The 61072-nt window shown below is 46.2% G+C and overlaps 2 protein-coding genes across 2 annotated transcripts; both read right to left on the bottom strand.

The window, feature by feature from the left end:
• Positions 1-8261: 8261 nt before the first annotated feature.
• Positions 8262-27973, bottom strand: LOC130133302 (DLA class I histocompatibility antigen, A9/A9 alpha chain-like). The gene is made up of 8 exons (XM_056301972.1): positions 27718-27973; positions 21345-21611; positions 18174-18452; positions 12066-12386; positions 11001-11093; positions 10564-10581; positions 10260-10329; positions 8262-9263 (listed from the first exon to the last, which is right to left on the bottom strand). Exons 1-7 carry the CDS (start codon positions 27971-27973, stop codon positions 10265-10267), a joined length of 1299 nt encoding a protein of 432 aa, XP_056157947.1. The 3' UTR covers positions 8262-9263; positions 10260-10264.
• Positions 27974-33253: 5280 nt separating this feature from the next.
• On the bottom strand, positions 33254-49265 carry LOC130133301 (H-2 class I histocompatibility antigen, Q9 alpha chain-like). Its single transcript, XM_056301970.1, has 8 exons — positions 49130-49265; positions 47351-47617; positions 43837-44115; positions 37788-38108; positions 36723-36815; positions 35679-35696; positions 35376-35445; positions 33254-34378 (listed from the first exon to the last, which is right to left on the bottom strand). Exons 1-7 carry the CDS (start codon positions 49176-49178, stop codon positions 35381-35383), a joined length of 1092 nt encoding a protein of 363 aa, XP_056157945.1. The 5' UTR covers positions 49179-49265; the 3' UTR covers positions 33254-34378; positions 35376-35380.
• Between the last annotated feature and the right edge of the window lie 11807 nt (positions 49266-61072).

Raw genomic sequence — 61072 nt, 5'->3', positions numbered from 1 at the left:
GTTTTGTACCTTGTTATAACTCATTTATAATATTGCTTCCCTTCTTTGTAGAAAGTGAAACGCTAGGCGTCCTCGACAGTGTGTGTGTGTGTGTTGTATTTGCTGCTGTACGTGTTATATTGCTGTAAGTGGACATTGTTTTGTCCATAAAGGACTTTACAACTTGAGCCTGCTGGACTCATTTCCATTCGTCTGACTTGTCCTGACGCGACCTCTGTTGTGGGTCAGCAGGTTTGACTCCACTACAGATCGTGTCCCCTTCACGTATCCTCTTCCTTGTTCCCTCCCCTCTCTGGATGAGGAGAATCAACTGCACAGACACGTTTCTACACAACACAGCTGTGATTCACATCTGATCATGGGTGTTCTGCTGGTTGTTTAGGAGAAGCTACACCGCCGCTCACACACTAAGACGTAAAGGGAGGAGACGCATTAGTCATGGAACGCGTCCAGGACTGAACCGGCGTCGTCTTCTTGTAGTAGTCTGACACCTAGTGGTGGCAGGGAAGAAGTGCAGTGTGTGACGTCTGGAAGCGCAAGTGAAAACGATTCAGATACTGAAGGGAAACTCCAAACGATCGTTTTACCACGTTTCTCTTTCACATTTTAAAACCCACCGAGTTTGGTGATGTTTGGACAAACTGTGATTGACAGTATTCAACTCAACTCTACTCAACACTTTATTGCAGACTCAGGGTCCATAACCAACAAAACAAGGTAAAAAACAAGAGAAGAAAGAATAAAGCCATAAAAGATAAGAACCACTGGTAAAAGAGAAACCTGGACAACACACAAAGTAAACACAATAAAACACCATGAAAGGAACAAGCCATGGTGTTGTAAGAAGGCAGCTATACCAATGGTCCCTCTGCCGGGACTGGTAGCGTGTGGCCCTGAGTCTCATATTAGTTAAAGTCTTGATGATTACATTATCAGAGTCACTGAGCCGGCAAATACATTTATACATGAGCTTTCTTACAACAGCCTGGAAGGTGCTGACTCCTGCAGCCACAGACAGTTCACTGGCACTACACCAGCTAGGTCTCTTTAGTAGTAGTTCTCACTGCACCATTATACGCTACTCCAAGCCTCTGTAAGCTTGCTTTTTGTAGTGTGGCCACAGGGGCAGTATAAAGTGGTGTACAATATGTAGTGTGGCCACAGGGATGCAGTATAAAGTGGGTACAATATGTAGTGTGACCACAGGGATGCAGTATAAAGTGGTGTACAATATGTAGTGTGACCACAGCTGTGCAGTATAAAGTGGTGTACAATATGTAGTGTGACCACAGGGGGCAGTATAAAGTGGTGTACAATATGTAGTGTGACCACAGGGGGCAGTATAAAGTGGTGTACAATATGTAGTGTGACCACAGCTGTGCAGTATAAAGTGGTGTACAATATGTAGTGTGACCACAGGTGTGCAGTATAAAGTGGTGTACAATATGTAGTGTGACCACAGGTGTGCAGTATAAAGTGATGTAGAATATGTAGTGTGACCACAGGTGTGCAGTATAAAGTGATGTACAATATGTAGTGTGACCACAGGTGTGCAATATAAAGTGATGTACAATATGTAGTGTGACCACAGGTGTGCAGTATAAAGTGGTGTACAATATGTAGTATGACCACAGGTGTGCAGTACAAAGTGGTGTACAATATGTAGTATGACCACAGGTGTGCAGTACAAAGTGGTATACAATATGTAGTGTGACAAGAGGTGTGCAATATAAAGTGGTGTACAATATGTAGTATGACCACAGGTGTGCAGTACAAAGTGGTGTACAATATGTAGTATGACCACAGGTGTGCAGTACAAAGTGGTATACAATATGTAGTGTGACAAGAGGTGTGCAATATAAAGTGGTGTACAATATGTAGTGTGACCACAGGTGTGCAGTATAAAGTGGTGTACAATATGTAGTGTGACCACAGGTGTGCAGTATAAAGTGGCGTACAATATGTAGTATGACCACAGGGATGCAGTATATAGTGGTGTACAATATATAGTGTGACCACAGGTGTGTAGTATATAGTGGTGTACAATATGTAGTGTGACCACATGTATGCAGTATAAAGTGGTGTACAATATGTAGTGTGACCACATGTATGCAGTATAAAGTGGTGTACAATATGTAGTGTGACCACATGTATGCAGTATATAGTGGTGTACAATATGTAGTGTGACCACATGTATGCAGTATAAAGTGGTGTACAATATGTAGTGTGACCACAGGTGTGCAGTATAAAGTGGTGTACAATATGTAGTGTGACCACAGGTGTGTAGTATATAGTGGTGTACAATATGTAGTATGACCACAGGGATGCAGTATAAAGTGGTGTACAATATGTAGTATGACCACAGGGATGCAGTATAAAGTGGTGTACAATATGTAGTGTGACCACATGTATGCAGTATAAAGTGGTGTACAATATGTAGTGTGACCACAGGTGTGCAGTATAAAGTGGTGTACAATATGTAGTGTGACCACAGGGATGCAGTATAAAGTGGTGTACAATATGTAGTATGACCACAAGTGTGCAGTATAAAGTGGTGTACAATATGTAGTATGACCACAGGGATGCAGTATAAAGTGGTGTACAATATGTAGTGTGACCACAGGTGTGCAGTATAAAGTGGTGTACAATATGTAGTGTGACCACATGTGTGCAGTATAAAGTGGTGTACAATATGTAGTGTGACCACAGGGGGGCAGTATAAAGTGGTGTACAATATGTAGTGTGACCACAGGGGGCAGTATAAAGTGGTGTACAACATGTAGTGTGACCACAGGTGTGCAGTATAAAGTGGTGTACAATATGTAGTGTGACCACAGGGGGGCAGTATAAAGTGGTGTACAATATGTAGTGTGACCACAGGGGGGCAGTATAAAGTGGTGTACCATATGTAGTGTGACCACAGGGGGCAGTATAAAGTGGTGTACCATATGCTCTGAACCAACACATCTCCACACTAACTGAACACATACCAAACTTGCGTGACCACAGGTGTGTGCTTGTGCGTACATCATACATCATGCAGCATTGCCTATAAACATCATCATCGTCTGTCATGTGTTCAGGAATATAACGTCCAAGATATTTCAGCTTATTACACACCACAAGATTATTATCAGACCATTTAAAATCAGGGAGTTTTAGGTAATTGACCTCTTTGGTTGTGTAGATCATGACAACAGTCTTACTAGCATTGTATTTGATGTCATGCTAGCTAGAGCTGTAGGCCTGTAGGTATCTAGGCTGCATGCTTTACCAGCTTGTCCTTCATTACCCCATGCTGCACACCAGACACACAACATATATCATGGAGCTGCTGGAGACCAGCGCTACAGGGACTGAGGATGACAAGGTCATCTGCATACATAATATGGTTCACCGAGGTTTTCCCATCATGCACCAGTGTTACAGGCTTTCAGCTGCTTGGACAAATCCTCAGTATATAGACTGTAGAGAACTGGAGACAGAATTCCCCCTCGTCTGACACCACTGCTGACCCCAAATGGGGCTGAAACACTACTACCCCATTTCCCTTGCATAGTGTGGTGGGCAGACCAATAAGCCAGGACTCTCACGGTGTATTTAGACACCCCTCCTTGACTCAGTTTAACAAACAACTTTCTGTGATTAACACGATCAGAAGCTTTAGAAGCATCAATAAGAACTGATGAGTTTTGGCCTCTGTATTTGTTCATAATTTACTTTAAGACCTATATACACAAGTCAGTGCCATGTTTAGCTTGAAAACCACACTGGTTATCTGTGGAGGTGATAAACTCATGCCCTCTATCCAGCAGCATTCTTTCTTTCTAGGACTTTTGGCAGTATGCTGGCTAGAGCTCTCGGCCTGTAGGCATCTAGGCTGCATCCTTTACCAGCTTGTCCTTCATGACTGACACTAACAGTACAGACAACATGAGTCTGGCAACAAGCCATGGACCATAAAGCCAGTAAAACAGATAGCAAGGAGAGGATCTATCCTCTACTGGCATGTTTAAGGTGTCCAGCAGTAACGTGATCTACACCACTTGCCTTGTTAACAGACAGCTTGTGTATAGCTCGGTACACCTCGTGTGACGTCATCACCATTGAACCGTCACTCTCAGTACTGCCCCCTTACACAGATCAGTGTGGACACGGGTGAACAAGGTGCTATCATGCTGTCGCCACAGCTCAGCAGCATCGTGTGTACTGCAGACCCCATCAACAGTGCACGGTGGAGATGTTTTACAGTTGTTGAGAGCTCTCACTTCTCCCCAACAGTTAGCAGCGTTATTTCCTAGCAGCCTCTGAGCCGTGGCGTCCTCCCTCATGGCTGCCCAGTTTACAAGGGAAGTGAATGGCGTACTTGTATCTTGCGTTAGTGAGCTTCTGGTGTTCAAGCTCAGGACCTGGTCTGGGTCTGCTGCCATAGCCCGTGATTTAAAGGCTTCACGGGCTCCTTCCTGATACCCAGCAGCTACATGCTGGTCCCCACCAGGCCTGATGTCACGTGTCTTGTGTTTGTACTTGCAGTAGGGCTTCCTGCCTTCACACAGAGCCCCAACAGTACCATCATACATGCAGCAGAGCTCTGTCCTACGCCTCACATCCTCACCATTCATGTCTCTGACATAGCCGCATCTCGAAGCAGATGTATATGAGCCAAGGTTTCATTTGTACGGCCATGAGAGGCCAAGATGTCCTCCTCTGTAGGAGTTGACCAGTCCAGCCTTCCTGCGTTGTCGCTGTGTGTGAGATTGAACTACCGGTGTGAGATTTAAGAGCGGTTCCCCGAGAGGCGTGTTGAAGGAAGTGAGGAGAGTAAAAGGGCCGAGAGACGTGTGGAGAGAGAGGAACCCAGAGGGGAGGGCTTTTTCCAGGACACGGCCCCCAGAACCAGAATCAGAACACCTTATTCATCTCCGGGGGGAAACTGGGTTCTACTACAGACACTCAGGCTGCAGTAAGAAACAAGTCAAGACTAACAAGATGCAAGATAACGAGAACACAGGAACAAGTAGAAACAAGAACAACAGAAACAAGTAGAAAAGAAAGACACGACAAGAAAGAGAAATCAGAACCAACTGCATCAACAGGCACGGGGCACATAACAGCCGGTGCACACTGCACTACGGCAGCACAACACAACGCAGTGGTGAGGGGTGTTGACACACCACAACACACATGTAGTGCTGAGCATGGAGGGTGTAGCAGGTAAGACAGGGCAAACACACAACTAAGACACCACACTTAGTGACGCCTTGGTGCTGGGTTTTAGCTGAGGCCAGAGTGTAGAGAGGAGTGGGGGGGGGGAGGGGGTCTGATGGGGAGGTGCTGAGAGGTGAGAAATATGAGGAGGTGGTGAGGGAGGGGATGATGAGAAGACAGAATGAGAGTGTGTGTGAGGAGAACCCTGGGAGGTGGTGGGGGAGTGTGAGAGAACAGGTAAAGATGCTGAGTACAGATTATAGCAGAGGCAGAAATAAGGTGGAGAGGAAACGAGAGAGGAGGGTAAAGGGGGAGTCGGCCAGAGAGGCAGAGAGGGCAGATAGGGGGGGGGGGTTATGATTCAGGGGACATATTAGAATAAAAGATGAGCTGAAGGAGGTAGAACAAAAGAGGAGCATGGGGGCAATAGCTAGGAGCAGGGTAGATATGGAGCTGAGGGCGAGACATGTACGGGGGGTTTTTAGGGTCAGAAAAGACGAAACAGAAGAGGAGTCATTTAGAAGAGGAGGAAGGAAAGGCTGGTGGGGAGGTTCCAGACTTTGTCGGGATAGCTGTAGGAGAAGAAGATCTTTACAGGGATTTATTGAGGGAGGCACAGCACAGGACACGTGCTGGATAAGGGGAAGGCCGGGGTGAGGGTGGTGATGGTGGAGAGATGTGTGGGGGGCACGTGGGGGCAGGAGGAAGAGAGGCAGCCATAGCAGGGTGAGGCAGGAGCAAGAGGGCAGGGATGGATGTTTAGCTGGAGGGTTTTACAGAGTTGACAGAGGAGGACTCGGTGCCGGCGGGACACAGATTCTGTAGGTGGGCAGAAGAAAAGGAGCGGGTGGCAGCAGGTAGCATGTCAACAGGGTTGGTCAGCATCGCTTACGAGAAAGGGGGCAGCAGAGACTAGAAGACTACAGGCCGCTTAGCCTGCTAGACGGTGGCTATAAAGAGTTAGCGAGGGCGTTAGCCGCCAGGGTAAAGAGTGAGAGGAGGTGGTGGGAGGCACACAGGCCTACAGCACCGCAGGTGGGGCCACGGCAGACACAACGAGGAGCAGCATCACAGACACTACTGACCTTATGGAGGCACACAAAGGAGGGCTGGCCAGGAGTTAGAAGTGAACAAGGCATCTGGTAGGGTAGGTCGTGGTAGTTATACAGGGTGGAGAGAGCTGGTTCGGGGCATCGGCTGGTAGGGTGGAGCAGAAGGATGCACGACGGCATTAAAAGAGAAGAAGGAGGATTTCAGGGTGTGAGTTTAGGGGCTGAGGACGAGGAAGGGAGAGACGTACAGTATGAAGAGATAATGAATAAGACGAGGAAGACGTCGGGGTTTGGGGAACGTGGAGGGGTGAAGCTGAAAGGGAAGGTGGTGGTTGTGAATGGATTGGTTGTGAGTCCGCTTGTGTGCGTGATGAATGTGTTGGATGTGGCTGAGAGAGCGTCGAAGGAGGTGGAAAGAATGGTGAGGGAGTTTCTGTGGGAGGGGAAGGGAGTCAGGACAGCAAGGGGGGTGATGGAAAACCAGTATGAAGGTGGTGGGTTGAAGCTGATCAGTTTCGGGGTGAAACAGAAAGACCTGGGCTGAAAACGATGGTTAGATATCTAAGAAACAAGAGGCCTCACATATGGAGGGTGTTTGGAAGGGAGGCCATTTATAAGGGGTGATGAAATGAGGCTGGGAACAGCAGAGAGGATGATGGGAAAGATCAAGGGGGGTGCTGCTGAGAGAATGGGTCAGTGTGATGGAGAGAGAGGCTGTGCTGGGTGAGGAAGGGGAGATAGAAATGTATGTGGGAGAGGAGAGAGGAGGGTGGGTGTGGAGAACGTGTGGGAGGGGGTGATGGATGAGGTGGGTGTAGGAGGATGTGGAGGAGCCTGACAGTGAAGGGGAACAGTGTTGAATGTGAGAGTTTAGACTTGTTATTAAGACACAACAGCTGTTCAGCAATGTAATAATTAGTCATTAATAATGGAGTGTGAGAATAATGAGTGTGATGATGATGATGATGATGTTAATGTGTTGTGTACTTGTGTCAGGGAGGAAGAGTTTACTGGGCGGTGTGGAGGGGAGCACTGTTGTTGTGATGGGGCAGAAGGGAGGGTGGTGCTGGAGTGTGGTTAGATGGAGCAGTGTGTGGGGTGAGAGGTACTGGGGATGGGGTGTGTGTGTTTTTGATATGTGGTGTCTGTGGTATGGAGGAGGAGGGGGAGGTGGTGCAGGCTGGAAGCCATGCCAGAGCCTACAGGTTCCCTCACCATGTTCTGTCTTGTGTGTCTGTGTTCTACTCTTTAGCTGAGTGTCTCGTGTCCTTTCTTCTTCTTCTACTGATTTATCTGCTGGTGTGAGGTGAACTAATGAGAGTAGCCACCAGAGGGCGTTCTCAGATTGTTTCGCTGTTTTTGCTGTCTGTGAATGTTCTCCTTCATCCATGGTTCTCCAGCCTGCTGGAGTAACCAAACAGCCATGCACTTCATGTGTACACAACCTCCTCCTGGACTCACAACACCGCTCTGTGGGTTATAACACTGCCGTGACGTCATTATGAAGGTTGTTTAACCTTTTCAGTAAAGACATGACTAAGCCCCTGGAGTTTAACGGATTAAGGCAGAACAACCACTTCTAACAGACAAGTTGCCTTTTAAATGTAATTTGTCCTGTCAGATTCATTTCAGTATGTCGTCCCGTTGCTCTGGAAGCTCATCTGGACAGCAGTCTCAAAGCTGTGTCACGGGGGGGGGGGGGGGGTTCCCATTATTCTCCCCAATTGTACTTGGTAATTGGCTGGAAACAACTGAGGGGGAAAAGGGGGGAAATTCCTGATGTGTGCAGGTGTTTGTCAGCTCAAAGGGGGGTGTAAGTAAAGCGTCATCATTAAACTTGCCCACATTGAATATGAATTCTGGTTCACGGGCCTTACAGTCCAGGTCCAGAGACCGGTTCTGTGTGTCAGCAGTTGGAAGTCAGGCGGTGTTACTTTAAACTGTGAGCTCAGACACGCTGATGAACACGTGTGTGGACTTGCTGAACAGAAAGACACTCTGACATGTTGAGGACTTTATTTCACAGAAACCAGCAGTTTAAGGCAGTTTACCCCCCATTAAAAGCATTTCTCAGCAAAGCAAACAGCAAACATTTCTGTAGCATATATTCTGTAAATATGGTCACACATAGCAACAAAGAACCAAACCCCTTCAACCAAGTTATGATAAATCAAGATAACATCTTACAGGACATGAAAAATATCCAGCAAATCAAACCTAATTCTCTACCAGCTCAGCTACAGCCCAGAAACACACATCCTGCACACTACCCGTCACTTAGCAGAAGCAGTATGAGGGTAACAACAACCTACAACTTTTAACCACACAATCTGCTGCAGAGAGAAAACACAACACGCGTACAACAGGTCAACCTGCTGATGCTCCAAAGACGGATGCTGCATCAGGAGGACGTGTCCATTCTGCAAGCAGAGCTTTGAGAAGAACATGTGGAGGAAAAGACGGGACGTCATGATGCTGCACAACAACCCATCACAGAGGTGGTGCCCTGAAGGGTGGAGTGAAGGGGGAGGATGTCACGGGGGAGGCTAAAGGTGTGTGTGTGTGCTAGTTGTGTTTTGGGAGGGGTTTCATTGTGTTGACAAACGGGGAAGCTTTTATGAATTCATCTGGAGACAAATAGTGCGCCCCTCCTCCTCTAAGTAGAGAGTATTGATATTCCATCACTTCTTTCTTCATGCTGCTGTTCTAACCTGTCGTCTGCAGGGGAGTCATGTGATGTGTGGGAGGGGGATTAGGAAAAGGATCTGTACACACAATTTACTGCAGCTCACTGGTTTAAACTACCACTGGAGTTTCACTCCAACACCATGTTAATGAGTCCACATTCACTGCCTTCTTCAGTCAGCGATCTTACACAAAGCATTATTAATCTGCAGTTTTACTTTCTCAACCATTTTTTTAACTGCAGAATTGGCCCTAGTTTTTGGATTGCAAGTTTTGAGAGGGCTCCTTCCTGCTTGATTCCCCAACATGTCCTCAGACCTACAAAGAGACACAACCACAGTTAAGACAGGAAATATGTGCACGTGTCAGTCTGCGTTACGGTCCTGATGCTGGTCTTCTCTAAGTGAGGAAGAGGCGTGGTGGTGAGTGACCACACCAAATGTCAGAGCTCCATTCACACTGAAGGAGAGTCAGCAGAACCAAAGCAGACCAGCTGCTGAGCCTGAGTTCTCCTCATCCATGTTGTTCTGTCTGCTGGTAAAGCTCCTCTACCAGCTTGTCCTGTCACAGCTGCTGGTGACACACAACCACTTCCCCTCCTCCTCACACCAACACCAGCTGCCCTCTTCTTCCTCACTTGGCTGCTGTGATGAAGATGGAAACCCCCATGCACCCTAAGACATTCCTACGTGAAGGGCAGCATTAAAGTGAGCGACCACAAACAGGTTCATGGTCTGGATGTTTGTGAACTAGCTGTTGTCTTCAATACACCACCACAGCACATGTCAAAAAAGAGCTTTTGCATTTAAAGCTTCAGGACTGAAACGTTAAGAGGCTCCGTCCCAACACACTACATGTTCATTCTTTGAAGACCAGCAAACAAAATGTATAAATCATTATTATAAATTCATCATTTAAACATTCAAACATATCGACGACCTTTCCAGTAAACACGGGACAATTCTGTCAACCAAGGACATAATTATCATAAAATACCATCACCTGTTTTAATTGTCTCATCATTCATTTGATGAGGGCAGATGTTAGTTTATAATACACATGTTCATATTTCCTGGGTAGCGACACTTTAACCTTCCATGTTGTGGGAAAACCAGCTCGGGTCAAAGGTCGGCTCTGCAGCTCCAAAGAGAGTCAGGACATTCAAAGTGCATTGAGGACGTGGTGGTCAAACACCTGTTAACTTTGAGGACCACCCTCACCAACCAACCATTTCACACACCGCCATGTGGTGGCGCTATAACACAACACAGCACAGCAGGTAACATGTGGTAGATCCATGGACACCAGACTTACTTAGTTCAGTGTGAAGCACCGGGGTTCAATTTCTCAAAGGAGCTCAGCAGCTCAGAGCTGCTGTCAGGAGCTGTGGGGTCAGAAACAGTCCGTTAACAACCTTCTCCTGAAAGCAAGCTGCTGGACTACAACATGTGAAGCAAAGCCACGGTTGGACCACAAGGCCAGAACTGGCCCTAGTTTTTGGAGTGCCTATTTTCTCCTCAGCTGTAAAATGGTGGAACAGTAATAATGGCACTTCTGCATCAGTAAGGTGGTGTGAAAGTTTCACCACCTGATCATGAAGTAAAAAACCTCTACTTACAAGGTGGAGGGCGCTTGGCTGCAATAAAGACATAAAACAAATGATTAAGGGTGTCACAGAGGAAAACACCATATATGATATATGATCCCTGTTCACCCTCCCCCCACTGAACCACATCTCCACATGACCCTTGACCCAAGTGTCGGGTTGGTCAGGATGTTGGTGATGTATTTTCAGTTACTCTGACGCTGATTGGAGTAGATCAGACAATACCTTCAGAACAATCTCTCTCTCTCTAGCTCTCTCTCTCTCTAGCCCCCTCTCTCTCTCTCTCTCTCTCTAGCTCTCTCTCTCTCTCTCTCTCTCCAGCTGTCCCAGTATTACTGTACATGTAAGACTCAGTGAGAGGCTAGATAAGACAGCCATCTAAACTTCTAGAATATCAACTTGATGAACAACAAATCAAACATTTGAACCATTTCATGTGATTCCCTCACCTTTCTTCTTCTGGTACAGTATGGCACCAATGACTGCGATGATGATGACGATGACAGCAGCAAGTACTCCAATGATGATGGGGATGGTATTGACTGTTGATTAAAAAACACATATGTGTGTATGTATACACAAACACATAAATATATATCCTTGTGAGCCTTCGGCTGCGGTCACACCAGCACTGCTGAATGTGAAATTTCGTGGTGAATTTGATTCATATCAATGAATTCGTCACAATAAGTGAACTTGGATCTGGGTGCAAGGTGAGTCGGCCTCGATCACTTCACGTCGAGTTCAAACTTGGTGAACGGTGACACCTGAATTTGCTCCGTCGACAATAACAGAGCTGCTCTGACTGTTGTGACGTCTGACGGAGCAGCCACTAGAGGCAGTAAATACAGGAAGCTGTCGTTTCGTTAACCATCTAATTTTATACTACCGTGCTCTGCCAAAAAATAAACTGCTCCAGGAGAAAATAGGCCTCATGGCTTCCAGTCAGTCATGGAGCAGGAGTAGACAGCATCCTAGCTTTCATTCATTTATTTGAGTTGGGAGTTTTCTGTAACTATTCCACAAGGGACATGGAGGAATTTCACCGTGCCAGTTTCTGGTGTGACCGCAGCCCGAGGCTCAAATGGATGAAGTGGCTCTAAGTTGTTAGTCATGCTCCATTTGTCTTTACCATTTTGTTAATGAAGGTTTTGAATCACTTAAAGCAATAAAAAACTTCCAGCTTTTCCCCCCTATGAGCAATGCATCAATTCATCATTTCCTTCATTAAGACAAAGGTGAATTTGCTCTTACACCAGAAATAGTCCACACCACAGTTTGATTGTAGGAGAACCAGGAGGCCTGAACTTTGGTGAACTTGTTTTTTATTAATTTGGTGCAAACCAGAGTCGACATGGAGGGTTCACACCTGTCGAAAACATCCAACCTTACCAAGAACATCAAGAAGTCCAAACTGACTGATGACTGACAGGCACAGAAGTCAGTCTTTGGCTAGTACCTACTTAGGCCATTGTGTCCCTGTTCAAGGCTTCAACAGAAACAACAGAACTAACCAGGATCTTTCCTGTTGGTCTTGATCTTTGATGGATGCAGTTTGGTGATGATGTCATCCTTCATCCCAGAAAGCTGAACCACACAGTGGTACTTCTGCCAGTCCTCAGCCTTCATTGATGAAAGGTCAACGAGAAGGTGAACGCTCCTCTGGAAGGTTCCATCGTGGTTGGGGAGGAGCTCACCATGGTCCACCTCCTCCTCCTGGAGCTCCTCCTCCTCTCTCTTCCAGAACATCACGATTCTGTCAGGGTAGAAACCTGTAGCATGGCAGGTGACTGGAGAGGAGGGAGACCTCTGGAGCAGAGACACTGAGGGGGGGACTGGGGGAGAGAGAGAGAGAGAGAGAGAGAGAGAGAGAGAGAGAGAGAGAGAGAGAGGTTGACAAAGCCCTTTATTAAGCACTACAATAGGTATACAGACAAAAGGACAGCAGCTACGTAAGTGAAAGTGAAAACACAAGTCAACAACACAGCCATGACTTCCCCATTTTACACCGATTAGAAAGAGAAGACCAGGTCTTCCTCATCTCCCACTGAGCACAATACTCCCTGGCTGCCAGTTTGAAGCTGAAAGCCACCAGATTGTCTACCATTTTGTAGTAGGCATGTTGCACCGAGCCTTCAGCAGTCCTGTAAGAACCTGCAGAGGGTCCATACAGTCCACCAACAACAACAAAAAACCCAACAAACATGATACAGAGACCACTCACACAGACACACAGACACCCCTCACACAAAACACACAACCCCTGCCACCCAACCAATCTCCTCCCACCAAGACAAACAAACAGCGCCCACACATAGCCCTCCTTATGGACTCAAACCAGAAGTTCATGGACCCTCAGAAACTATTCCCCGGATATCACGTGACAGCAAAACGATGCAGCACTACTGGCCATGCACTACAGCTCCTGAACAAGGAATCTCTTGGGAGCCCGCAATGCATCATCATCCACACCGGGACCAATGACCTGCACTATCTGCGCAGTGACACGGCTGTGGCGGTGCGTAGAGTGGCAGAGAGAGCAAGTGGAGAATTCCCAGAGGCTCGGATTGTGGTGTCAACACTCCTGCCACGGCGTGACACCCCACCCCATATAATCCATGGAATCAACACAGACATCAGCAGAGGCTGCGCTGCTCTTCCCAATGTCCACCTGGCTCACCATCCAGCCATCAGCCTCCACCACTTCTACGACGGACTGCACCTTCACAAGGAGAGGGTGCGGATTTTTGCGAGGACCCTAAAAGATGTTGCTTTGGGCCGCAACCCAACCACACCCACTTATCCTCCACCAGTAGGAGACTACAGACCAGAACCCTCCCACATCCCCAGATACCCCCCTTTCCCCCCCCCAGAGCACACAATACCTGGACCCCCCCCCCCCCCAGCCCCATACTCCATACTCACCTTTGGGCCGAAAGCCCTACACACACCCACACCTACGTGCTGCTTCCCCCAGGTCCAAGAAACCTGTGCACCCAACCCCTCCAAAAAACAAAAAGGCAACAACACTTGACAGAGCCTGTCCCCCACAGCACAGGCCACAAAGCTATGCTGCTGCAGTAGCCCAGCCCCCTCCCACACCCACCGCCCCAGCCAAGACTGAGATTGGAGAGATAAAGGAGATGCTCCACACCTTGTGCTCCAGACTCCTGCATGGCAGCATCTAAGACAACCTCTACGTGCCATCAGATCTTAATGGGGTAACCACTTACACGGGGAAATCCTGAGTGTTGATTTGGCTCTGGTTGTGTATAATAATGCCCACAATATCGATAGTGAGGTATTTGGTAAGTGTTATCATGATATTTCATATTTATCTTCTTCCACTGTAACTTAATAATTCTCTGTCTCACAAAAGAGACTCATTGTATATTTTCTTTTCATGCATTCTTTTTCTGTCTCTTGTTGGAACATCCAGGGTCTCTTCTCATCTTCCTTTGGGATGAAGAGTAGAGACCCTGACTTCTTAAAAAACATCGAAAATGTCGACATAGTCATATTAACTGAAACCTGGTGTCGTGAAGACATAACCACCCACTGTCCCTCAGGTTACAAAGAAATAATTATTCCATCAAATAAACTTAACTCAGTACATCGTGGACGAGACTCTGGAGGTATTTTGATTTGGTACAGGGGATGTTTAACCAACCACATTTCAAAAATTAAAATTGGAACATCCCACTGCTGGCTAAAACTCAGCAATAAAATTGGCATATCAAACAAAGATATCTATCTCTGTGCTCTATATTCTCCCCCAATTGAATCCCCATATTATGATGAGGATTTCCTGAGTAATCTCCATGAAGAGGTAAGCCTTTTCCAGGCCCAGGGAAATGTGCTGCTGTGCGGAGATTTTAAGGCAAGAACAGGTTCAATGAGTGATACCATTGACCCTCAGGGTAACAGACATGTGTTTGGTCAACATTCCCTGTACCTCTCACCAAGCCTCATTAAAAGGAGCTCCCTCGACCGTACTGTGAACAAGGCTGGTAAGGAGCTAGTGCACCTCTGTCGCGCCTCTGGCCTGTACACACTTAATGGTAGGATCAGAGGAGACTCTTTGGGAAGGTTCACATGTTGTTCAGGTCTTGGAGCTAGTGTAGTTGACTATGCAATAACTGACATGGACCCCACCTCCTTCAACGCATTCACTGTCAGACAACAAACTCCTCTTTCTGACCATAACCAAATTATGATTTTCTTCAAAACTATTAACCTGACTCAAATGCCTATAGAGGAGCCCAGCAAGCTGTTCAAAATTAATAAGACCTACAGATGGGCTCCAGACAGTGCAGAAAAATTTATCAATATCCTGAATTCATCCAAATTACTTAATATGATTACTAACTTCATTAACAAACCGTTTGAAACTAATAAGGACAATACCAACCAAGTTGTCAATGAAATCAATTGTATCTTTCAGACGGCAGCAAACATGGTCCTACCAAGGACCCACAACAGAAAAAGAAACAATCTCAAAATGAAAAATGGTTTGACAACGATTGTAAAAATATAAGAAAAGAACTGCGTAAATTGTCAAACCTGAAACACTACCAACCTCAAGATATGGATATAAGAAAGAAATATAGCGAAACATTAAAACGATATAAACACACATTAAGAATGAAAAAACAAAGCCATGTAGATAGAACCCTACAGGAAATAGAAAAGTCCCTGAATCAAAACCAATTCTGGGAAATGTGGAATAATTTGAGCTCTACAAAACCACAAGACCTGCCTATCCAAAATGGAGAAATTTGGAAAAGTCATTTTGAACATATCTATTCGGAAATCCAACAAGAACACTCAAATTCCAATTACAATCTGATCAAACAAAAATTACGGTTGCTCGAATGCACTATAAAAGACAACCAAAACCCACTGGATTTTCCAATAACACAAGAAGAATTAGCACAGAAGCTCAAATCCTTAAAACCCAATAAAGCTTGTGGCCTTGACAGCATCAGAAGCGAGATGCTTAAAAACAGCACACCTGAGCTGCAAAGGGCAGTACTCAAATTGTTCAACATCGTTCTAAGTTCGGGATTTTTTCCTGACATCTGGAGCAAAGGGCTTATAACTCCTATTCATAAAAATGGAGACAAATTGGATCCTAATAATTTCAGAGGCATTTGTGTGAGCAGTAGTCTGGGGAAGGTGTTTAATAGCATTTTGAACAATCGAATTCTAACCCTCCTTAACGAACACAATGTCCTGAGCAAAGGTCAAATTGGCTTCCTCCCAAATCACCGGACTACGGACCATATTTACACCCTACACACCCTCTTAAATGAAAATGTGAATCAAACCAAAAATGGAAAAATATTTGCTTGTTTTATTGACTTCAAAAAAGCTTTTGACTATTTGGCATGAAGGACTATACTATAAACTTTTACAAAGTGGTGTAGGAGGTAAAGTGTATGACATAATAAAGTCAATGTATTCGGACAACAAATGTGCAGTTAAGATTGGAGACAAACACACTGAGTTCTTCACTCAGAATAGAGGGGTGAGACAGGGCTGTGGACTTAGCCCGACACTGTTTAATATATATATTAATGAACTGGCGGTGCAGCTGGAACAGTCTGCAGCCCCAGGTCTCCCCCTGTATGACATGGAAGTGAAATTTTTGCTTTATGCAGATGATCTAGTTTTGTTGTCACCAACCGCAGATGGGCTGCAACAACTACTAGACCTGCTTGAGGACTATTGCCAGCACTGGGCCCTGGCAATAAATCCAAAAAAGACAAAAGTAATGATCTTCCAGAAGAAGCCCAGATGTCAGGAAAATAGATACCAGTTGACTCTAGGTAGCATCACCTTAGAGCATACGATGCAGTATACTTACCTGGGTCTAATTATTACAGCATCAGGGAGTGTCAGTAGGGCAGTGAATAACCTAAAACAAAAAGCTGGCAGAGCTCTATATGCAATTAAAAATAAATTCTTTAACATTGATATACCAATCTCCATCTGGTGCAAACTGTTTGATAGTGTAATTCTGCCCATTGCACTATATGGAAGTGAGGTATGGGGTCCACTCAGTCTTTCCAGCTACACTAGATGGGACAAGCATCCAGCAGAAACCCTACATGCTGAATTCTGTAGAATGATTCTGAAAATACAAAGGAAAACACCAAACAACGCATGTAGGGCAGAATTAGGCCGGTTTCCATTATTAATAAATGTACAAAAAAGATCTCTAAATTTCTGGATGCACTTAAATACAAGCCCAACAAATACACTGCACTTTAAAGCTCTGAAAACCCAAGAACTGAACCCCGAAAAGAGTCCCCTGAAGCAGCTGGCTCTGAGACTCACTAACCCTGTAACAAATACTAAGACCAACCAACCTCAGGCCAGCAATGCATCCCAAACAAAGTTTACAATAAATCAGGCTATAAAACAAAGCAAGAACAATTATCTGAAACATTGGAACGCTGAAATCAAAACTCAAAACAAACTAGAAGTCTATCGGGCCCTAAAAACAAACTATGATTTGGAAGAACACCTCTTAACTGTCAGAGACAGGAAGCAGCGACAGATCCTCACCAAATACAGGCTCAGTGACCACAGTCTCGCCATTGAAAAGGGGAGACACAAAAAGACGTGGTTGCCAAAAGAGCAACGATCATGTGGTCAGTGCGTGACAGATGAGGTGGAGACAGAGGTGCACTTCCTCCTTAAATGTGACAGATTTGAAAAACAGCGCTGGGCTTTTGTCAAGGAACTGGAACACGTGATTCCAGAGTACCAGGAAATGGACGACGCAGGTAAGCTGCGGGTGGTCCTGGGAGGGGGGCCAGCGGCGAGCATTGCAGCAAGATTTATATTATCTTGCCACAACCTGAGAGATAGTGGGGGATGGCACCTATTGCTACTGTTGTTATTTAATATCATAATCATTGTTGTTGTTGCTGTTATTATTATAATCATTGTTGTATTGTGTTGTTGTTGTTTTACATGCTTTGGCAATATGTACACAAATGTATGTCATGCCAATAAAGCACATATTGAATTGAATTGAATTGAGAGAGAGACAGATGAGTTGAAGAAAATGAGACAAGAGAGGGAGACACAGTAGGAGAAAGGGATAAAGAGAGGAGAGTGGGCATTGGAAGAGAAAAAAGAGTAAGACAGACAGAAGTGAGACAGCAGCAGAAAGAGAGAAAGGAGGATGATGACAAAGACTGAAGTGAAGACGGTGAAAGAAAGAAAGAGACAGAGAGAGAGAGAGAGAGAGAGAGACAGAGAGAGAGAGAGAGAGAGAGAGAGAGAGAGAGAGAGAGAGAGAGAGAGAGAGAGAGAGAGAGAGAGAGAGAGATCCAGGAATAGGGGGAGAAAAAGAAAGGGGGGTAGGGAGGTGCAGAGAGCCAGAGAGAGATAAAGAATAAAAAACAGAGGCAGGTAAAAAGAAAGATGGAATGAAGTAAAAATAAAACCTGGTCAGTGTAAACAAAGTCAAACCACGATGCTGTTGTGTGTACCGTGTGTGTGTACACACGAGTCCAAGACCCCTGTAATGTTACTGTACATTAGAAACAGTAGAGACATATGAACACTGCTGTGTCCATGACACACATCAGGTCATGTGACTCTACCTGTCCTCAGTAGACGGTTGCTCCCATACTGCAGATACTTCTTCAGCCAGTCAACACACACATGGGTGAAGTAGTTCTTCTTCTGAGCTATCAGAGCTCCGTCTCGATCCCATCTCAGCTTGGTGATGACAGCCTGTGGTCTCGGAGCGATCCATGTCTTTGTCTTCAGGTCCAGAGCGATGAAGTCTTCTCCATCATAACCATACTGAGCATCTCCATTAACTTCTCCAGTCTTATCGTCCCACTCACAGCCATACATGACCTGAAAGATGTGGACGCCTGAGAGAAGAGAGACAGAGAGAAAAGAGACAGAGAGAAGAGAGACAGAGAGAAGAGAGACAGAGAGACAGAGAGAAGAGAGACAGAGACAGAGAGACAGAGAGACAGAGAGAAGAGAGAAGAGAGACAGAGAGAGAGAGACAGAGAGAAGAGAGACAGAGAGAAGAGAGACAGAGAGAAGGGAGACAGAGAGAAGAGAGACAGAGAGAAGAGAGACAGAGAGAAGAGAGACAGAGAGACAGAGAGAAGAGAGACAGAGAGAAGAGAGACAGAGAGACAGAGAGAGTGTTAAAGCAGAGACACGTCCTGACACAGTCAACCTTTAAGAGTCCAGACCCTGTTCACCACAGAGACTCAGAGACCCAGAGGGACCACAACACAGTCTCTACACCTGTCCTCCCTACACCACCTGGTACACTCTCATCTCAGCAAAGAGGAAGGAAAGGTTTTCACACACACACTCACACACACACACACACACACACACACACACACACACACACACACACACACACACACACGCACACACACACACATACACACACACACTCACACAAACATAAACACACACACAAACACACACACACACACCAGTAACGTGATGACGTAGGTGGTTCTGTTTTCTATGCTAGTGCGAGCGCGAGTGCGGGTATTGCATTGAAATACTGTTAACTTGTGCTATTAGCTGGAGCTGCGTGGCGACGCACGGAGAGGCTGGACCCGGAGGAAGACGCTGGATGAGCATCCAAGTCTTGGTCCAGTGCACACATGTGGTCTAGGTCGCTACAAGTGATGCGATCACTTTCTGGGAGGTGTGTTTTGGAAGAGCAAGCCTGCACGTCGTCAATATCGGAGGGTGTAAGGGGCTGGTGGTTAAACACGTGACGGACACCCCTCCCCCCACTCCCCCCACCCCTCCCCCCACTCCGGGTGTGACTCGTGAGGGAGGACGCTGTCCCGCCTTGCTACGGTAGGAGGCCAGAAAGCAGAAGACAAGCCTGCGTGTTCTCTGCGCTGTACAAGAAGGTTGGTGAGGAGTTTGTCCTGCCAGCCATCACACATCTCTGCTGTTGTCTGGGTAACCTCTGTACCACACGTTACCACTGATATCCACACACACACCCACACACACACACACGCACACACACATTGGAAGGGACATTGCACCGCTGTGCATCCCGTGCATACACCAGCACACATCAGCGCCCAGTGAACTGAACTGAACGGGACTGTACAGCAACGGCGCTGGTACACACACACGCCAAACACACACACACGCACACACACCCAGACACTATTAAGGGAGCAACGCGGTCATCCAGACTGGTGCAGCAGACGTGTTCAGCCATTGCTGAATGATGGTTTAATGTTCTCCTTACCTGTTACTGCTGAAGCCCAATGCTTTTAGCATGACGTCATCCTTTATGGACACCGTGGGGGTTTGAGTGACGTGTCATGTGAATGTTAAATGCCTGTCTACAGGTCCTCTGTATTCTAAAGGAGGTGTCCTCTGGCCTGTTTAACAGGAGCCAGTTCAGTGGTCATGACAGGGCCACATTATGGGATGTTTGTCTCTCACGTTTAAATGTGATGGTAAAGGGAAAGGGTATGGCTCATTAATGGCCGGTGGTGAGGGTACTGTAGGGATTTCATTCATGGGGCTTCGTGTTAGAGGCCAAGTGTTTAAATGAACTCCTACTGTGACCAAGTTTTATTTTAGTAATGCTCCTGAACGCCCTGTGTTTATTATAAAGTAAAGATCAGAGAGAAAAGGCTGCCATCTTTCTATGTAATGTACCAGTGTATTGGGATACTTACCTGGGGGTAGGGCGCTTCACCTGTCTAGCTAGGTCTTTGTAAAGTAGGGGGGTGGTATCAGGTCAGTTCGCTACTTACCTTGCACACACTGCACACACTTCAGTCGGCCCCTTAGGACCCTCCAAGTACCCTGCAGCCTACTTTACACAGTCTAAGAAGCTACCGTTGGTCCAGGCTGCTACACAGCGCACCACTTGTTCACTCACCTGAATACTGAAGCCATAAGCATTGGGAGTGGAGGACCTACACCCTGTCCCACTCAGTCCTCCCCACATTAAGCTCTGGGTTACCCCTACAAGGCGGCGGCCATACTTCCCACCGTCCCATATACAACCTACACAATCTATATAACCTATACAATCCATGCAATCTACACACACCTGTGTGTGTGTGTGTGTGTGTGTGTGTGTGCCTGTGTGTGTGTATATGTGTGTGTGCGTGCGTGCGTGCGTGTGTGTGCGCGCGTGCGTGTCTGTGCGTGCGTGTATGTGTGCCTGTGTGTGTGTGTGTATGTGTGTGTCTGTGTGCACGCGTGTGTGTGTATGTGTGTGTGTGTGCGCGTGTGTGTGTGCGTGTGTATGTGTATATGTGTGTGTGCGAGCGTGTGTGTGTGCGCGTGTGTCTGTGTGTGCGCGTGTGTGTGTGTGCCTGTGTGTGTGTGTGTGTGTGTGCCTGTGTGTGCGTGCGCGTGTGTGTGCATGTGTGTGTGTGTCTGTGTGTGTGTATGTGTGTGCGTGTGTATGTGTGTGCCCGTGCGTGTGTGTGTGTGTGTGTGTGAGAGTGTGCGTGTGTGTGTGTGTATGTGTGTGTGCGTGTGTATGTGCGTGTGTGTGCCTGTGCGTGTGTGTATGTGTATGTGCGAGAGAGAGTGTGTGTGTGTGTGTGTTTGTGTGTGCCTGTGTATGTGTGTATGTGTGTCTGTGCGTGTGTGTATGTGTGCGTATGTGTGTGTGTGCGTGCGTGCGTGCGTGCGTGTGTGTGTGTGTGTGTGTGTGTGTGTTGGGGAGTAAGATGGAAGTTTTGTCTCTCTGAATAAAAAACATGTTATTGGTGAGAAGTGAAACATAAACATACCTCCAGTTTGGTTGAAGCGCTGCTTCGCAGTCTCAATGTTGGTTTTGAAGAGCTGCTGGGTATTCATCAAACCTCTAGTCTGCCTCTCCCAGTACTGTGGGTCACCTGCTGTGACCTGGTCCATCCAGTCTTGTTTGGGTACTGCTCTCTGAGTGTTGCTGTCATAATGAACCATCTGAAGACCATCAACCATCCCAACACCCACAAACTCTGGGAAGTTGGGCACGTGGGAGGAGGCAGTGTAGAAGTACTTCAGGGAGTGGGGCACTGTCAGGAAAACACATCATGTGAGGGTTTCAGCTTTGGGAATCACATCTTTTGTTTCATCGTCAGTGATTTTTGTGATGGATTGTAGTTGTTTGTGTGTGTGTCTGTACTTTAGGGTGAAAGTCAGGAGGAAGTATTTATCAGTGTGACTCATGTCACACTGATAAATAGAAATGAAATGAAGGCTATTCCATGCGAGAAATTGCTAAGAAATTGAAGATTTCCTACACCGGTGTGTACTACTCCCTTCAGAGGACAGCACAAACAGGCTCTAACCAGAGTAGAAAAAGAAGTGGGAGGCCGCGTTGCACAACTGAGCAAGAAGATAAGTACATTAGAGTCTCTAGTTTGAGAAACAGACGCCTCACAGGTCCCCAACTGGCATCTTCATTAAATAGTACCTGTTAGAGCCTGTTTGTGCTGTCCTCTGAAGGGAGTAGTACACACCGGTGTAGGAAATCTTCAATTTCTTAGCAATTTCTCGCATGGAATAGCCTTCATTTCTAAGAACAAGAATAGACTGTCGAGTTTCAGATGAAAGTTCTCTTTTTCTGGCCATTTTGAGCGTTTAATTGACCCCACAAATGTGATGCTCCAGAAACTCAATCTGCTCAAAGAAGTGCCCATCCAACCAATCCAACTTGTGGGAGCTGCTTCTGGAAGCGTGGGGTGCAATTTCTCCAGATTACCTCAACAAATTAACAGCTAGAATGCCAAAGGTCTGCAATGCTGTAATTGCTGCAAATGGAGGATTCTTTGACGAAAGCAAAGTTTGATGTAAAAAAAATCTTATTTCAAATACAAATCATTATTTCTAACCTTGTCAATGTCTTGACTCTATTTTCTATTCATTTCACAACATATGGTGGTGAATAAGTGTGACTTTTCATGGAAAACACGAAATTGTTTGGGTGATCCCAAACTTTTGAACGGTAGTGTATACAAATGTATTATGAGTAATAATTATTAGAATGAATGAAAGTGATAAGCCTCAATGGCTAAGAAGCATCTGCATTCAGATATACACAAATTAATCCGACTAACACATTAGCATACAGCTCAACAACCCTATAACTAAGCCGGCAATAAAATAAAAGAAAGTCAACCCCCAGTTGCAGGCCTGTTTCTTTATCGGGTACGTTGGGACCCTAAACAGCCCTCTTTGCTCCCCTTGGAAGCCCGCACATCCGGCTTGTACTCACAAAGAATGAATGCTCCTCTTCGTCTCGCGCTTCTCACCGCAGCACAGCAGCGAACGTCAGGCCGGCAGCCATCCTAGCTAACTGGCTAGTTAGCCGTTAGCACCATCTCACGGTCGAACCGTGCGCTCGCCTCGGCAGCACAACACGGCAACAGACGACTCCTTCTGCGTTCCTCGATGGTCGCATGAACCCACCACTACACTGTAACTGATAACGTTACTTCGCTAAACTAGAAGACGGCCCGACTCACTGTGGGGAGAGCCCCTTACCGCATCCCGTCCATTCGCCCGCCTTGCTGTGCTAACAACGGACACCGACTGGCTAGCTCGCTCCGTAACGTCGCTGGGTCCACATATGGGACTGACGAGTAGTCAGTTTGTCTCCCCAGTCCACACAAACAGTTCCCGGGATGGGTCTCGGTCAGACACCCGCACACATCACTGTTCACTAAACTTCAATAACATTTCTCTCACCGCAAACTAGCAAATAACAACTCGACATCAAACTGCTCCGTTATTTTTTACACAAGGGACGAGAGACCTCCTTCCCTCCGTCCAGTCTGCTCGCGCTGACGTTTCCCGCTGCCCTCTCAACCAATCACATTCAAGGTAAGGTATTCTCTCCACAGCCAACCAATCACAACAATGGTAAGTTTCAACACGAAAGTAAATGCATTTCACATTGGTAAACAACTGTTTTGCAGAACAATATCAACAATATAATATATTCATATTCAACAGGTTAACAAAATAACAAACATAGGCCAAACTCTTATCTAATAGTGCAATGTAATATATCTAAGGCCTATAATTTAACCACAGGGTTACATGTACAATATGTAGTATGACTACAGGGGGGCAGTATAAAGTGGTGTACAATATGTAGTACGACCACAGGGATGCAGTATAAAGTGGTGTACAATATGTAGTATGACCACAGATGTGTAGTATAAAGTGGTGTACAATATGTAGTATGACCACAGGTGTGCAGTATAAAGTGGTGTACAATATATAGTATGACCACAGGTGTGCAGTATAAAGTGGTGTACAATATGTAGTGTGACCACAGGTGTGCAGTATAAAGTGGTGTACAATATGTAGTGTGACCACAGGTGTGCAGTATAAAGTGGTGTACAATATGTAGTGTGACCACAGGTGTGCAGTATAAAGTGGTGTACAATATGTAGTGTGACCACAGGTGTGCAGTATAAAGTGGTGTACAATATGTAGTATGACCACAGAGATGCAGTATAAAGTGGTGTACAATAGGTAGTGTGACCATAGGTGTGCAGTATAAAGTGGTGTATGTAGCGCTATCTATCCTTTTTAACTGTCAAGGACAACGCTCCTGAGTTCTCTATACAACTCGGTATCCAATAAACTATTGAAGTATGTTAACTTCGCTTTTTATGTGTTTAAAGTATGTTCTAAAGGCTCCAAATGTCTTACAGTGTCATCTGGTAACTCCAACTAAAAAGGTTGACTACCCCTTTAAGGCGCTCAAGTATGGCATATGACCCCTTTAAGGCAATCTAACATGGTCTAGACACCTCAATGTGTCACCGAGTAACTTATATTAAAATGTGGTGTATTAGCCCTTTAAGGTTATATATATATATATATATATATATATATATATATATATATATATATATATAGACCATATATATACTATGGTCTACACGTCTCTGGGTGTCACTAGGTTACTTCCAGTAAAAAGGTGGACTAGCCCTTTAAGGTTGTCTCAACATGTCACTTACCATAGCCTAGACACCACAGGAATAAACACACATGAATAATCCACACTCACACGGGTACATAGAATTATATATACAAATGTATTATGAGTAATAATTATTAGAATGAATGAAAGTGATAAGCCTCAATGGCTAAGAAGCATCTGCATTCAGATATACACAAATTAATCCGACTAACACATTAGCATACAGCTCAACAACCCTATAACTAAGCCGGCAATAAAATAAAAGAAAGTCAACCCCCAGTTGCAGGCCTGTTTCTTTATCGGGTACGTTGGGACCCTAAACAGCCCTCTTTGCTCCCCTTGGAAGCCCGCACATCCGGCTTGTACTCACAAAGAATGAATGCTCCTCTTCGTCTCGCGCTTCTCACCGCAGCACAGCAGCGAACGTCAGGCCGGCAGCCATCCTAGCTAACTGGCTAGTTAGCCGTTAGCACCATCTCACGGTCGAACCGTGCGCTCGCCTCGGCAGCACAACACGGCAACAGACGACTCCTTCTGCGTTCCTCGGTGGTCGCATGAACCCACCACTACACTGTAACTGATAACGTTACTTCGCTAAACTAGAAGACGGCCCGACTCACTGTGGGGAGAGCCCCTTACCGCATCCCGTCCATTCGCCCGCCTTGCTGTGCTAACAACGGACACCGACTGGCTAGCTCGCTCCGTAACGTCGCTGGGTCCACATATGGGACTGACGAGTAGTCCGTTTGTCTCCCCAGTCCACACAAACAGTTCCCGGGATGGGTCTCGGTCAGACACCCGCACACATCACTGTTCACTAAACTTCAATAACATTTCTCTCACCGCAAACTAGCAAATAACAACTCGACATCAAACTGCTCCGTTATTTTTTACACAAGGGACGAGAGACCTCCTTCCCTCCGTCCAGTCTGCTCGCGCTGACGTTTCCCGCTGCCCTCTCAACCAATCACATTCAAGGTAAGGTATTCTCTCCACAGCCAACCAATCACAACAATGGTAAGTTTCAACACGAAAGTAAATGCATTTCACATTGGTAAACAACTGTTTTGCAGAACAATATCAACAATATAATATATTCATATTCAAAAGGTATACAAAATAACAAACATAGGCCAAACTCTTATCTAATAGTGCAATGTAATATATCTAAGGCCTATAATTTAACCACAGGGTTACATGTACAATATGTAGTATGACTACAGGGGGGCAGTATAAAGTGGTGTACAATATGTAGTACGACCACAGGGATGCAGTATAAAGTGGTGTACAATATGTAGTATGACCACAGATGTGTAGTATAAAGTGGTGTACAATATGTAGTATGACCACAGGTGTGCAGTATAAAGTGGTGTACAATATATAGTATGACCACAGGTGTGCAGTATAAAGTGGTGTACAATATGTAGTATGACCACAGGTGTGCAGTATAAAGTGGTGTACAATATGTAGTATGACCACAGGTGTGCAGTATAAAGTGGTGTACAATATGTAGTGTGACCACAGGGATGCAGTATAAAGTGGTGTACAATATGTAGTGTGACCACAGGTGTGCAGTATAAAGTGGTGTACAATATGTAGTGTGACCACAGGGATGCAGTATAAAGTGGTGTACAATATGTAGTGTGACCACAGGTGTGCAGTATAAAGTGGTGTACAATAGGTAGTGTGACCACAGGGGGCAGTATAAAGTGGTGTACAATATGTAGTGTGACCACAGGGGGCAGTATAAAGTGGTGTACCATATAATCTGAACCAACACATCTCCACACTAACTGAACACATACCAAACTTGCGTGACCACAGGTGTGTGCTTGTGCATACATCGTACATCATGCAGCATTGCCTATAAACATCATCATCGTCTGTCATGTGTTCAGGAATATAACGTCCAAGATATTTCAGCTTATTACACACCACAAGATTATTATCAGACCATTTAAAATCAGGGAGTTTTAGGTAATTGACCTCTTTGGTTGTGTAGATCATGACAACAGTCTTACTAGCATTGTATTTGATGTCATGCTAGCTAGAGCTGTAGGCCTGTAGCTATCTAGGCTGCATGCTTTACCAGCTTGTCCTTCATAACCCCATGCTGCACACCAGACACACAACACATATCAAGGAGCTGCTGGAGACCAGCGCTACAGGGACTGAGGATGACAAGGTCATCTGCAAACATAATATGGTTCACCGAGGTTTTACCCATCATGCACCAGTGTTACAGGCTTTCAGCTGCTTGGACAAATCCTCAGTATATAGACTGTAGAGAACTGGAGACAGAATTCCCCCTCGTCTGACACCACTGCTGACCCCAAATGGGGCTGAAACACTACTACCCCATTTCCCTTGCATAGTGTGGTGGGCAGACCAATAAGCCAGGACCCTCACGGTGTATTTAGACACCCCTCCTTGACTCAGTTTAACAAACAACTTTCTGTGGTTAACACGATCAGAAGCTTTAGAAGCATCAATAAGAACTGATGAGTTTTGGCCTCTGTATTTGTTCATAATTTACTTTAAGACCTATATACACAAGTCAGTGCCATGTTTAGCTTGAAAACCACACTGGTTATCTGTGGAGGTGATAGACTCATGCCCTCTATCCAGCAGCATTCTTTCTTTCTAGGACTTTTGGCAGCATGCTGGCTAGAGCTCTAGGCCTGTAGGCATCTAGGCTGCATCCTTTACCAGCTTGTCCTTCATGACTGACACTAACAGTACAGACAACATGAGTCTGGCAACAAGCCATGGACCATAAAGCCAGTAAAACAGATAGCAAGGAGAGGAGCTATCCTCTACTGGCATGTTTAAGGTGTCCAGCAGTAACGTGAGCTACACCACTTGCCTTGTTAACAGACAGCTTGTGTATAGCTCGGTACACCTCGTGTGACGTCATCACCATTGAACCGTCACTCTCAGTACTGCCCCCTTACACAGATCAGTGTGGACACGGGTGAACAAGGTGCTATCATGCTGTCGCCACAGCTCAGCAGCATCGTGTGTACTGCAGACCCCATCAACAGTGCACGGTGGAGGTGTTTTACAGTTGTTGAGAGCTCTCACTTCTCCCCAACAGTTAGCAGCGTTATTTCCTAGCAGCCTCTGAGCCGTGGCGTCCTCCCTCATGGCTGCCCAGTTTACAAGGGAAGTGAATGGCGTACTTGTATCTTGCGTTAGTGAGCTTCTGGTGTTCAAGCTCAGGACCTGGTCTGGGTCTGCTGCCATAGCCCGTGATTTAAAGGCTTCACGGGCTCCTTCATGATACCCAGCAGCTACATGCTGGTCCCCACCAGGCCTGATGTCACGTGTCTTGTGTTTGTACTTGCAGTAGGGCTTCCTGCCTTCACACAGAGCCCCAACAGTACCATCATACATGCAGCAGAGCTCTGTCCTACGCCTCACATCCTCACCATTCATGTCTCTGACATAGCCGCATCTCGAAGCAGATGTATATGAGCCAAGGTTTCATCTGTACGGCCATGAGAGGCCAAGATGTCCTCCTCTGTAGGAGTTGACCAGTCCAGCCTTCCTGCGTTGTCGCTGTGTGTGAGATTGAACTACCGGTGTGAGATTTAAGAGCGGTTCCCCGAGAGGCGTGTTGAAGGAAGTGAGGAGAGTAAAAGGGCCGAGAGACGTGTGGAGAGAGAGGAACCCAGAGGGGAGGGCTTTTTCCAGGACACGGCCCCCAGAACCAGAATCAGAACACCTTATTCATCTCCGGGGGGAAACTGGGTTCTACTACAGACACTCAGGCTGCAGTAAGAAACAAGTCAAGAGTAACAAGATGCAAGATAACGAGAACACAGGAACAAGTAGAAACAAGAACAACAGAAACAAGTAGAAAAGAAAGACACGACAAGAAAGAGAAATCAGAACCAACTGCATCAACAGGCACGGGGCACATAACAGCCGGTGCACACTGCACTACGGCAGCACAACACAACGCAGTGGTGAGGGGTGTTGACACACCACAACACACATGTAGTGCTGAGCATGGAGGGCGTAGCAGGTAAGACAGGGCAAACACACAACTAAGACACCACACTTAGTGACGCCTTGGTGCTGGGTGTTAGCTGAGGCCAGAGTGTAGAGAGGAGTGGGGGGGGGGGGGGTCTGATGGGGAGGTGCTGAGAGGTGAGAAATATGAGGAGGTGGTGAGGGAGGGGATGATGAGAAGACAGAATGAGAGTGTGTGTGAGGAGAACCCTGGGAGGTGGTGGGGGAGTGTGAGAGAACAGGTAAAGATGCTGAGTACAGATTATAGCAGAGGCAGAAATAAGGTGGAGAGGAAACGAGAGAGGAGGGTAAAGGGGGAGTCGGCCAGAGAGGCAGAGAGGGCAGATAGGGGGAGGGGGGGCGGGTTATGATTCAGGGGACATATTAGAATAAAACATGAGATGAAGGAGGTAGAACAAAAGAGGAGCATGGGGGCAATAGCTAGGAGCAGGGTAGATATGGAGCTGAGGGCGAGACATGTACGGGGGGTTTTTAGGGTCAGAAAAGACGAAACAGAAGAGGAGTCATTTAGAAGAGGAGGAAGGAAAGGCTGGTGGGGAGGTTCCAGACTTTGTCGGGATAGCTGGAGGAGAAGAAGATCTTTACAGGGATTTATTGAGGGAGGCACAGCACAGGACACGTGCTGGATAAGGGGAAGGCCGGGGTGAGGGTGGTGATGATGGAGAGATGTGTGGGGGGCACGTGGGGGCAGGAGGAAGAGAGGCAGCCATAGCAGGGTGAGGCAGGAGCAAGAGGGCAGGGATGGATGTTTAGCTGGAGGGTTTTACAGAGTTGACAGAGGAGGACTCGGTGCCGGCGGGACACAGATTCTGTAGGTGGGCAGAAGAAAAGGAGCGGGTGGCAGCAGGTAGCATGTCAACAGGGTTGGTCAGCATCGCTTACGAGAAAGGGGGCAGCAGAGACTAGAAGACTACAGGCCGCTTAGCCTGCTAGACGGTGGCTATAAAGAGTTAGCGAGGGCGTTAGCCGCCAGGGTAAAGAGTGAGAGGAGGTGGTGGGAAGCACACAGGCCTACAGCACCGCAGGTGGGGCCACGGCAGACACAACGAGGAGCAGCACCACAGACACTACTGACCTTATGGAGGCACACAAAGGAGGGCTGGCCAGGAGTTAGAAGTGAACAAGGCATCTGGTAGGGTAGGTCATGGTAGTTATACAGGGTGGAGAGAGCTGGTTCGGGGCATCGGCTGGTAGGGTGGAGCAGAAGGATGCACGACGGCATTAAAGGAGAAGAAGGAGGATTTCAGGGTGTGAGTTTAGGGGCTGAGGACGAGGAAGGGAGAGACGTACAGTATGAAGAGATAATGAATAAGACGAGGAAGACGTCGGGGTTTGGGGAACGTGGAGGGGTGAAGCTGAAAGGGAAGGTGGTGGTTGTGAATGGATTGGTTGTGAGTCCGCTTGTGTGTGTGATGAATGTGTTGGATGTGGCTGAGAGAGCGTCGAAGGAGGTGGAAAGAATGGTGAGGGAGTTTCTGTGGGAGGGGAAGGGAGTCAGGACAGCAAGGGGGGTGATGGAAAACCAGTATGAAGGTGGTGGGTTGAAGCTGATCAGTTTCGGGGTGAAACAGAAAGACCTGGGCTGAAAACGATGGTTAGATATCTAAGAAACAAGAGGCCTCACATATGGAGGGTGTTTGGAAGGGAGGCCATTTATAAAGGTGGAGGTGTGGGGAGGGTGGAGTGTGTGTGCAGCTGAAGAAAGGCATGTTGAGTGGAGGGTCTGAGTGGTACAAGGGAGGTGCTGGGAGCGTGGGGGGAGTGTGAGGGATGTGTGCAGCATGGATGTGAGGAGGTGAAGCAGGCGTGGCAACAACCAGTGTTTTAAATCCACACATCACGTGTGGGGGGAGACGGGCTACAACAGGGGGACGCGGGGAGCGGGTGTAGGAAGATAAGGGGTGTGGTGTGTGAGTGTGTACCAGGGTTTATGAGGGCACAGGTGGTGGTAGAAGAAGTGAGGGGAAGGGGTGAGGAAATGAGGCTGGGAACAGCAGAGAGGATGATGGGAAAGATCAAGGGGGGGGTGCTGAGAGAATGGGTCAGTGTGATGGAGAGAGAGGCTGTGCTGGGTGAGGAAGGGGAGATAGAAATGTATGTGGGAGAGGAGAGAGGAGGGTGGGTGTGGAGAACGTGTGGGAGGGGGTGATGGATGAGGTGGGTGTAGGAGGATGTGGAGGAGCCTGACAGTGAAGGGGAACAGTGTTGAATGTGAGAGTTTAGACTTGTTATTAAGACACAACAGCTGTTCAGCAATGTAATAATTAGTCATTAATAAAGGAGTGTGAGAATAATGAGTGTGATGATGATGTTAATGTGTTGTCTACTTGTGTCAGGGAGGAAGAGTTTACTGGGCGGTGTGGAGGGGAGCACTGTTGTTGTGATGGGGCAGAAGGGAGGGTGGTGCTGGAGTGTGGTTAGATGGAGCAGTGTGTGGGGTGAGAGGTACTGGGGATGGGATGTGTGTGTTTTTGATATGTGGTGTCTGTGGTATGGAGGAGGAGGGGGAGGAGGTGCAGGCTGGAAGCCATGCCAGAGCCTACAGGTTCCCTCACCATGTTCTGTCTTGTGTGTCTGTGTTCTACTCTTTAGCTGAGTGTCTCGTGTCCTTTCTTCTTCTTCTACTGATTTATCTGCTGGTGTGAGGTGAACTAATGAGAGTAGCCACCAGGGGGCGTTCTCACATTGTTTCGCTGTTTTTGCTGTCTGTGGATGTTCTCCTTCATCCAGGTCGTCATGGTTATCCAAAGGAGGTGCATCAGGTGCAACTGGACTTGGTATATATCCGTGAAGACGTGTCGCCTCTCATCCAAGAGGCTTCCTCAGTTCCTGCCTTTCTGACTAGACCAAGCTAGTCTGACTGGCTGCTGATGAGACTCAGCATTTGTCCTCTAGGGGTCGCCATCGGAGCTATAGATGTGCATTTGTTTAGCAGCGACGGTGGTTGGGGGTGTTAGTCTCGACGTCATTGTTCAGTGGTGATGAGAGTGGTTGGAGCCGTTAGTGAGCGACTGTTGTTCTTGGAGGCCAGGCTTCTTGAGTCTCCTGGGTGGAGATGGAAGGACAGCATTGTAAGTGGGAGATAGGTGGTGTAGCAGACCTCCTCCTCTGTTGAGGGATGGTTTTTCCAGTTTCACATAGATGGCTTCCTTCACCCCTCTTCCAAACCATCTATCTTCCCTGTCCAAAACGTGTAGGTTGCTGTCCTGGAAGGAGTGTGTCTCCTCCTTGAGGTGGAGACAGACTGCTGAGTCTTGTCCTGAGGAGTGTGTCCTTCTGTGTTGGACCATCCGTTTGTGTAGTGGTTGTTTGGTGTCTCCTATGTGTAGGTCAGTACAGTCCTCATTGCATTGTGCAGCATACACCAGACTGCTGTTCCGGGTGTGTGGTACCGGTCTTTGGGATGAACCAGTCTTTGTGGGAGTGTGTTGCTGGGTTTGAAGTATATCGGGATGCGGTGTTTGTTGAACATTCTCCTGAGTTTCTCGGAGACCCCAGAAACATACGGGATGACTGTGCTCTTCCTTCTGTTCCTCTTCTCCTCGTCGCTCACCTGGTTGGTCTTTCTGGAACCTGTTGCAGTTTTCACAAAGGTCCAACTGGGGTGTACGTGTGTTGGTATATGTTGAACTAATTGGAGTGACCACCAGAGGGCGCGCTCTTTTTTTTGCTGTTTCTGTTCTGGTTCAGCTGTTGTGGCCATTTTAGGTCAACATTCTGTTGTTGTTGTTGTTTAAATCTTAGTTATTTTGTTGAGAAGAACATGCAAAGTCCACACAGAGGACGATCCGGGACCACCCCCAAGGCTGGACTACCCCGGGGCTCGAACCCAGGACCTTCTTGCTGTGAGGCGCTAACCACTGCTCCCCCCATGTAAAACAATGACGTCTGCATTGGTTTCCAGTCGTCCCTCCTCCACCCCCAACCTCTCTGCTTCACCTGCCCTCCCGGCAAACCTCTTGCTCCACACTGACGGCAGCAAAGTAATGACGACAAGAGGAAAGAGACTGGACGCTTGTGTGGTGGCCAGGTGAGAGACGTGTTATTAGCAAACCCAAGCCCTCTCTGTACAAGCGGCCAGCCTGCTGGAGTAACCAAACAGCCATGCACTTCATGTGTACACAACCTCCTTCTGGACTCACAACACCGCTCTGTGGGTTATAACACTGCCGTGACGTCATTATGAAGGTTGTTTAACCTTTTCAGTAAAGACATGACTAAGCCCCTGGAGTTTAACGGATTAAGGCAGAGCAACCACTTCTAACAGACAAGTTGCCTTTTAAATTTAATTTGTCCTGTCAGATTCATTTCAGTATGTCGTCCCGTTGCTCTGGAAGCTCATCTGGACAGCAGTCTCAAAGCTGTGTCACGGGGGGGGGGGGGGTCCCCATTATTCTCCCCAATTGTACTTGGTAATTGGCTGGAAACAACTGAAGGGGAAAAGGGGGGAAATTCCTGATGTGTGCAGGTGTTTGTCAGCTCAAAGGGGGGTGTAAGTAAAGCGTCATCATTAAACTTGCCCACATTGAATATGAATTCTGGTTCACGGGCCTTACAGTCCAGGTCCAGAGACCGGTTCTGTGTGTCAGCAGTTGGAAGTCAGGCGGTGTTACTTTAAACTGTGAGCTCAGACACGCTGATGAACACGTGTGTGGACTTGCTGAACAGAAAGACACTCTGACATGTTGAGGACTTTATTTCACAGAAACCAGCAGTTTAAGGCAGTTTACCCCCCATTAAAAGCATTTCTCAGCAAAGCAAACAGCAAACATTTCTGTAGCATATATTCTGTAAATATGGTCACACATAGCAACAAAGAACCAAACCCCTTCAACCAAGTTATGATAAATCAAGATAACATCTTACAGGACATGGAAAATATCCAGCAAATCAAACCTAATTCTCTACCAGCTCAGCTACAGCCCAGAAACACACATCCTGCACACTACCCGTCACTTAGCAGAAGCAGTACGAGGGTAACAACAACCTACAACTTTTAACCACACAATCTGCTGCAGAGAGAAAACACAACACGCGTACAACAGGTCAACCTGCTGATGCTCCAAAGACGGATGCTGCATCAGGAGGACGTGTCCATTCTGCAAGCAGAGCTTTGAGAAGAACATGTGGAGGAAAAGACGGGACGTCATGATGCTGCACAACAACCCATCACAGAGGTGGTGCCCTGAAGGGTGGAGTGAAGGGGGAGGATGTCACGGGGGAGACTAAAGGTGTGTGTGTGTGCTAGTTGTGTTTTGGGAGGGGTTTCATTGTGTTGACAAACGGGGAAGCTTTTATGAATTCATCTGGAGACAAATAGTGCGCCCCTCCTCCTCTAAGTAGAGAGTATTGATATTCCATCACTTCTTTCTTCATGCTGCTGTTCTAACCTGTCGTCTGCAGGGGAGTCATGTGATGTGTGGGAGGGGGATTAGGAAAAGGATCTGTACACACAATTTACTGCAGCTCACTGGTTTAAACTACCACTGGAGTTTCACTCCAACACCATGTTAATGAGTCCACATTCATATAAATGCTTTATGAGGGATTTTCTCTTCATACCAGAGAAGGTCTGATCCAACGGGTCACCACTGTTCTTCATGTGTGTGTGAGCTTATTAGTTTGTTCTACAGCTGTGATGGATTGTTGACTTTTGTCCTTTAGCATGTCGTGTGTAACTGCCCACACCGGTTACCTTCATTATGACTCACGACTGATTTTTAACTGACACATTCCCAAATTATAAACTAAAAGCTGATTTTGAGAGGGCTCCTTCCTGCTTGATTCCCCAACATGTCCTCAGACCTACAAAGAGACACAACCACAGTTAAGACAGGAAATATGTGCACGTGTCAGTCTGCGTTACGGTCCTGATGCTGGTCTTCTCTAAGTGAGGAAGAGGCGTGGTGGTGAGTGACCACACCAAATGTCAGAGCTCCATTCACACTGAAGGAGAGTCAGCAGAACCAAAGCAGACCAGCTGCTGAGCCTGAGTTCTCCTCATCCATGTTGTTCTGTCTGCTGGTAAAGCTCCTCTACCAGCTTGTCCTGTCACAGCTGCTGGTGACACACAACCGCTTCCCCTCCTCCTCACACCAACACCAGCTGCCCTCTTCTTCCTCACTTGGCTGCTGTGATGAAGATGGAAACCCCCATGCACCCTAAGACATTCCTACGTGAAGGGCAGCATTAAAGTGAGCGACCACAAACAGGTTCATGGTCTGGATGTTTGTGAACTAGCTGTTGTCTTCAATACACCACCACAGCACATGTCAAAAAAGAGCTTTTGCATTTAAAGCTTCAGGACTGAAACGTTAAGAGGCTCCGTCCCAACACACTACATGTTCATTCTTTGAAGACCAGCAAACAAAATGTATAAATCATTATTATAAATTCATCATTTAAACATTCAAACATATCGACGACCTTTCCAGTAAACACGGGACAATTCTGTCAACCAAGGACATAATTATTCATAAAATACCATCACCTGTTTTAATTGTCTCATCATTCATTTGATGAGGGCAGATGTTAGTTTATAATACACATGTTCATATTTCCTGGGTAGCGACACTTTAACCTTCCATGTTGTGGGAAAACCAGCTCGGGTCAAAGGTCGGCTCTGCAGCTCCAAAGAGAGTCAGGACATTCAAAGTGCCTTGAGGACGTGGTGGTCAAACACCTGTTAACTTTGAGGACCACCCTTACCAACCAACCATTTCACACACCGCCATGTGGTGGCGCTATAACACAACACAGCACAGCAGGTAACATGTGGTAGATCCATGGACACCAGACTTACTTAGTTCAGTGTGAAGCACCGGGGTTCAATTTCTCAAAGGAGCTCAGCAGCTCAGAGCTGCTGTCAGGAGCTGTGGGGTCAGAAACAGTCCGTTAACAACCTTCTCCTGAAGCAAGCTGCTGGACTACAACATGTGAAGCAAAGCCACGGTTGGACCACAAGGCCAGAACTGGCCCTAGTTTTTGGAGTGCCTATTTTCTCCTCAGCTGTAAAATGGTGGAACAGTAATAATGGCACTTCTGCATCAGTAAGGTGGTGTGAAAGTTTCACCACCTGATCATGAAGTAAAAAACCTCTACTTACAAGGTGGAGGGCGCTTGGCTGAAATAAAGACATAAAACAAATGATTAAGGGTGTCACAGAGGAAAACACCATATATGATATATGATCCCTGTTCACCCTCCCGCCACTGAACCACATCTCCACATGACCCTTGACCCAAGTGTCGGGTTGGTCAGGATGTTGGTGATGTATTTTCAGTTACTCTGACGCTGATTGGAGTAGATCAGACAATACCTTCAGAACAATCTCTCTCTCTCTCTCTCTCCTCTCTAGCTCTCTCTCTCTCTAGCCCCCTCTCTCTCTCTCTCTCTCTCTCTCTCTCTCTCTCTCTCTAGCTCTCTCTCTCTCTAGCTCTCTCTCTAGCTCTCTCTCTCTCTCTAGCTCTCTCTCTCTCTCTAGCTCTCTCTCTCTCTCTCTAGCTCTCTCTCTCTCTAGCTCTCTCTCTCTCTCTCTAGCTCTCTCTCTCTCTAGCTCTCTCTCTAGCTCTCTCTCTCTCTCTAGCTCTCTCTCTCTCTAGCTCTCTCTCTCTCTCTAGCTCTCTCTCTAGCTCTCTCTCTCTCTAGCTCTCTCTCTAGCTCTCTCTCTCTCTCTAGCTCTCTCTCTCTCTAACTCTCTCTCTCTCTCTAGCTCTCTCTCTAGCTCTCTCACTCTAGCACTCTCTCTCTCTCTCTAGCTCTCTCTCTCTCTCTAGCTCTCTCTCTCTCTAGCTCTCTCTCTCTCTCTAGCTCTCTCTCTAGCTCTCTCACTCTAGCACTCTCTCTCTCTCTCTAGCTCTCTCTCTCTCTCTAGCTCTCTCTCTAGCTCTCTCTCTCTCTCTAGCTCTCTCTCTAGCTCTCTCTCTCTCTCTCTCTCTCTCTCTCTAGCTCTCTCTCTAGCCCCCTCTCTCTCTCTCTCTCTCTCTAGCTCTCTCTCTCTCTCTCTCTCTCTCTCTCTCCAGCTGTCCCAGTATTACTGTACATGTAAGACTCAGTGAGAGGCTAGATAAGACAGCCATCTAAACTTCTAGAATATCAACTTGATGAACAACAAATCAAACATTTGAACCATTTCATGTGATTCCCTCACCTTTCTTCTTCTGGTACAGTATGGCACCAATGACTGCGATGATGATGACGATGACAGCAGCAAGTACTCCAATGATGATGGGGATGGTATTGACTGTTGATTAAAAAACACATATGTGTGTATGTATACACAAACACATAAATATATATCCTTGTGAGCCTTCGGCTGCGGTCACACCAGCACTGCTGAATGTGAAATTTCGTGGTGAATTTGATTCATATCAATGAATTCGTCACAATAAGTGAACTTGGATCTGGGTGCAAGGTGAGTCGGCCTCGATCACTTCATGTCGAGTTCAAACTTGGTGAACGGTGACACCTGAATTTGCTCCGTCGACAATAAAAGAGCTGCTCTGACTGTTGTGACGTCTGACGGAGCAGCCACTAGAGGCAGTAAATACAGGAAGCTGTCGTTTCGTTAACCATCTAATTTTATACTACCGTGCTCTGCCAAAAAATAAACTGCTCCAGGAGAAAATAGGCCTCATGGCTTCCAGTCAGTCATGGAGCAGGAGTAGACAGCATCCTAGCTTTCATTCATTTATTTGAGTTGAGAGTTTTTTGTAACTATTCCACAAGGGACATGGAGGAATTTCACCGTGCCAGTTTCTGGTGTGACCGCAGCCCGAGGCTCAAATGGATGAAGTGGCTCTAAGTTGTTAGTCATGCTCCATTTGTCTTTACCATTTTGTTAATGAAGGTTTTGAATCACTTAAAGCAATAAAAAACTTCCAGCTTTTCCCCCCTATGAGCAATGCATCAATTCATCATTTCCTTCATTAAGACAAAGGTGAATTTGCTCTTACACCAGAAATAGTCCACACCACAGTTTGATTGTAGGAGAACCAGGAGGCCTGAACTTTGGTGAACTTGTTTTTTATTAATTTGGTGCAAACCAGAGTCGACATGGAGGGTTCACACCTGTCGAAAACATCCAACCTTACCAAGAACATCAAGAAGTCCAAACTGACTGATGACTGACAGGCACAGAAGTCAGTCTTTGGCTAGTACCTACTTAGGCCATTGTGTCCCTGTTCAAGGCTTCAACAGAAACAACAGAACTAACCAGGATCTTTCCTGTTGGTCTTGATCTTTGATGGATGCAGTTTGGTGATGATGTCATCCTTCATCCCAGAAAGCTGAACCACACAGTGGTACTTCTGCCAGTCCTCAGCCTTCATTGATGAAAGGTCAACGAGAAGGTGAACGCTCCTCTGGAAGGTTCCATCGTGGTTGGGGAGGAGCTCACCATGGTCCACCTCCTCCTCCTGGAGCTCCTCCTCCTCTCTCTTCCAGAACATCACGATTCTGTCAGGGTAGAAACCTGTAGCATGGCAGGTGACTGGAGAGGAGGGAGACCTCTGGAGCAGAGACACTGAGGGGGGGACTGGGGGGAGAGAGAGAGAGAGAGAGAGGTTGACAAAGCCCTTTATTAAGCACTACAATAGGTATACAGACAAAAGGACAGCAGCTACGTAAGTGAAAGTGAAAACACAAGTCAACAACACAGCCATGACTTCCCCATTTTACACCGATTAGAAAGAGAAGACCAGGTCTTCCTCATCTCCCACTGAGCACAATACTCCCTGGCTGCCAGTTTGAAGCTGAAAGCCACCAGATTGTCTACCATTTTGTAGTAGGCATGTTGCACCGAGCCTTCAGCAGTCCTGTAAGAACCTGCAGAGGGTCCATACAGTCCACCAACAACAACAAAAAACCCAACAAACATGATACAGAGACCACTCACACAGACACACAGACACCCCTCACACAAAACACACAACCCCCGCCACCCAACCAATCTCCTCCCACCAAGACAAACAAACAGCGCCCACACATAGCCCTCCTTATGGACTCAAACCAGAAGTTCATGGACCCTCAGAAACTATTCCCCGGATATCACGTGACAGCAAAACGATGCAGCACTACTGGCCATGCACTACAGCTCCTGAACAAGGAATCTCTTGGGAGCCCGCAATGCATCATCATCCACACCGGGACCAATGACCTGCACTATCTGCGCAGTGACACGGCTGTGGCGGTGCGTAGAGTGGCAGAGAGAGCAAGTGGAGAATTCCCAGAGGCTCGGATTGTGGTGTCAACACTCCTGCCACGGCGTGACACCCCACCCCATATAATCCATGGAATCAACACAGACATCAGCAGAGGCTGCGCTGCTCTTCCCAATGTCCACCTGGCTCACCATCCAGCCATCAGCCTCCACCACTTCTACGACGGACTGCACCTTCACAAGGAGAGGGTGCGGATTTTTGCGAGGACCCTAAAAGATGTTGCTTTGGGCCGCAACCCAACCACACCCACTTATCCTCCACCAGTAGGAGACTACAGACCAGAACCCTCCCACATCCCCAGATACCCCCCTTCCCCCCCCCCAGAGCACACAATACCTGGACCCCCCCCCCCCCAGCCCCATACTCCATACTCACCTTTGGGCCGAAAGCCCTACACACACCCACACCTACGTGCTGCTTCCCCCAGGTCCAAGAAACCTGTGCACCCAACCCCTCCAAAAAACAAAAAGGCAACAACACTTGACAGAGCCTGTCCCCCACAGCACAGGCCACAAAGCTATGCTGCTGCAGTAGCCCAGCCCCCTCCCACACCCACCGCCCCAGCCAAGACTGAGATTGGAGAGATAAAGGAGATGCTCCACACCTTGTGCTCCAGACTCCTGCATGGCAGCATCTAAGACAACCTCTACGTGCCATCAGATCTTAATGGGGTAACCACTTACACGGGGAAATCCTGAGTGTTGATTTGGCTCTGGTTGTGTATAATAATGCCCACAATATCGATAGTGAGGTATTTGGTAAGTGTTATCATGATATTTCATATTTATCTTCTTCCACTGTAACTTAATAATTCTCTGTCTCACAAAAGAGACTCATTGTATATTTTCTTTTCATGCATTCTTTTTCTGTCTCTTGTTGGAACATCCAGGGTCTCTTCTCATCTTCCTTTGGGATGAAGAGTAGAGACCCTGACTTCTTAAAAAACATCGAAAATGTCGACATAGTCATATTAACTGAAACCTGGTGTCGTGAAGACATAACCACCCACTGTCCCTCAGGTTACAAAGAAATAATTATTCCATCAAATAAACTTAACTCAGTACATCGTGGACGAGACTCTGGAGGTATTTTGATTTGGTACAGGGGATGTTTAACCAACCACATTTCAAAAATTAAAATTGGAACATCCCACTGCTGGCTAAAACTCAGCAATAAAATTGGCATATCAAACAAAGATATCTATCTCTGTGCTCTATATTCTCCCCCAATTGAATCCCCATATTATGATGAGGATTTCCTGAGTAATCTCCATGAAGAGGTAAGCCTTTTCCAGGCCCAGGGAAATGTGCTGCTGTGCGGAGATTTTAAGGCAAGAACAGGTTCAATGAGTGATACCATTGACCCTCAGGGTAACAGACATGTGTTTGGTCAACATTCCCTGTACCTCTCACCAAGCCTCATTAAAAGGAGCTCCCTCGACCGTACTGTGAACAAGGCTGGTAAGGAGCTAGTGCACCTCTGTCGCGCCTCTGGCCTGTACACACTTAATGGTAGGATCAGAGGAGACTCTTTGGGAAGGTTCACATGTTGTTCAGGTCTTGGAGCTAGTGTAGTTGACTATGCAATAACTGACATGGACCCCACCTCCTTCAACGCATTCACTGTCAGACAACAAACTCCTCTTTCTGACCATAACCAAATTATGATTTTCTTCAAAACTATTAACCTGACTCAAATGCCTATAGAGGAGCCCAGCAAGCTGTTCAAAATTAATAAGACCTACAGATGGGCTCCAGACAGTGCAGAAAAATTTATCAATATCCTGAATTCATCCAAATTACTTAATATGATTACTAACTTCATTAACAAACCGTTTGAAACTAATAAGGACAATACCAACCAAGTTGTCAATGAAATCAATTGTATCTTTCAGACGGCAGCAAACATGGTCCTACCAAGGACCCACAACAGAAAAAAGAAACAATCTGAAAATGAAAAATGGTTTGACAACGATTGTAAAAATATAAGAAAAGAACTGCGTAAATTGTCAAACCTGAAACACTACCAACCTCAAGATATGGATATAAGAAAGAAATATAGCGAAACATTAAAACGATATAAACACACATTAAGAATGAAAAAACAAAGCCATGTAGATAGAACCCTACAGGAAATAGAAAAGTCCCTGAATCAAAACCAATTCTGGGAAATGTGGAATAATTTGAGCTCTACAAAACCACAAGACCTGCCTATCCAAAATGGAGAAATTTGGAAAAGTCATTTTGAACATATCTATTCGGAAATCCAACAAGAACACTCAAATTCCAATTACAATCTGATCAAACAAAAATTACGGTTGCTCGAATGCACTATAAAAGACAACCAAAACCCACTGGATTTTCCAATAACACAAGAAGAATTAGCACAGAAGCTCAAATCCTTAAAACCCAATAAAGCTTGTGGCCTTGACAGCATCAGAAGCGAGATGCTTAAAAACAGCACACCTGAGCTGCAAAGGGCAGTACTCAAATTGTTCAACATCGTTCTAAGTTCGGGATTTTTTCCTGACATCTGGAGCAAAGGGCTTATAACTCCTATTCATAAAAATGGAGACAAATTGGATCCTAATAATTTCAGAGGCATTTGTGTGAGCAGTAGTCTGGGGAAGGTGTTTAATAGCATTTTGAACAATCGAATTCTAACCCTCCTTAACGAACACAATGTCCTGAGCAAAGGTCAAATTGGCTTCCTCCCAAATCACCGGACTACGGACCATATTTACACCCTACACACCCTCTTAAATGAAAATGTGAATCAAACCAAAAATGGAAAAATATTTGCTTGTTTTATTGACTTCAAAAAAGCTTTTGACTATTTGGCATGAAGGACTATACTATAAACTTTTACAAAGTGGTGTAGGAGGTAAAGTGTATGACATAATAAAGTCAATGTATTCGGACAACAAATGTGCAGTTAAGATTGGAGACAAACACACTGAGTTCTTCACTCAGAATAGAGGGGTGAGACAGGGCTGTGGACTTAGCCCGACACTGTTTAATATATATATTAATGAACTGGCGGTGCAGCTGGAACAGTCTGCAGCCCCAGGTCTCCCCCTGTATGACATGGAAGTGAAATTTTTGCTTTATGCAGATGATCTAGTTTTGTTGTCACCAACCGCAGATGGGCTGCAACAACTACTAGACCTGCTTGAGGACTATTGCCAGCACTGGGCCCTGGCAATAAATCCAAAAAAGACAAAAGTAATGATCTTCCAGAAGAAGCCCAGATGTCAGGAAAATAGATACCAGTTGACTCTAGGTAGCATCACCTTAGAGCATACGATGCAGTATACTTACCTGGGTCTAATTATTACAGCATCAGGGAGTGTCAGTAGGGCAGTGAATAACCTAAAACAAAAAGCTGGCAGAGCTCTATATGCAATTAAAAATAAATTCTTTAACATTGATATACCAATCTCCATCTGGTGCAAACTGTTTGATAGTGTAATTCTGCCCATTGCACTATATGGAAGTGAGGTATGGGGTCCACTCAGTCTTTCCAGCTACACTAGATGGGACAAGCATCCAGCAGAAACCCTACATGCTGAATTCTGTAGAATGATTCTGAAAATACAAAGGAAAACACCAAACAACGCATGTAGGGCAGAATTAGGCCGGTTTCCATTATTAATAAATGTACAAAAAAGATCTCTAAATTTCTGGATGCACTTAAATACAAGCCCAACAAATACACTGCACTTTAAAGCTCTGAAAACCCAAGAACTGAACCCCGAAAAGAGTCCCCTGAAGCAGCTGGCTCTGAGACTCACTAACCCTGTAACAAATACTAAGACCAACCAACCTCAGGCCAGCAATGCATCCCAAACAAAGTTTACAATAAATCAGGCTATAAAACAAAGCAAGAACAATTATCTGAAACATTGGAACGCTGAAATCAAAACTCAAAACAAACTAGAAGTCTATCGGGCCCTAAAAACAAACTATGATTTGGAAGAACACCTCTTAACTGTCAGAGACAGGAAGCAGCGACAGATCCTCACCAAATACAGGCTCAGTGACCACAGTCTCGCCATTGAAAAGGGGAGACAGAAAAAGACGTGGTTGCCAAAAGAGCAACGATCATGTGGTCAGTGCGTGACAGATGAGGTGGAGACAGAGGTGCACTTCCTCCTTAAATGTGACAGATTTGAAAAACAGCGCTGGGCTTTTGTCAAGGAGCTGGAACACGTGATTCCAGAGTACCAGGAAATGGACGACGCAGGTAAGCTGCGGGTGGTCCTGGGAGGGGGGCCAGCGGCGAGCATTGCAGCAAGATTTATATTATCTTGCCACAACCTGAGAGATAGTGGGGGATGGCACCTATTGCTACTGTTGTTATTTAATATCATAATCATTGTTGTTGTTGCTGTTATTATTATAATCATTGTTGTATTGTGTTGTTGTTGTTTTACATGCTTTGGCAATATGTACACAAATGTATGTCATGCCAATAAAGCACATATTGAATTGAATTGAATTGAGAGAGAGACAGATGAGTTGAAGAAAATGAGACAAGAGAGGGAGACACAGTAGGAGAAAGGGATAAAGAGAGGAGAGTGGGCATTGGAAGAGAAAAAAGAGTAAGACAGACAGAAGTGAGACAGCAGCAGAAAGAGAGAAAGGAGGATGATGACAAAGACTGAAGTGAAGACGGTGAAAGAAAGAAAGAGACAGAGAGAGAGAGAGAGAGAGAGAGAGAGAGAGAGAGAGAGAGAGAGAGAGAGAGAGAGAGAGAGAGAGAGATCCAGGAATAGGGGGAGAAAAAGAAAGGGGGGTAGGGAGGTGCAGAGAGCCAGAGAGAGATAAAGAATAAAAAACAGAGGCAGGTAAAAAGAAAGATGGAATGAAGTAAAAATAAAACCTGGTCAGTGTAAACAAAGTCAAACCACGATGCTGTTGTGTGTACCGTGTGTGTGTACACACGAGTCCAAGACCCCTGTAATGTTACTGTACATTAGAAACAGTAGAGACATATGAACACTGCTGTGTCCATGACACACATCAGGTCATGTGACTCTACCTGTCCTCAGTAGACGGTTGCTCCCATACTGCAGATACTTCTTCAGCCAGTCAACACACACATGGGTGAAGTAGTTCTTCTTCTGAGCTATCAGAGCTCCGTCTCGATCCCATCTCAGCTTGGTGATGACAGCCTGTGGTCTCGGAGCGATCCATGTCTTTGTCTTCAGGTCCAGAGCGATGAAGTCTTCTCCATCATAACCATACTGAGCATCTCCATTAACTTCTCCAGTCTTATCGTCCCACTCACAGCCATACATGACCTGAAAGATGTGGACGCCTGAGAGAAGAGAGACAGAGAGAAAAGAGACAGAGAGAAGAGAGACAGAGAGAAGAGAGACAGAGAGACAGAGAGAAGAGAGACAGAGACAGAGAGACAGAGAGACAGAGAGAAGAGAGACAGAGAGACAGAGAGAAGAGAGACAGAGAGAGAGAGACAGAGAGAAGAGAGACAGAGAGAAGAGAGACAGAGAGAAGAGAGACAGAGAGAAGAGAGACAGAGACAGAGAGACAGAGAGACAGAGAGAAGAGAGACAGAGAGAAGAGAGACAGAGAGACAGAGAGAAGAGAGACAGAGACAGAGAGACAGAGAGACAGAGAGAAGAGAGACAGAGAGACAGAGAGAGAGAGACAGAGAGAAGAGAGACAGAGAGAAGAGAGACAGAGAGAAGGGAGACAGAGAGAAGAGAGACAGAGAGAAGAGAGACAGAGAGAAGAGAGACAGAGAGAAGAGAGACAGAGAGACAGAGAGAGTGTTAAAGCAGAGACACGTCCTGACACAGTCAACCTTTAAGAGTCCAGACCCTGTTCACCACACAGACTCAGAGACCCAGAGGGACCACAACACAGTCTCTACACCTGTCCTCCCTACACCACCTGGTACACTCTCATCTCAGCAAAGAGGAAGGAAAGGTTTTCACACACACACTCACACACACACACACACACACACACACACACACACACACACACACGCACACACACACACATACACACACACACTCACACAAACATAAACACACACACAAACACACACACACACACCAGTAACGTGATGACGTAGGTGGTTCTGTTTTCTATGCTAGTGCGAGCGCGAGTGCGGGTATTGCATTGAAATACTGTTAACTTGTGCTATTAGCTGGAGCTGCGTGGCGACGCACGGAGAGGCTGGACCCGGAGGAAGACGCTGGATGAGCATCCAAGTCTTGGTCCAGTGCACACATGTGGTCTAGGTCGCTACAAGTGATGCGTTCACTTTCTGGGAGGTGTGTTTTGGAAGAGCAAGCCTGCACGTCGTCAATATCGGAGGGTGTAAGGGGCTGGTGGTTAAACACGTGACGGACACCCCTCCCCCCACTCCCCCCACCCCTCCCCCCACTCCGGGTGTGACTCGTGAGGGAGGACGCTGTCCCGCCTTGCTACGGTAGGAGGCCAGAAAGCAGAAGACAAGCCTGCGTGTTCTCTGCGCTGTACAAGAAGGTTGGTGAGGAGTTTGTCCTGCCAGCCATCACACATCTCTGCTGTTGTCTGGGTAACCTCTGTACCACACGTTACCACTGATATCCACACACACACACACACAAACCTCCACACACACACACACACACACACACACACACACACACACTCACACACACACTCACACACACACACACACTCACACACACACACACACTCACACACACACACACACACACACACACACACACACACACACACACACACACACACACACACACACACACACCTCCACACACACACCCACACACACACACACGCACACACACATTGGAAGGGACATTGCACCGCTGTGCATCCCGTGCATACACCAGCACACATCAGCGCCCAGTGAACTGAACTGAACGGGACTGTACAGCAACGGCGCTGGTACACACACACGCCAAACACACACACACGCACACACACCCAGACACTATTAAGGGAGCAACGCGGTCATCCAGACTGGTGCAGCAGACGTGTTCAGCCATTGCTGAATGATGGTTTAATGTTCTCCTTACCTGTTACTGCTGAAGCCCAATGCTTTTAGCGTGACGTCATCCTTCATGGACACCGTGGGGGTTTGAGTGACGTGTCATGTGAATGTTAAATGCCTGTCTAGAGGTCCTCTGTATTCTAAAGGAGGTGTCCTCTGGCCTGTTTAACAGGAGCCAGTTCAGTGGTCATGACAGGGCCACATTATGGGATGTTTGTCTCTCACGTTTAAATGTGATGGTAAAGGGAAAGGGTATGGCTCATTAATGGCCGGTGGTGAGGGTACTGTAGGGATTTCATTCATGGGGCTTCGTGTTAGAGGCCAAGTGTTTAAATGAACTCCTACTGTGACCAAGTTTTATTTTAATAATGCTCCTGAACGCCCTGTGTTTATTATAAAGTAAACATCAGAGAGAAAAGGCTGCCATCTTTCTATGTAATGTACCAGTGTATTGGGATACTTACCTGGGGGTAGGGCGCTTCACCTGTCTAGCTAGGTCTTTGTAAAGTAGGGGGGTGGTATCAGGTCAGTTCGCTACTTACCTTGCACACACTGCACACACTTCAGTCGGCCCCTTAGGACCCTCCAAGTACCCTGCAGCCTACTTTACACAGTCTAAGAAGCTACCGTTGGTCCAGGCTGCTACACAGCGCACCACTTGTTCACTCACCTGAATACTGAAGCCATAAGCATTGGGTGTGGAGGACCTACACCCTGTCCCACTCAGTCCTCCCCACATTAAGCTCTGGGTTACCCCTACAAGGCGGCGGCCATACTTCCCACCGTCCCATATACAACCTACACAATCTATATAACCTATACAATCCATGCAATCTACACACACCTGTGTGTGTGTGTGTGTGTGTGTGTGTGTGCCTGTGTGTGTGTATATGTGTGTGTGCGTGCGTGCGTGCGTGTGTGTGCGTGCGTGTCTGTGCGTGCGTGTATGTGTGCCTGTGTGTGTGTGTGTATGTGTGTGTCTGTGTGCACGCGTGTGTGTGTATGTGTGTGTGTGTGCGCGTGTGTGTGTGCGTGTGTATGTGTATATGTGTGTGTGCGAGCGTGTGTGTGTGCGCGTGTGTCTGTGTGTGCGCGTGTGTGTGTGTGCCTGTGTGTGTGTGTGTGTGTGTGCCTGTGTGTGCGTGCGCGTGTGTGTGCATGTGTGTGTGTGTCTGTGTGTGTGTATGTGTGTGCGTGTGTATGTGTGTGCCCGTGCGTGTGTGTGTGTGTGTGTGAGAGTGTGCGTGTGTGTGTGTGTATGTGTGTGTGCGTGTGTATGTGCGTGTGTGTGCCTGTGCGTGTGTGTATGTGTATGTGCGAGAGAGAGTGTGTGTGTGTGTGTGTTTGTGTGTGCCTGTGTATGTGTGTATGTGTGTCTGTGCGTGTGTGTATGTGTGCGTATGTGTGTGTGCGTGCGTGCGTGCGTGCGTGTGTGTGTGTGTGTGTGTTGGGGAGTAAGATGGAAGTTTTGTCTCTCTGAATAAAAAACATGTTATTGGTGAGAAGTGAAACATAAACATACCTCCAGTTTGGTTGAAGCGCTGCTTCGCAGTCTCAATGTTGGTTTTGAAGAGCTGCTGGGTATTCATCAAACCTTCAGTCTGCCTCTCCCAGTACTGTGGGTCACCTGCTGTGACCTGCTCCATCCAGTCTTGTTTGGGTACTGCTCTCTGAGTGTTGCTGTCATAATGAACCATCTGAAGACCATCAACCATCCCAACACCCACAAACTCTGGGAAGTTGGGCACGTGGGAGGAGGCAGTGTAGAAGTACTTCAGGGAGTGGGGCACTGTCAGGAAAACACATCATGTGAGGGTTTCAGCTTTGGGAATCACATCTTTTGTTTCATCGTCAGTGATTTTTGTGATGGATTGTAGTTGTTTGTGTGTGTCTGTACTTTAGGGTGAAAGTCAGGAGGAAGTATTTATCAGTGTGACTCATGTCATCACCGTTATTGTGTTTTACTGAGGACTTTGCCCTGCTTGTCTTCTTCTTATAGCTTATATGTAGAGAACAAACAGGTGTAAATAGGGAGCGGTACCGTCCTCATGTGCTCATAATGGTACATGTGAACCTGCTCTGATACCAGACCACCGACAGACCACTACACAAGTCCTGCGTGCCAGCCGTGTTTTCTGCTTCACTTCTGCTTCAGCAGCCACAAGCTACACAGAACTGTGTTAAAAGACGAGTACACGCCGTTTAAAAAGGATGACAAGAAATACCTCATTGTACCAGAGGCAACAGCGCCACCTTGTGGGTTTTTCACTGCAGTTCAAAATAAATCCCTCAAGTCAACATGTATCCATGATGCTGCAGTTCAAACGATCTAGTTAATGAATTCAGCAGCAGTTAATAAAGCCTACGCTCCCACACCCTGCATAGCCAACAGCGCCATCTCCTGGTAGAACTCAACATGCACGCACACAACACGCCAGAACAGACGGCCGGCACGCGACACAGACGCAGTCAGTTGGTTCAGGGAAACACAAGGTTGGAGGTGACAATGTCAGCAGCAGCAGCAGCAGCATCGTGTTGTGTATTCAGGTTGGTACCATCAGAAAGGGACGAACATGTGATGGACACACAACATGTTAGACCTGTAACGCTACTATCAAGTACTCTTACCCGTACTCGGTACCCACATGGAAGTACTTGTACTTGGTCTGAAAAGAAGTGTTGTCAGTGCGTCCCTGTCCCTAAATATTTAACTAGAGGCACAGAAAGAAAGAAAGAACGAAAGACAGACAGACAGACAGACAGACAGACAGACAGACAGACAGACAGACAGACAGACAGACAGAAAGAAAGAAAGAAAGTCAGAAAGAAAGACAGACAGACAGACAGACAGACAGACAGACAGACAGACAGAAAGACAGAAAGAAAGACAGACAGACAGACAGACAGACAGACAGACAGACAGACAGACAGACAGACAGAAAGAAAGAAAGAAAGTCAGAAAGAAAGACAGACAGACAGACAGACAGACAGACAGACAGAAAGACAGAAGGAAAGAAAGAAAGAAAGTCAGAACGACAGAAAGAAAGACAGAAAGACACACTTACTACACCATCTTCACACACCACCTCCCATTAAACCAGCATCGGTTCAAAAGGCTCCACGGAGGACACGTGTTAATACTGGACATTAAGGAACGGGCCATAAACCTTAATAAAGTAAAGGACGAAGCAGCGTCCATCTTCTCACAGGGAGTCTGTGACGTCAGCCCAGCACGCGCAGTGACTAATTAACTTTACTCAAGAAAACACGTTTAAAGCTCAGAATTTCAACACACACTTACCTGCAGACGCAAGAGGACACAAGAGGAGCAGCAAAATAAACACTCCCATCTTCTCTCTTGGACCAACTGGATCTGATGAAACTACACAGAACAAGCGACGACGACGGACGCTTCTCTTCCGACTGTTGATCCTCCGAGCGGCTCAACGACACTACAAAGCTTTTCAGTGGGAGGGCGCCAAAACCTCCTTTCAGCCAATAGAAATTCAGGAAAAGCCGAGAGACTCGGTTTCTAGGCAGAGTTGAGTTCAACAGGTTATGAATCGAAAGTGAAACTTACTCGCAACGCTGAACACAGAGAGAAAGAGAGGGGGGAGAGAGGCAGAGAGGGGGGGGGGAGCGAGGGAGAGAGAGAGACAGAGGGAGAGAGGGGGAGAGAGAGAGCCAGAGGGGGGGGAGGGGGAAGAGAGAGAGGGAGAGAGAGAGGGAGAGAGAGAGAAGGAGAGAGGGGGGAGGGGGAGAGAGAGAGGGGGAGAGGGGGGAGAGGGGGGAGGGGAGTCTCTGGGTTATGTTTGACTAAACAAGCTCCACCGACCTTTTCTCCAAATTCAAACATCATTCAGTAATGAACAAGAACACAAAAGGTGTGTAACACAAAACCGTCCACAACTCCACCAGTTTTCAGCCCTGTGTGTGTGTGTGTGTGTGTGTGTGGGTGTGTGCTGTGTGTATGTGTGTGTGCGTGTGTGTGTGTGTGTGTGTGTGTGTGTGTGTGGTGTGTCTGGTGTGTGTGTGTGTGTGTGTGTGTGTGTGGTGTGTCTGGTGTGTGTGTGTGTGTGTGTGTGTGTGTGTGTGTGAGTGTGTGTGTGTGTGTGTGTGTGTGTGTGTGTGTGAGTGTGTGCGTGTGTATGTGGTGTGTCTGGTGTGTGTGTGTGTGTGTGTGTGTGTGGTGTGTCTGGTGTGTGTGTGTGTGTGTGTGTGTGTGTGTGTGTGAGTGTGTGTGTGTGTGTGTGTGTGTGTGTGTGTGTGAGTGTGTGCGTGTGTGTGTGAGTGTGTGTGTGTGTGTGTGTGTGTGGTGTGTCTGGTGTGTGTGTGTGTGTGTGTGTGTGTGTGTGTGTGAGTGTGTGTGTGTGTGTGTGTGTGTGTGTGTGTGTGAGTGTGTGCGTGTGTATGTGGTGTGTCTGGTGTGTGTGTGTGTGTGTGTGTGTGTGGTGTGTCTGGTGTGTGTGTGTGTGTGTGTGTGTGTGTGTGTGTGTGTGTGTGTGTGTGTGTGTGTGTGTGTGAGTGTGTGTGTGTGTGTGTGTGTGTGTGTGTGTGAGTGTGTGTGTGTGTGTGTGTGTGTGTGTGTGTGTGTGTGGTTGAAATGTGTTGTTGTATTTTTGTCCTCTACAACAGAAGTGTAGCTGTTGGATGATGACTCAGTAAACCTGGAGGCCGGGTCAGATCCAGAACACATGGTAGACGGCAGTGTGGGTCACTTGTCAGGTGGACCTCCAGGGTCCGAGACAAAGTGGCACAGCAAGTCCAAACAAGCGGTGTGATGGTGGATTACTGAGTGGAGGAGGCGTGGTGGGTTTCAGTGTGGAAGAAGAGCAGCTGGGAGACAGCCAGAGAGGTCAGCGGTCATATTGATGAGTCGTACAGTGGTTCAAATGACAGGCGATGGTTATTCATTCCAACATGAGCTCAGAGCGGAAATGCACAGTACAATGTTAGGTGGTAGAACATAACAAGTCAGACCTCATGCTACTATGGTGAACTCATACCTACCCTCTTTGCTGCTCAGGCTAAGCTACATGACCTGCGAGCTTCAAATCTGCAATGCTGCTCACATACACTATATGTACAAAGTATTGGGACACTTGACCATTACACCTACAGGAGCTTTTATGACATCCCACTCTAAATCCATAGGCATTAATATGGAGATGGTGCCCCCTTTGCAGCTATAACAGCTTCCACTCTTCTGGGAAGGCTTCCCACAAGACTTTGGAGTGTGTCTGTGGGAATTTCTGCCCATTCATCCAGAAGAGCATTTGTGAGGTCAGGCACTGATGTTGGACGAGAAGACCTGGCTCTCAGTCTCCATTCTAATTCATCCCAAAGGTGTTTGATGGGGTTGAGGTCAGGGCTCTGTGTGGGCCAGTCAAGATCTTCCACACCAAACACACCCAACCATGTCTTAATGGGCCTTGCTTTGTGCACTGGGGCACAGTCATGCTGGAACAGAAAAGGGCCCTCCCCAAACTGTTTCCACAAAGTTGGAAACATAGAATTGTCCAAAATGTCTTCATATGCTGAAGCATTAAGAGTTCCCTTCACTGGAACTAAGGGGCCTAGCCCAACCTCTGAAAAACAACCCCATACCATTACCCCTCCTCCATCAAACTGTACAGTTGGCACAATGCAGTCAGGCAGGCAACGTTCTCCTGGCATCCACCAAACCCAGACTCATCCATCAGACTGCCAAACAGAGAAGCATGATTCCTCACCCCACAGAACACGTTTCCACTGCTCCAGAGTCCAGTGTGTTTTACACCACTCCATCCGACGCTTGGCATTGTGCTTGGTGATGTAAGGCTTGCATGCAGCTGCTCAGCCATGGAAACCCATTCCATGAAGCTCCCGGCACACAGTTTTTGTGCTGATGTTAATGCCAGAGGAAGTGCTCCTGCAGATTTCGCCTCTATAACATCAGGAGGATTCGCCCATTCCTCACCGACGAGATGACACAGGTGCTCATCCAGGCTCTGGTCATTCCCAGCTGGACTACGACAACTCCCTCCTTGCTGGCGCCCCGGCGTCGGCCATCAGACCTCTGGAGCTTGTTCAGAAAGCTGCAGCTCGTCTGGTGTTCAACCGTCCTAAGTTCTCCCACACAACTCCCCTTCTCATGTCCCTACACTGGCTCCCAGGAGCTGCTCGCATCCAGTTTAAGCCTCTGGTGCTAGCCTACAGGGCATTGAAAAGAACAGCTCCTTCCTATCTCCAGGCCATGGTCAAGCCCTACACCCCCGCCCGACCACTTCTCTGCTGCCGGCTCTGTTCTGTCCTGGCCCCACAGTGGTGGACTGAACTCCCCACTGATGTCAGGACAGCGGAGTCGCTGCCCATCTTTCGGCGCAGGTTGAAAACTCACCTCTTCAAGAACTACTACCCTGTTACTTGCTCGTAGCACTTATTGTATTTACTCATTTAAACAAAAAAACTCTTTCTTGCACTTTTACTTTAGCACTGGTTTTGCTCCTAGATGCTTGTTTAGATGCACTTATGACCTCTGATGACTAGTAGTTCTCCTGATTTCCTACTTTAAATGATGCACTTATTGTAAGTCACTTCGGATAAACGCGTCGGCTAAAGGACTGTAATGTCATGTCATGTCATGTCATGTCATGTAAAGTTTGGAACTCTGCAGTTATTGAGTCAACAGAGCATTGGCGACTACTTAGACGCTTCCCCTTTTCAACAATACCACTCTCAGTTGACCGTGAAATATCTAGCAGGGAAGAAATTTCATGAACTGACTTATTGCAAAGGTGGCATCCTATGACAGTACCACGCTTGAATTCACTGACCCCTTCAGCATGACCCATTCTTTCACAACTGTTTATAAATGCAGACTGCATGGCTAGCTCTTGATTTTATACACCTGTGGCAATGAGTCTGAATGAAACACCTGAATTCAACGATGAAGAGGTCTGTCCCAATACTTTTGTCCGTCTAGCGTATCTTGCTAGCCACCATAGGTGGGTTTGAGAAAAGGTTCAGTAGCTTCTTCCAGCTGTCGACTGATGTCAATGAAGCCATCCTGGCTACAGCAACCCACCCATTTTTACAAGACACCGCTGAAGAGAATGAAGATGATTTCTTCATCTTCTCTGACCAGGGTACAGGTCAACTACTCTCACTTCAGGCTCTTAAGATTGAATTGCAATTTCATGATTAATCATCAAATTAGAAAATTATTATTCATCAATTAAGAAATGAATGAATGGGGCGTCTGAGTAGCGTAGCAATCTATTCCGTTGCCTACCAACACAGGAATCACCTGTTCGAATCTACGTGTTACCTCCTGCAGAAAGACACACCTCCGGTACCTGTGTGTGTGATGGTTTTGTACCTTGTTATAACTCATTTATAATATTGCTTCCCTTCTTTGTAGAAAGTGAAACGCTAGGCGTCCTCGACAGTGTGTGTGTGTGTGTGTGTGTTGTATTTGCTGATGTACGTGTTATATTGCTGTAAGTGGACATTGTTTTGTCCATAAAGGACTTTACAACTTGAGCCTGCTGGACTCATTTCCAGTCGTCTGACTTGTCCTGACGTGACCTCTGTTGTGGGTCAACAGGTTTGACTCCACTACAAATCGTGTCCCCTTCACGTATCCTCTTCCTTGTTCCCTCCCCTCTCTGGATGAGGAGAATCAACTGCATAGACACGTTTCTACACAACACAGCTGTGATTCACATCTGATCATGGGTGTTCTGCTGGTTGTTTAGGAGAAGCTACACCGCCGCTCACACACTAAGACGTAAAGGGAGGAGACGCATTAGTGATGGAACGCGTCCAGGACTGATCCGGCGTCGTCTTCTTGTAGTAGTCTGACACCTAGTGGTGGCAGCGAAGAAGTGCAGTGTGTGACGTCTGGAAGCGCAAGTGAAAACAATTCAGATACTGAAGGGAAACTCCAAACGATCATTTTACCACGTTTCTCTTTCACATTTTAAAACCCACCGAGTTTGGTGATGTTTGGACAAACTGTGATTGACAGTATTCAACTCAACTCTACTCAACACTTTATTGCAGACTCAGGGTCCATAACCAACAAAACAAGGTAAAAAACAAGAGAAGAAAGAATAAAGCCATACAAGATAAGAACCACTGGTAAAAGAGAAACCTGGACAACACACAAAGTAAACACAATAAAACACCATGAAAGGAACAACTCAGTGTGTTGTAAGAAGGCAGCTATACCAGTGGTCCCACTGCCGGGACTGGTAGCGTGTGGCCCTGAGTCTCATATTAGTTAAAGTCTTGATGATTACATTATCAGAGTCACTGAGCCGGCAAATACATTTATACATGAGCTTTCTTACAACAGCCTGGAAGGTGCTGACTCCTGCAGCCACAGACAGTTCACTGGCACTACACCAGCTAGGTCTCTTTAGTAGTATTCTCACTGCACCATTATACGCTACTCCAAGCCTCTGTAAGCTTGCTTTTTTTGTAGTGTGACCACAGGGGGGCAGTATAAAGTGGTGTACAATATCTAGTTTGACCACAGGGATGCAGTATAAAGTGGTGTACAATATGTAGTGTGGCCACAGGTGTGCAGTATAAAGTGGTGCACAATATGTAGTGTGACCACAGGTGTGCAGTATAAAGTTGTGTACAATATGTAGTGTGACCACAGGTGTGCAGTATAAAGTGGCGTACAATATGTAGTGTGACCACAGAGATGCAGTATAAAGTGGTGTACAATATGTAGTATGACCACAGATGTGCAGTATAAAGTGGTGTACAATATGTAGTGTGACCACAGGGATGCAGTATAAAGTGGTGTACAATATGTAGTGTGACCACAGAGATGCAGTATAAAGTGGTGTACAATATGTAGTATGACCACAGGTGTGCAGTATAAAGTGGTGTACAATATGTAGTATGACCACAGAGATGCAGTATAAAGTGGTGTACAATATGTAGTATGACCACAGGTGTGCAGTATAAAGTGGTGTACAATATGTAGTGTGACCACAGGGATGCAGTATAAAGTGGTGTACAATATGTAGTGTGACCACAGGGATGCAGTATAAAGCGGTGTACAATATGTAGTGTGACCACAGGGATGCAGTATAAAGTGGTGTACAATATGTAGTGTGACCACAGGTGTGCAGTATAAAGTGGTGTACAATATGTAGTATGACCACAGAGATGCAGTATAAAGTGGTGTACAATATGTAGTATGACCATAGGTGTGCAGTATAAAGTGGTGTATGTAGCGCTATCTATCCTTTTTAACTGTCAAGGACAACGCTCCTGAGTTCTCTATACAACTCGGTATCCAATAAACTATTGAAGTATGTTAACTTCGCTTTTTATGTGTTTAAAGTATGTTCTAAAGGCTCCAAATGTCTTACAGTGTCATCTGGTAACTCCAACTAAAAAGGTTGACTACCCCTTTAAGGCGCTCAAGTATGGCATATGACCCCTTTAAGGCAATCTAACATGGTCTAGACACCTCAATGTGTCACCGAGTAACTTATATTAAAATGTGGTGTATTAGCCCTTTAAGGTTATATATATATATATATATATATATATATATATATATATAGACCATATATATACTATGGTCTACACGTCTCTGGGTGTCACTAGGTTACTTCCAGTAAAAAGGTGGACTAGCCCTTTAAGGTTGTCTCAACATGTCACTTACCATAGCCTAGACACCACAGGAATAAACACACATGAATAATCCACACTCACACGGGTACATAGAATTATATACACTACCGTTCAAAAGTTTGGGATCACCCAAACAATTTTGTGTTTTCCATGAAAAGTCACACTTATTCACCACCATATGTTGTGAAATGAATAGAAAATAGAGTCAAGACATTGACAAGGTTAGAAATAATGATTTGTATTTGAAATAAGATTTTTTTTACATCAAACTTTGCTTTCGTCAAAGAATCCTCCATTTGCAGCAATTACAGCATTGCAGACCTTTGGCATTCTAGCTGTTAATTTGTTGAGGTAATCTGGAGAAATTGCACCCCACGCTTCCAGAAGCAGCTCCCACAAGTTGGATTGGTTGGATGGGCACTTCTTTGAGCAGATTGAGTTTCTGGAGCATCACATTTGTGGGGTCAATTAAACGCTCAAAATGGCCAGAAAAAGAGAACTTTCATCTGAAACTCGACAGTCTATTCTTGTTCTTAGAAATGAAGGCTATTCCATGCGAGAAATTGCTAAGAAATTGAAGATTTCCTACACCGGTGTGTACTACTCCCTTCAGAGGACAGCACAAACAGGCTCTAACCAGAGTAGAAAAAGAAGTGGGAGGCCGCGTTGCACAACTGAGCAAGAAGATAAGTACATTAGAGTCTCTAGTTTGAGAAACAGACGCCTCACAGGTCCCCAACTGGCATCTTCATTAAATAGTACCTGTTAGAGCCTGTTTGTGCTGTCCTCTGAAGGGAGTAGTACACACCGGTGTAGGAAATCTTCAATTTCTTAGCAATTTCTCGCATGGAATAGCCTTCATTTCTAAGAACAAGAATAGACTGTCGAGTTTCAGATGAAAGTTCTCTTTTTCTGGCCATTTTGAGCGTTTAATTGACCCCACAAATGTGATGCTCCAGAAACTCAATCTGCTCAAAGAAGTGCCCATCCAACCAATCCAACTTGTGGGAGCTGCTTCTGGAAGCGTGGGGTGCAATTTCTCCAGATTACCTCAACAAATTAACAGCTAGAATGCCAAAGGTCTGCAATGCTGTAATTGCTGCAAATGGAGGATTCTTTGACGAAAGCAAAGTTTGATGTAAAAAAAATCTTATTTCAAATACAAATCATTATTTCTAACCTTGTCAATGTCTTGACTCTATTTTCTATTCATTTCACAACATATGGTGGTGAATAAGTGTGACTTTTCATGGAAAACACGAAATTGTTTGGGTGATCCCAAACTTTTGAACGGTAGTGTATACAAATGTATTATGAGTAATAATTATTAGAATGAATGAAAGTGATAAGCCTCAATGGCTAAGAAGCATCTGCATTCAGATATACACAAATTAATCCGACTAACACATTAGCATACAGCTCAACAACCCTATAACTAAGCCGGCAATAAAATAAAAGAAAGTCAACCCCCAGTTGCAGGCCTGTTTCTTTATCGGGTACGTTGGGACCCTAAACAGCCCTCTTTGCTCCCCTTGGAAGCCCGCACATCCGGCTTGTACTCACAAAGAATGAATGCTCCTCTTCGTCTCGCGCTTCTCACCGCAGCACAGCAGCGAACGTCAGGCCGGCAGCCATCCTAGCTAACTGGCTAGTTAGCCGTTAGCACCATCTCACGGTCGAACCGTGCGCTCGCCTCGGCAGCACAACACGGCAACAGACGACTCCTTCTGCGTTCCTCGATGGTCGCATGAACCCACCACTACACTGTAACTGATAACGTTACTTCGCTAAACTAGAAGACGGCCCGACTCACTGTGGGGAGAGCCCCTTACCGCATCCCGTCCATTCGCCCGCCTTGCTGTGCTAACAACGGACACCGACTGGCTAGCTCGCTCCGTAACGTCGCTGGGTCCACATATGGGACTGACGAGTAGTCAGTTTGTCTCCCCAGTCCACACAAACAGTTCCCGGGATGGGTCTCGGTCAGACACCCGCACACATCACTGTTCACTAAACTTCAATAACATTTCTCTCACCGCAAACTAGCAAATAACAACTCGACATCAAACTGCTCCGTTATTTTTTACACAAGGGACGAGAGACCTCCTTCCCTCCGTCCAGTCTGCTCGCGCTGACGTTTCCCGCTGCCCTCTCAACCAATCACATTCAAGGTAAGGTATTCTCTCCACAGCCAACCAATCACAACAATGGTAAGTTTCAACACGAAAGTAAATGCATTTCACATTGGTAAACAACTGTTTTGCAGAACAATATCAACAATATAATATATTCATATTCAACAGGTTAACAAAATAACAAACATAGGCCAAACTCTTATCTAATAGTGCAATGTAATATATCTAAGGCCTATAATTTAACCACAGGGTTACATGTACAATATGTAGTATGACTACAGGGGGGCAGTATAAAGTGGTGTACAATATGTAGTACGACCACAGGGATGCAGTATAAAGTGGTGTACAATATGTAGTATGACCACAGATGTGTAGTATAAAGTGGTGTACAATATGTAGTATGACCACAGGTGTGCAGTATAAAGTGGTGTACAATATATAGTATGACCACAGGTGTGCAGTATAAAGTGGTGTACAATATGTAGTGTGACCACAGGTGTGCAGTATAAAGTGGTGTACAATATGTAGTGTGACCACAGGTGTGCAGTATAAAGTGGTGTACAATATGTAGTGTGACCACAGGTGTGCAGTATAAAGTGGTGTACAATATGTAGTGTGACCACAGGTGTGCAGTATAAAGTGGTGTACAATATGTAGTATGACCACAGAGATGCAGTATAAAGTGGTGTACAATATGTAGTATGACCATAGGTGTGCAGTATAAAGTGGTGTATGTAGCGCTATCTATCCTTTTTAACTGTCAAGGACAACGCTCCTGAGTTCTCTATACAACTCGGTATCCAATAAACTATTGAAGTATGTTAACTTCGCTTTTTATGTGTTTAAAGTATGTTCTAAAGGCTCCAAATGTCTTACAGTGTCATCTGGTAACTCCAACTAAAAAGGTTGACTACCCCTTTAAGGCGCTCAAGTATGGCATATGACCCCTTTAAGGCAATCTAACATGGTCTAGACACCTCAATGTGTCACCGAGTAACTTATATTAAAATGTGGTGTATTAGCCCTTTAAGGTTATATATATATATATATATATATATATATATATATATATATATATATATAGACCATATATATACTATGGTCTACACGTCTCTGGGTGTCACTAGGTTACTTCCAGTAAAAAGGTGGACTAGCCCTTTAAGGTTGTCTCAACATGTCACTTACCATAGCCTAGACACCACAGGAATAAACACACATGAATAATCCACACTCACACGGGTACATAGAATTATATATACAAATGTATTATGAGTAATAATTATTAGAATGAATGAAAGTGATAAGCCTCAATGGCTAAGAAGCATCTGCATTCAGATATACACAAATTAATCCGACTAACACATTAGCATACAGCTCAACAACCCTATAACTAAGCCGGCAATAAAATAAAAGAAAGTCAACCCCCAGTTGCAGGCCTGTTTCTTTATCGGGTACGTTGGGACCCTAAACAGCCCTCTTTGCTCCCCTTGGAAGCCCGCACATCCGGCTTGTACTCACAAAGAATGAATGCTCCTCTTCGTCTCGCGCTTCTCACCGCAGCACAGCAGCGAACGTCAGGCAGGCAGCCATCCTAGCTAACTGGCTAGTTAGCCGTTAGCACCATCTCACGGTCGAACCGTGCGCTCGCCTCGGCAGCACAACACGGCAACAGACGACTCCTTCTGCGTTCCTCGATGGTCGCATGAACCCACCACTACACTGTAACTGATAACGTTACTTCGCTAAACTAGAAGACGGCCCGACTCACTGTGGGGAGAGCCCCTTACCGCATCCCGTCCATTCGCCCGCCTTGCTGTGCTAACAACGGACACCGACTGGCTAGCTCGCTCCGTAACGTCGCTGGGTCCACATATGGGACTGACGAGTAGTCAGTTTGTCTCCCCAGTCCACACAAACAGTTCCCGGGATGGGTCTCGGTCAGACACCCGCACACATCACTGTTCACTAAACTTCAATAACATTTCTCTCACCGCAAACTAGCAAATAACAACTCGACATCAAACTGCTCCGTTATTTTTTACACAAGGGACGAGAGACCTCCTTCCCTCCGTCCAGTCTGCTCGCGCTGACGTTTCCCGCTGCCCTCTCAACCAATCACATTCAAGGTAAGGTATTCTCTCCACAGCCAACCAATCACAACAATGGTAAGTTTCAACACGAAAGTAAATGCATTTCACATTGGTAAACAACTGTTTTGCAGAACAATATCAACAATATAATATATTCATATTCAAAAGGTATACAAAATAACAAACATAGGCCAAACTCTTATCTAATAGTGCAATGTAATATATCTAAGGCCTATAATTTAACCACAGGGTTACATGTACAATATGTAGTATGACTACAGGGGGGCAGTATAAAGTGGTGTACAATATGTAGTACGACCACAGGGATGCAGTATAAAGTGGTGTACAATATGTAGTATGACCACAGATGTGTAGTATAAAGTGGTGTACAATATGTAGTATGACCACAGGTGTGCAGTATAAAGTGGTGTACAATATATAGTATGACCACAGGTGTGCAGTATAAAGTGGTGTACAATATGTAGTATGACCACAGGTGTGCAGTATAAAGTGGTGTACAATATGTAGTATGACCACAGGTGTGCAGTATAAAGTGGTGTACAATATGTAGTGTGACCACAGGGATGCAGTATAAAGTGGTGTACAATATGTAGTGTGACCACAGGTGTGCAGTATAAAGTGGTGTACAATATGTAGTGTGACCACAGGGATGCAGTATAAAGTGGTGTACAATATGTAGTGTGACCACAGGTGTGCAGTATAAAGTGGTGTACAATAGGTAGTGTGACCACAGGGGGCAGTATAAAGTGGTGTACAATATGTAGTGTGACCACAGGGGGCAGTATAAAGTGGTGTACCATATGCTCTGAACCAACACATCTCCACACTAACTGAACACATACCAAACTTGCGTGACCACAGGTGTGTGCTTGTGCATACATCGTACATCATGCAGCATTGCCTATAAACATCATCATCGTCTGTCATGTGTTCAGGAATATAACGTCCAAGATATTTCAGCTTATCACACACCACAAGATTATTATCAGACCATTTAAAATCAGGGAGTTTTAGGTAATTGACCTCTTTGGTTGTGTAGATCATGACAACAGTCTTACTAGCATTGTATTTGATGTCATGCTAGCTAGAGCTGTAGGCCTGTAGCTATCTAGGCTGCATGCTTTACCAGCTTGTCCTTCATAACCCCATGCTGCACACCAGACACACAACACATATCAAGGAGCTGCTGGAGACCAGCGCTACAGGGACTGAGGATGACAAGGTCATCTGCAAACATAATATGGTTCACCGAGGTTTTACCCATCATGCACCAGTGTTACAGGCTTTCAGCTGCTTGGACAAATCCTCAGTATATAGACTGTAGAGAACTGGAGACAGAATTCCCCCTCGTCT

This window comes from Lampris incognitus, unplaced genomic scaffold (genome assembly GCF_029633865.1).
Source record: "Lampris incognitus isolate fLamInc1 unplaced genomic scaffold, fLamInc1.hap2 scaffold_264, whole genome shotgun sequence".
Classification (NCBI taxonomy): domain Eukaryota; kingdom Metazoa; phylum Chordata; class Actinopteri; order Lampriformes; family Lampridae; genus Lampris; species Lampris incognitus.
Note: the sequence above shows the minus strand (reverse complement) of the source record. Positions and strands in the feature narration are given on the sequence as shown.

Coding starts and splice junctions, on each gene's coding strand:
- LOC130133301 (XM_056301970.1), bottom strand. CDS start 49,178: ATGGGAGTGTTTATTTTGCTGCTCCTCTTGTGTCCTCTTGCGTCTGCA. Junction 44,116..47,350: donor GCGCTTCAACCAAACTGGAG/GTATGTTTATGT, acceptor CTCTTCTCTCAG/GCGTCCACATCTTTCAGGTC. Junction 38,109..43,836: donor CAACCGTCTACTGAGGACAG/GTAGAGTCACAT, acceptor CTCTCCCCCCAG/TCCCCCCCTCAGTGTCTCTG.
- LOC130133302 (XM_056301972.1), bottom strand. CDS start 27,973: ATGAATGGTGAGGATGTGAGGCGTAGGACAGAGCTCTGCTGCATGTAT. Junction 18,453..21,344: donor GCGCTTCAACCAAACTGGAG/GTATGTTTATGT, acceptor CTCTTCTCTCAG/GCGTCCACATCTTTCAGGTC. Junction 11,094..12,065: donor GACCAACAGGAAAGATCCTG/GTTAGTTCTGTT, acceptor TTTAATCAACAG/TCAATACCATCCCCATCATC.